Raw genomic sequence first — 72,089 nt, forward strand, 5'->3', positions numbered from 1 at the left:
CTTAATAAATTATTTTTTTATAGTAAAATTTTAACCATCACATTTTAATCGGGAACCCGATTGTTTCCACAAATTTATCAATAATTGTTTCTTATTTTTGTACATACTTTTAAACCATAAATTAATTTGGTTGAAAATCAACAATTAAATTTTTTAGGTTTGTTAACCTCGATCCATTTATAAACCCTAGTAGCCTAAGGTTTATTGGTAGGTGTTGCCTATTAACCCTGGTTAACTTACCCCCCATTTGGGGTTTTGCCTGTTCATTTGTTTGCCTAAATTGTTACAATTTTAATTTTTGATATGTTACATTATAATTTTTGAAATCTTTAATGCACTAACATTTTTTTTCTTTGTGCCCAATTTTTCAGTGTTAATTAACGATCTTTCAGCCATGCGCCTCGCCATGCCATTCGAAAAGCTAAGTTCTAATTCTTTTTTTTTAAACATCATTTTATTTTTAATTTTTTCCTTATAGGTTAAATTAGGATTTACTTCACCTGTTAATGAATTCCTCCTACACTCACCCCTATTATTTTTCTTTTAATTTTCAAAGTCAATCGAGGGTTCGAGAAGATCAAAGCGTTCAAAGATGTTCAAAACTAATTATTGATCCCTCTTATTTTCTGTCTTTTATTTCCCTTTCCCCGCAGGTGTTTATTGTAATAGCGTAGGACCTTTATTTTTCTGCCTTTAATTTACGCAATTTTAAATTGTGTGGTTAGTAATCTTAGGGAGTGCAAGCCTTGAACTGAATTAGATCACTAATTACAAGATAACAATATCTGAATCAACCACCTGATTGTGCCACACACACACCTATAGGGTAACCCCTCTTGTTGCCTGTTGCCTTATTATCTGTTGCCTCTAATTATACTAAATAATAGTCAAGTCCCTCGATTCCGAGGATACCTAAAGCAAGGTTGCCTAAAGAATTGAAAATCATCTAGTCCCTTAAAGTTGCCTCGGTAAAAGAAGATTGCCCCATTGCTAAGGTATCCTCGCATGATGCCTGAAAAGATTAATGACTATTTTACCCTTCCCTTGTACTCTTTGCCCTCTATATGGTAGGGAGAGTCTTACGGAGAATGATACTTTTCTCGATGACCCTTAATTTCCAACTAAAAGATTTCCTTCCCTCTCATGGTATGGATAGACCCTTTCACCCTGAAAAGCTAAAAGAACCAATTTCAAAACTTAGGGTAGTTGCTACTAATTGCTTGCTCTAAATTCCGAGCCTTTTTCCCACTCTTTTCAAAATCAAATTCAAAAAGAATACGCTTATTTACAAGCTAAAGTTCATCTTCGAAATCTTTTCTTATTCACACACGACACTTCAAACATTTCAAACAATTCAAAAGTGAGCTAAGAAATTAAGAGCCCATGCAAAACCATGGATGAAAGGGTGCCTTACACCTTCCCTTTGTATAAATTACCCCCCGAACTCAGTTTTCTTTTAAAAAGGTTTTTTTCTGTTCTTTTAGCCTTTCTATAATTTGGATAAAATAAAAGTCGGTGGCGACTCTTGCTTACCGTACATTTCGAATAAAAGTTAGTTCACCGTAATACAGAACTGGCGACTCTGCTGGGGATGCTTTCGAACAAAAGAGGGGTTACCTTAAAAGCTTAGGATACACTTTAAACTGTTTGTATTGTTTGCTTTGTATCTGTGGGCCTGTTTGGGTTTTATTGTGTGAAAGATCCTAACCCGGATCTGAGTACCTTAGGTAAATGGCATGAGACCAAGGAGACTGCACAATGTATACTGATGTGGTTGATATGGTGGCCATTGTTAGTGTGACACATTGGTTTGTCCTGGCGTTCCTTGGGATCCGACTTGAGGAAACACTTGGCTGCTTGGTGTCATTAAGCACTAATTTGCCCTTAGAACCCTAGTTGAACTTGACTTCGGCCTATAAGAAAGTAGCGAGGTGGCTGGCTTTGGTTCCAACTGAAGTTGGTTGATACTCGAAGCTACACTCATATGGACTGGACTTTCGGGACCTTTTCGTTCGATGATTCGATTGCCGAACTGAAATAAGCGCCTTCGAGAAAGGTCAATGATATGAGCTCCCTAGAACCCGATCTTTATATAGGACAGGTTGAACCAACTAAACTTCAGTGGGGAGGGTACTTACCTACGGACTTCATGCAAGCCTTTAAACCTAAGTACACTTGTGTGACTTGTTTGTGTTTGCTACTAACCCTTTGGTTTCCTTGTAGGTTTTCCTTGTAGGACTTGTTTGTCCTTATTATCCTACGTTTTTCCTGATGTATTACATTCGCATAACATCATGACATCATGACATCATGACATCATAAGCATAACATGATCTAACTAACCCTTTCAAGGATCTTAGGAATTTAGGGCGCACAATTTCAGGTGCTCTTATCAAGGAGTGAACTCTTATCTAGGGGGCAAGAGGATTTATTTTCCTCTGGCCACACACATTCCAATTCAAAGACTCAGTACCTGCCAAGGGGCAAGAGGATTTATTTTCCTCTAGCCATGTACCTTCAAATTCAGAAGTATCCCGAATCAAAGGCGATGACCCACTCGATATAGTGAGCTTGATTCCCATCGAAGAGCATCCAAGAATCAAATTTCTTCAAACGAAGATGCGACCAAATCATTTTCTGACGTTACTAACTAAATTCCTTAAAGATCCTTGAAAACATTGCATCTGCATTCATAACATCGCATAACAGGTTTCCATAACAGGTTTCTCATCTTCTCTCGCTGTTTATTTCAGCACCGATGGATCTCGAGCAATCAGTCAAAGACCTTCAGGCTCAGAAGCCCAGTTCCAAGCTTTGATTCTGAACTTGTCCAAGGGACAAGACGAGCTGAAAACCCTCTTGACCAAGAAGGAGAAAAAGACTAGAAGATCTGTGGGTGTTCTTAACATCGGAAGAAGATGCCGAGGACCACTCAAGAAAGCTGAAGATGTCAAGGTTTCTAAGGAAGACGACGATGAACAAGACAATGATGCTAGTGTCAAAACCGACGCAAAAAGAAACCATGATTCTGTCAAAACCTCTGAGGAAGAAGAGGACTATTACTATGAGGACGAACATCCTGATGACAAATACAAACTGCTGGAAGAACGTATGAAAGCCATGGAGATTCAGAAGGTACCTGGTTTGGATTTTGAAGAGCAAGGACTCATCCCAGGGGTTGTCATTCCTCCAAAATTCAAGACTCCGACCTTTGCTAAGTATGACGGAGTCTGCTGTCCTAAATTTCACTTAAAGTCCTACGTGAGGAAGATTCAGCCTCATACTGCTAACAAGATGCTATGGATCCACTTTTTCCAAGAGAGCCTATCTGGAACCCAACTCGAGTGGTACTATCAACTAGAGGGTACCAACATTCATACATGGAAAGACTTGGCCGGTGCTTTCTACAAGCAATACGAATACAACGCTGATCTCGCGCCAACCCGCATGCAACTACAAAGCATGTCTATGGGTTCTAACGAAAGCTTCAAGGAGTATGCTCAAAAATGGAGAGACCTGGCTGGCAGAGTTCAACCTCCCTTAGCTGACAGAGAGTTGGTAGATATGTTTATGAGTACACTGACTAGTCCTTTCTATAGTCATTTTCTAGGGAGTTCATAATTTGGATTCACTGAGCTTATACTGACTAGGGAATGTGTCGAGAGTGGCATCCGAAGTGGTAAGATTCAAGTGGCTACATCCTCAGGTGCTACAAAGAAGCATTTCAATGGGAAGTCATAGTCCAATGCTGTGTATGGGTAGAAAAGGAGAATCCATGACCAATCTATTGGGGCAGTCCTGATCTCCACACCGGCGCCTCAACAAGAACCTCAAAACAAACAAGACACACCCAGGCGTCAATTCACAAAGATTAATATGTCGCTAGCTCAAGCCTTACAACATCTTCTAAAGGCAAATTTGGTTACCCTGAGGGATCCTCCTAAGAATCCTAACACCTCTGCTCCTAGCTACAAACCCAATGCGAGGTGCGCATATCATTCTAATAGTCCTGGAAATGACACGGAAAATTGTTGGCCGTTGAAGAATAAGATCCAAGATATGATCGACGTAGGCGAAATTGAGTTCGACCCTCCTGTAACCCCTAATGTGATCACTGCTCCCGTGCCTAATCACAATAAGATTGCTAATGCTGTGGATGGCTAGAAAGATGAACTTTTAGATCATTAGATTTACTTTTGTTTGCAATTTCTTTCCTGTTTGTTTAAACATTCGATTTATGATAGACATTATATGTTTTAATAATCATCATTAGTGCACTGCATATGCTTGTCTTGAATAAATTATTTCGTTATCACTCATTTTAAATTATGTCTTTACTTTGCATGTGTTTTGTGATATTCAACTCCTGCTAAGCTGTAAGCCTTATGAAGGAGGATGACGAAAACGATACCGCAACCTCATACAGTATGTTTTTGAACAGATTATGCTGACGATGTTCAGGCATTGTTTCAATTCCTAAACAGTGGAGATATAAGGATGTTAATCTCTAGTCAACCCCTTTGAGCCTAAGGTGTAGGAGTTTTTTTTTTCTTGAACAATTTAAAACCTTTAATCATAGCCTGGGGCAGGGTAGTTACTCAGTTAACCCAATTATACTAGTTGTTGTTTATGCAAATAATGATGGATTCCCATAACCATTAAGCGATACAGTCAATATCCATCAAAAAGAAAAAGCTTAAAGTCAAAACCTATGAAGGAGACTTATCAAAAATCGAAACATCCCACTGACTGTAATCTCAAAATAAACAGTTCAGGTAAAAGTTAGGGATAACAAAGGCAAAAAGAGGTCACTAAAAAATCCTCGACAAAAGGAAAAGAATTACAAAAACAAAAAAAGGACGACTTCCTGTCCAAATAAACTTCCATTACTTAAACCATTATCAAATGTCAAAGTTACGACTTCAAAGCTCTGCTAGAACTCAAAACGCAAAGTTAACTGAGCATAGGATCGAAGAACATCACGATGATTGGGAAGGGTACAGATAAACTTTGAGCCTTTTATCCTTTGTTTCTTAAACCGTGAACCAAGCCACGTTACAACCCTCGAAAGTCCTAACTGAAGCATGGTTAGTTCGAAAGCATATTGTCACCAAAAAAGGTATCCTGACTCCTTCAGGATTACCAAAAATGCTGAGTTGATATTTGGTTTTTACAAACATCGCGTTTTACACGCTTTTACATCTCCTATTTTAATGTTTTTCAAAAAAAACTCAAGACAGACATATGCATTACATCTCATGAATTCATTACTAAACATATTTTGCTACATAATTTCGAATGTTAGCATCAGGAAGAATTTGCACATGGTACAACTAATGAATGAAAGTTACAACGATAGACAAAATCACTTCAAAAGTAATGTCTCTTATGTATACAAGGGGCATGGCACATTTTGCCCAATCAATCTGGGGCAATCAAGTCAAGATTCCGAGAATCTCTCGAGGATGCCAAAACAATCAGGGGCATGCATCAAAGTAGATTTGAAGCTACTTCCCAATCAACATGGGGCATTGTCCTAGGCCTATGATTACTAGGGGCATGACGCCCATAGTGCACATCTCATAAAGCCCTCGCGAGGCGAATCTTTCCAAAGTCCCTACTAGCAGGGGCAAATCTATGCAAGTCTAGTTTGACATCTTGATCAATACTCAGTGGTGTGTCCTAATCAATACAAATCCAGGAATGGTAGTTACTATAATATTGGGGGAAATGTTCAAGGCATCCATGCCTTCCCGCAACTCTGGCCTCACAAGGTCATATCCCCAGTCAGGTTGCATCAAGGATCAATAATTCAAATGGATCTCATCCCCAAGAAGAAATCATAAATCCCCAGCTATGTACCTTCAATACATGATCAAGCATCAGAGTCACAACAATACAGAGACTTATTTTCTCAAAACATTCCAAATAGCATAAGTCATAGTCATACATCATATACATCGCATACATATCCATACATTACATATAGAGATTGATAACAAACGCATACAAAACATACAAAGTTTCTTCATTTATTTTGAGGACCTCATCTCATTCATTACATGCATCACGATACTACATAAAACTAATGTTGATTTTTCAGTCTATTCCTACAAATGGACATTATCTTCTAGATATAGTGCAAGGATAATCAAGTCAATGATTTAATTCTGACACTCATTCAAGACAGAGATTTAGTTCTGACACTTAATTTTGGATATCTTCCAAAGATAGTTCAGTGATAATCAAGACCGTGATTTAGTTCTGACACTTAATTTTTTATATGTTCTAGAGATAGTTCAGAGATAATCAAGACAATGATTTAGTTCTGATACTTAGTTCTGGGTATTCTCCAGAGATAGTTCAGAGATAATCAAGATAGAGATTTAATTATGATACTTATTTCCGGGTATTCTCTAGAGATAGTTTAGAGATAATCAAGAAGAGATTTGATTATGATACTTAGTTCCGAGTATTCTCCAGAGATAGTTCAGAGATAATCAAGACAGAGATTTAATTCTGATACTTAGTTCCGGGTATTCTCCAGAGATAGTTCAGAGATAATCAAGATAGAGATTTAATTCTGATACTTAGTTCCGGGTATTCTCCAAAGATAGTTCATAGATAATCAAGACAGAGATTTAATTTTGATAATTATTTCCGGGTATTGTCCGAAGATAGTTCAGAGATAATCAAGACAATGATTTAGTTCTGATACTTAGTTTCAGGTATTCTCCGTGAATAGTTCAAAGATAACTAAGAGACTTAGATCTAATTCTGTTACCACGAACAGTACTGGTATGATCGACCTCCAACAAATACTTCTCAAAACAAAGGATTCAGTCTAACGCACGACTCATCCTCCAGCCTAACGCACGACTTTCCAGACATTTATCAAATGAAAATTGGATCCGGGCTAACGCACGACCCATCCTTCAGTCTAACGTACGACTCATCCTAAGTATATCCTTCAGATACGATCTAACGTATGACGCATTCTGACTTACAAAGCTATCAAGTCAGGTGGCATCTTTAAGCCCACTCCATACTCCCAACATCCAGATGGAATCTTTTAAGCCCATCTCAATCAATTATCTCAATAACTGTGTGGCATCTCTAAGCCCATCCCCGATAGTGCAAATTTCTAGGTATTCTAGTGTTCAATCCTCTTCTACCTTCAGATTCCGACAGGCACACATGCCAATCTACATCCTTAGGTATAAGTAGATTGAACAGGGGAAGTTGTTGATCTGTGGTTTTTACACATGTTTTTACCGTTATTTTTAGTTGTCTTTGAAGTATTTTATTTTATGTTTTAATTCATTTATCGTCATTTTATACTTTGGTTTTGTGTTTAAGTGTTTGCAGACTCAGATGAATGAAGTGGAGAAAATCAGTGAAAAAAGTGAAGAAACTGAAAAAAAGCACATCTGCTGGTCACACGCGTCCCCAGACGCGTATCCTGAGTCCACACGCGTGCCCACACGCGTCCAGCAAGAGAAAAGTGCACCTCCTGCCCACACGCGTCCCTGTACGCGTTTCCTGAGCCCACACGCGTGTCCACACGCGTCTCTGAAAGAGAAAAAAATCAAAAGAAATCATGCATGCTGTTGGGACGCGTCCCCAGACGCGTGTCATCTGTCTGGACGCGTTTGCACGTGATTTTTGGGCCTGTTTTGCTGAAAAGCCCAAAATGACAGTAATAAAAGAAGGAGATTGCGTTTGGACAAGGGTTCGACGAATTTGGGAGCAAAAATACACTGTAGAAGGCTGGAGAACTCATATTTTATGCAAGGATTGAAGAATTCTATGAGCTTTTGCCATTGAAGATTGGATTTCCTTCATTTATATGTAATGTCTACAATTTACACTATGGTTTTCGTTATTATTATGAGTAGCTAAACCCTCCATTGCTAGGGGGGTGATCTTGATTCTGAATGTGATAACTTTATTTCTTTGATGCAATAATAATTTGGTTTTCATATAAGTGGTTTGTTTTACATCTGTTCTTTATGCCTTAACCGTCGGACAAACGGATAATGAATTTGTATGAATAAATTTAGCTGGACAGCAATTGTTCATTGACATGAGTAAGAACATAGGATAATAATTATCACCTAGGACTAGGGATATTTTATCTCAACCGGAAATTCTTGGTATTGGAATGCTTGATCATAATTATAATTATCTATGGACATAGTAATTAGCTTGTGACGTCAAAGATCTTTTCACTAAGGCCTTAGGATTAGATATTCTTGAGAACCGGTAACCAATTGTGAAACTATGTTATTGCATCGAGAAGAATAGTTGTTACAGGAAGAATCATTCACCGACCCCTAGCAACCTACTCATCTCTGTTCATCGTTTTAATATTCTGTTTATTTACTTTATTTGCAAAACCAATCAAAACAACCTTTTGAACTTTTGTTTAATTGAAACACTGATAAAACTCTATATCGTCAAGCAGTCCTTGAGATTCGATACTTGGGATTTTCCCATTACTACTACATAGGCAAAAATAGTACACTTGCTATTTTCCTATCAGTTGTCATACCACAAAATTTGCCCATCACATTTTAAGATATCTTGGCTCAAGTAGTCTCCTCAGGCTCATATGATATCCAATTGAAAGCATGTTCACTCTCCTCCTAAACAATAAGGACCAAAACCAGGGTTTTGTTTCTTTCCAAGAAAAATTAACTTCTGATACCTCAAGTTGATTCCATGGTCCTTCATATGATTCAAAGTATCCTCATGCCAAGTATCAAGCCCTGATTCAAAAGATTGCTCACTCGATGGCCCTAACAATCAATAATCGACTAGTTGACCTAAAAGTCAAACTATGGTCAAATCACATTCAAAGTTCCTGATTTTTGGCCAACATCCTAATTTTGAAGTATCATTCATCATTTGATCAAGATTTGATCATGATTTATCAAGAAAAGGTCCAAAATCGTCAAAAACCTAAGTTGCTAAATTAGGGTTTTAAGGATAAAGTCAACCTAAATTTGACCAACCAAATCTCTCTCATACTTTCTCAGAAATTCCTCAATCAAAGCTCATTCTCAAGGAAATTTGATTCTCTACAACTTTAATGTTGAGTCCAAGGTCAAGAAATGCTTCCGCATAAGAGATAAGAGCAATTACATTACAGGTCCCTCTAAAAGATCGCAAAAAGCTGTTTTTTGTCAGGAGCCATATCATCAAGATAAAATCTCCAAATGCCAAATATGTTCCCAAAGTAGCTTGCAGAAGACATCTTGGGCTTTCCAAAAAGTCCTAGAACACCTTCATATGGAAAATATTGAATGAGTTAGGGCTTGCACAAGTTGGGAGATTTTGAGGAAATGCACAAAAGGCAAAGTGGAGAATTTTGGATATTTGGACTAATGGGCCTAAGTTTTGGATTCTAATCACACATATGATCGATAAAAGGGCCTATAAAGTCATCCTTATATTATTGGCATTTTTACTTCTATTTATTTTAATTTTATTCATTCAAATAGTAAATAAATCAACTAAAATACCAAAATTATTGAAATAAAATGATGGGGCTTTATCTTGAATCATATAAAATCCCAAGAAGCACCATGAGGACCAAGGAATTTCTTTGGGGCATGGTCTTGGTTTTATTTTTATTTATTTTTGATTTTGTGTGATTTAATTTTTCCAATCAAAGATTAGTCGTGGGGCTCAAGCAAATAAAATATACTTGTTGAAGAAAGATTGAAGCAAATACGGCAATATTTCATGTAACTTCCAATCAAATTTTTATCAATCTCTTCTCTCACCAATCTCTTGATTTTATTTCCAAACTCTTGCCCTAATTCATTCACATATATAAGCAAAGCATCACAGACCTAAAGGACACGAATTAGCAGCCTTAAGAAAGCCCTTCAAAACTCTTAAAAAATCAAGGAAGCTAGGGCAAGCAAGAATTATTGTTGCAGCCTCTTTCCATCCAAACCAATCACACCAATCTCTTTCTTGAGTGTCCAAAGGTAAGAATAACCCAAGGTTTGAGTTCCATAACACGTGAATATCCGTCTTGTGTTTGTTCATATACATGCATGTTTCTTGAATTTTGTATGTCCTAATTCATCGCATTTCAATGAGACTTGGTGACCTGAATGAGCTTATGGCATGTATTAGAGAGGGTGCCTTACACCTTCCCTTTGTATAAATTACCCCCGAACCCAGTTTTCTTTTAAAAAGATTTTTTTCTGTTCTTTTAGCCTTTCTATAATTTCGATAAAATAAAAGTCGGTGGCGACTCTTGCTTACCGTACATTTCGAATGAAAGTCAGTTCACCGTATTACAGCTCCATTGATAGGTTGTTAATAACCAAAGCGTATATAGCTCGCTGGAGTTGTAGGTTTGTTTGACAAGGTGGGGTGTGATGCTAGCGCGACTTCCCAATCCCTGTTTTTTTTTTTTGAATTTTGAAGATCGTAGTTAGGAGAAAGATTTGTTCGATGTTGTAAAGTGTGAGAACGCCTTCTCCTTATGCTGTGCGCCTTGCCCCGGTTGACCCTTTGAATTACTCCACGCCTTTGAATTTTTGAAGTCCTCCATGTCTTTCAGCTTTTGCAATTCGCACCTTTAACCTTTCGAGGTTCTCCCCACCTTTAACCTTTGGAGATTCTCCACACCTTTAACCTCTCGAGGTTCTCCACACCTTTAACCTTTCGAGGTTCTCCACACCTTTAACCTATGGAGATTCTCCACACCTTATGGATTTGATGTCCAATTGCCCAATGTTTAGTGGAAAAAGGTGCCTATGATCTCCAAGCCATGAAGGAAATGCCCCGAGAAATAACCTCGTTGTATGTTTCGACGTTTAGATTGAAGGGTATGCCCTTGATCTCCAGGATATGTAGGGTTATCCATAGTGATCCATCCTTTTAGTTTAGATTCCTCCCACGTTTGACATGCCCCTGATTGTTATTGCTTCGAGGTGTGACCCAGGTCGATTGAACCTTAGGATGAATGCCCCTAGTTAATAGGATCTTTGATTGCATTCCCCTGTAATCCTTGAAATTTTGCCCTTGTTTAGGAGAACCCTCTGGATGTGGTTCCCCCATTCAAGAGTCTTTATTAGAAATGATCGCCTTTGATTAAACCAATTTCGAGATCTCCTTGATGCTAAGTGTATATTCGTAGACGACGTTTGTATCTTTCGAGAAGTAACTCTAACGCAATACGTACGCAAGTTTTGGAATAGTAGTCCGTTATGAATTAGGACTGGATGATTAGAAATGAATATTTGAAGAAGCGTAGTGGTTAGAAATAGTTTTAACAAACATAGGAGTCAATATAATAAAATCCTGCTTAATACGCTTTCGTAGTTAACCTTGCCTCAATTAGGAATTTTGAATGTTGTAACTTGGCCTTGGTACATGGTTTAAGAAACAACGGATATAAGGCTCCAAATTTATTTAGCCCACCCCTTTCTCCTTGATGTTCTCCAAATCCTAAAGGTTCGCCTAATCCAGTGAATGTGCTTTGTATGTAAGAGAATCATTTCAATTTTGATGTTGAGCAGTAGCCTTAGTAGAGGTCCAAGCTCTGATGAAAAATGTTGTAGAGATCCAAGCATTGATGGGAAGCTTCGATGATTTAGAAGTCACAAGATTATCCTTTGTATTTCGCCTTTGTTTTTTTTTCTATCCCTTATTTTTGCATGAGCCAATTCCTTTGAATTTGATCCACCGGGATGCCCTAATTTTTGCCTAAGTCATTTTTGTTTTCTTTCATGAAATTTTCCATTTTGACTTAGCGGGCGTTTTTCTTTTGAAAGCTCCTTTTAAGATTTGATCCTTGGATATTGAATTTTGTGACTGCCATGTTGACTTTGATTTGTAAGCTTCGACTTTGATACTTCTTCCATCTTGAATGATGTATTGAGGAAGAAGATGTAGTGAATGTTATCTCCATTGCTTCCTCAATCTTGGATGAACGCGAGGAAGAAGATATGCTTGAACCTTTGCTTTAACCTTTTCTTGACCCTTTGCTTGAATCTTTGCTTGGATTGACTGATTCTCTTGACAACCAAAATACACCATGGAACTGGTCGAAATCTACCCTGCCCCTGGTTGAAACCAAGGTTTATTTGAAAAGTAGAAACAAATTCCAACTCCTGGCTCGAGAGGGTGACGAGGGATTAACATCCATATATCTCCATTGTTTAGGAATTGAAACAATGCCTGTACCTCGTCGGCTCAGTCTTACCTTGAAAGCATACGTTTAGCAAGATTTAGTTATTTGTATTCGTCATTCTCCTTCATGTTTGTTAATAATCCTAAAACTTGGAAAATCGTAGTAGTGAGCGAATGAATTGACTCCAAAACCTGCATGGTCATCCTATTAGGATTGCTAATCCGAAGGTACAACTTTTATCCTGAGTAACACTTAGCGATCGTGGGGGTTGAAATTCTTAGCATGACAAAGCCTATTAATCCTAGGGACAATCTCATTTGTAAATCCATTAACCTTGTTTTACTCCTTAGTTCCTAGACTTGTAGAAGTAAAGGGTAACCTTGAATTCTCCTTGGGCACGTCAAATCGGTCGGGAATAGATTGTTAGCGGCGGGTTTTCGTCGTTTCGGAACTTCATGAGTTTCCTTTGACTGAACCTCTTTTGCTTTTCCTAAGGATAGTATCACACTGTTCGCAACCTTCAGAGTTTGTAGATTTATAGAGAACACCTATGACCCTTTTGTCCCTTGGTGGGGAGCTAACATATGTCGCCTTCCCTCCATCGTAGTTGTGCATCTTTGTTCAGGATATTGCCCCAGTTGGACTAATCCTTGCACCCTAGTTATTGTTGAGCGTCCTTTTAAGCTTTACTATGTTCGTAGATGAACCCCTTTATGACTAGATACCCCTTGAGTGTATCTATGAGGGAGCTTCTTTGTTGAACTAATCCTTGCTCGACGATAACCTTTGTTGTATTTACGATCCTGTTATGACGAGGCCTGGACATGTAACTGGCATGGTGAAAGGCATCCTTTTTCTTATTCGTAAGACCAAGCTCATTCCCAATAATTTATCCTCCTCCTTTCTCTATAGCTTATGATCCTTTTAAGTTTTCTTCGTGAGTCTTGGGAAATTGGCTAGCACAGTAAGTACGGATACAGAAGAAGGTATGAACGCAAATATATGAATGCATGAAAATGAAAATGCATGTGTATGCAAGAGACTCCTCTTTTTGTATCTGGTGACTCCTTATATGCAATGCATACGTGCGACATATATAATCCTAAGGATAGCCTATGTGGATATTAGATCCTAGTGAAATCCTTGCAAGTTAGATGTTATGATACGCCAATGCAAATCCCTTAGATTAGGGAGTACGCAGAAGGTAGTGGCTGGTGACAGTTTAAGACAGTCACCAAATCTCATGGCCATCGAGAGGTCTTTCGACATGTACCAGTGAATTTTTCCCTCGTGGGAAGGTTCTCTATGCGGAACATAACCTATATGAGGATGATATCAAACGAAGTGAAGTCCCTACAAGCTAGGGACGAAAGATGTATAAATGGAGATTCAAACCCTACAAGTTAGGGGTTGCGCGGGTGAAAGCACGGGGTGACCGTTCAGGACAGTCACTAGATCTCATGGCCATCGACAGGCCAATCGACGCATGCTAACTAAGATGTCCTTCATGCGTAGAACGCAACCTTTAGATGTAGAATCCCTACCGGCTAGGGAGTGCGTAGATGTTGGCACAAGGTGGCCGTTCAAGACAGCCACTAGGTCTCATGGTCATCGAGAGACCAATTGACGTGCATAAATGGATATGTCCTTCGTGGGAAGGATAATGTCTTGGAAATAACATCCCTACGGGCTAGGGAACGAGTATGAAGACCTCCAAAGTTAAAACGCAAATATTCGCAGTATATAAATTGCGAACATATAATAAGCACCTAACCACAAAAGTCCTAAGTTCATAGGTTCGACATGACGGCTTAGGGTGCCTACCCTTCCCGTTGGTATGTTCTAGAAGGTCTCATGGGGTCGTTCGTAGCCTCCGAGACTTTTTGTCTCTTTGGATTTTAGAACAACTCATTTATCCATGAGGTTCGAGTTTTAGGGGTATGTTCTCAGAGAGAACAGCCAAATACCAAGTCCTGCCCTCAACAAAGTCAAGCCTCGTATCAGAGATTTCCGGATATTTAACCCACTCTGAGTGGAATTATAATAAGACTCGTAGGCGATGTAATTCCCCTCTGGTCTTAAATATAATTCCCACGCTTAGATTTAACAGCATTTTATATATCCCAAAAAACTGCGGTAAAACAGATATTTCAAATAAATAGTTAAATAACAATTTATTCAAAAATATGCAAATAAGAAATATAAATGTAAAAGAAAATAATGTAATAATAAAAACCTAAACCTAAAACCCAAACCTAAAAAAACTTTTATTCCTAAACCAAAACCATAACCCTAAAATATTAGCCAAAAATCCTAAATGATTAACCAAAACCTAAACCCTGTCAAGACTTAGGAGCATAATAAATCACCATTTTAAGTTTTTCCCCAGCAGAGTCGCCAGATGTAGCAACCTGCCCTAAAAATTAAGATTTTAGAGTCGCCACCTACTCTAACAGGGCAAATAGGAAACCCTATGCAGTTATGAGATTCGGGGTAAGATTATTATAATCAGGTCAAGGGAAGGTGTTAGGCACCCTTAACCCTTTCCTAAGGTTGGAATTTAAGGTTTGTAGCTTAAGAGCGTTGTGAGGTTTATGGCTAAGTATGTTAAGGTTAATAGCTAAAGAAATGAAAAGAGTGAAAAGTGAGATTTGAATGAATTGAGGTTTTGGGGAAGGGGACTCGCCTTGTTGCCAAGTGCCTACGTACCTCCTTATGGAGGATCAGAGTCTACGTAATTTGGGGCAGGGTTGTACGCCTTAGATTTTGATATAAAGTGGTTTGAAGGTATTTTGAGTTACCTTATCGAAGTTTTGAAATGCGAAGTTCGCAAGGTATTTTGAATTACCTTATCGTAGTTTTGAAAATCGCAGTATTGAAGAGATGAGTTTTGAGTGTTTTAAATGTTTTAAGTGGAGTACAACCCTGATTTAATGTTACTGTTAGTCGCAATGATCAATAGGTTTGATCACCATAGTTAACGGATTGAATGAAGGATTGCTAACCATTCTGATCGACAGATTCGATTAACACGAGTAGCAAATGAGTGTGTTTTAAATAATTTAAATTATTAATTTTATCGTTATCTCTCATAATCAATAGATTAGATTATTACACGATAACGAATTGAATATGCTAATCATTGTAACCAATAGATTTGGTTAAAACCATTTAGCAAAATAAATGTATTTTAATATTTTATTTCTCACCAATGCGACTATTAGATATAATCGGATCGAAGAAAAAATTGATAAATTAATCAAGAATTAGTGTTTTTGCCAAATGGCCAGTGGAATTGGGCAAACCCTAATGCATTGATCAACTTCTAGGGTTTTTTGTGATTTTTTATAATTAAGGTTAAATTAATTAAAATTGAAATAATCGAAATTGGGAAATATTATAATCCTAAACCCTAATCATTAGCCTAATCCTAATTTAATTTCCTAACCCTAATTAAATGAATTAATTAAATCTAAACATAATTAATTAATATTTAAGTGAATAATTAAATAATAAAAAATAAAATTTCTCGAAAAACCTGGTTGTGATTGCAAGTGGCATCTCCCTTAGTGTGTATGGTGAACCTGCCTGTTCCTGGGTGTTAGATCTTAATGATATGAGATCTAATGGTGGCTGCCTCAAGGTGTATCCCACTCATGATGAGCTTGTGTACATGGAATCTTCGTATGACGATTAATTAAAAAAATGTTGCAGGGGCCAGGGATCAAACTGCAAACATCATGGTCACGCCCTTCCTTCTCTAACCGCTAGTGTCACACGCTTTTGTTGTCTAAACAATACTCAGCAAACAATATATACTAAAACTAGATTAAAATATATTAATTTAAATCAGTTTTACACATTTGGGCCCCAGGAGTATGTTTGAAAACGTTGAATGGCCAATTGGACTGAGGCATGCATGAGGAGAGAGAACGAAAGGATTGACCCACCAATGGAAACCAACGTTGGGTCCACGTATGCACTGTTGACCGGCCAGAGGAGGAAAAGTCACCAGAACAGTAAAACCGGTTGTCTTCTCCGGCAGATCCAACCATCAAAACCTGCAAAATACGATCAAACAGAGAAAGAAACTACCCAGTCCCACTAATTCGAGGGCTGCGAGTTTGATGGTGGCGTCTATTTTCACTGAAAAATGCCAGTAAGTTTGAATACGAGTAAGATGATGAAGTCACGGCCAACAATGGCAGGGACCAAACCTCACGTGGAAGCTCACATGTGATAGCCCAGAACTTTCATATTTAGCTTCCTAAATGCAACCATGCATGTCAAATCTGTTAATAACACCTGATTCAATGAGTTTAAATTCAAGAAATGCTTACCTCTGGTGTAGACGACCAGCGATGTCCTGGGCGTGACTGGCCTTGCTCGAGGACGTGATTAGGCCTTTAGGAACCTCAGGAGACTAATGGAACAATTGCAAACGGCTGAAACCTGCTGTATGAGAGAAGCTCTCTTGCCCTAATTCTTGACCATTTTGCATCACCTTGAACCCTAGTTTTTTTTTTCCTTTTTCCCCCCCTCTTCGTTGGCTGCATCTCTTTTATATATATGAGATCATTTAGGGTTATTTGATGGGCTTGGATACCTTGTATTTGGAGAGAATACTTTTTGATAAAAAATGTGTTCTTTCTTTCTAATCTTGGAAAACCTATCCCCATAACCATGCCTCACGAATTTAGACCTTTGTAGATGTATCTTTGGGCCTCCAAATGATTAAAAGTATAATCCTATAATTTAGTTCACTATTTTATGATTTTATTTAATTTATTTTAGCATTTAAATGAATAAATCCAAATAAATCAAATAAATATCATAAACATGTGGGAATAAACTTTTGGGCTGCTATTTATGTATCAATCATGTTTAGAGTCCAAAACTTGGGCCCATTAACCTAAAATCCCAAGATTGGTCCATTAGGGTTTCACACTTTCCTTGATTTTTCACCAACTTCTAGGCCTCATATCTCCCTTAATTTTTATAATTTTGGGATGTTCTTGGACTTTTTAGAAAGATCAAAGAGTCCTCTAAACACTCCTTTTGGTTTCATCTCCATCGAAGTTTCCATGCTCATGTTATGGGCTTTTGAAAAAGATGACCTTTTAATGACCTTTTTGGAGGACCTGTAATGTATTGGACCATATCTATTGAATAAAGCATATCTAGCCTTGGCATGTGAGAGACAAAGTTGTAGAGAACTCAATTCCTTTCAAAATAGGATTTTGTTGGAAAAATTTTGATACTCCATTTGAAAGTTATGGTCAGTCAAAGTTGAATTGACTTTCTCCTTAAAAACCCTAATTTGAACCTTTTGACTTTGTTTATTTATGAGTTTTTGTTAATGAGTTATGATCAACCTTTGATCAAATGATGGATATAACCTCAAATACTTGATGTTGACCAAAAGTCAAGAGTTTTGACTGCATTTTGACTATAGTTAACTTTTAGGTCAAACTAGTCAACTATGGATCATCTGAGCATTTGAATGAGCAATCCTTGGAATTGAAGCTTGACTTTTGACATGGATATTCTTTGAGACATATGAGACACCTTGAGATCCATTTGAGGCCTTAGAGATTCAAACTTTTTTGATAAAGTGTAAACCCTAATTTAAGAGACCCTCGATTAGGAGAATGTTGCTTGAATAAAACCTTGAACCTTGAACCCTTGAAGATGAAATGAGATGGGAAAATTTTGGGGTATGACACGATCATCTTCTCAAACGCCTATATATATGGAAGTTCTGATCAGAAGCAGCTAACCAACAATTGTAAAAAATACCAAAACACTGTCAAATTCAAAGCTCACGAACTTCATCTTCAACCTCATAAACTCTTGTAATATTTAGTGAGTGTTAAGCTTAGAACTTAAGAGAAATATCACTGTTGTGATTATAGCATTATAAGAAGCAATTCAAACTTTTGTAAACATTATTTTACATTGATTGTAAAAGGTTCCTAGAGTGATCAGTGTGATTAGTAGACTCTATAAGACTTAGAGGTTATCTAAGTGGTGATTTCCTAGAGTGATCAAGTTGTGATCTGTATACTTTATAAGACTTAGAGGTTATTTAAGTGGAAAAACATTGTAATCAGTTGGATTAGTTGATTAATTCTTTAGTTGAGGTGAATCACTCTAAGGGGGTGGACTAAAGTAGTTTCGTTAACAACAAACCAGGATAAAAATAATTGTGTTCATTGTTTTTATCTTACAAGTTTTTAAAGTCACACTTATTCAAACCCCCCCCCCCCTTTCTAAGTGTTTTTCTATCCTTCACAATCCAGTTGTTTCAGCTGGTGACTCCACTGGGGACAGATTGACCTATTGCTAGGCCCACCCTGAGTGTCAGTCCTAGCTCTTGTTTGTTTTTGTCTTTGGGTGTTTACTCTCTTTATGCTTTATTTGTATATTTGTATATATTGCATTACCGGTTGTTATATCCTGGTTTTCTGCTGTGCTGTATATATGTTCTTGATTTTCTGGTTTTTCAGGTGGGGTGGGATGTTACTATGAGGTAAAAGGTCCACCACCCAGACCAAGTGTACACTTAGATTAGCGTGGATAGTTATGTTGGCTCTCGTGGCACCTGGCACGTAAAGTTGGCATAACATACCACAACCAGGAGAGAACTCGGTGAGGCGATATCTGTCTAGCATGCTTATTTCCCTAGGCAGGCGTTCTAATTGTTTGTTCGAAATTCCTGGCGACCATTAGGGAAATCTTGTGTGTGTTTAGGATTCCTATATGTGAGGTTTGGGATGGGACAGGAAACTTGACCATCATCATACCTGGATTTCTCGTTTTTAGAAGACGTCGAACCTTTGATCCTGCTACTTTTAACTTCGTGCCGAATCTTTGGCCCTGCGTGCATCTTGCATTGCATATCATTGCATGTCATTGCATAGTTATCGCATTCATCTAGGTTGCCCAATATCTCATTTCCAGTTGTTCTTTCTCCCAGTTAGCTGTTGACCGTTAAGCTGTTTCCTCATCACCACTATGGAACTCGAGTTGCCGTCATATTGAGAATGGAAAATCAAGAAAAGCACAACATGGAAGTCAGAATGGAGATCAATGAGCTGAAATCACGCATGATCAAGCTTACTGAAATGATGCAATTTCTAATGGCTAGAACTGATCCTCCTTAGAGAACTGTTATTTCTGAGATCTCAACTGTTGTTGTTGACCCTTCTCATGTTGCAGAATCCTCTCATGGAGCAAAGAAAAATTATGGAAATTTCTAGAAGAAGAAAGAGAATGAGAAAAATGCTACGTCGTATAACAGAAGAAGATCTCGTCGTAGACCTCAACATGGTGATCAACCTTATGTAGCTGTTGTTGCTCATGTGCAAGTTCAAGCCCCTAAACCTTGGGCTGCTAACCAGAATGAGAATCGCGATAGGACTCACTTTGATCCTATTCCTATGACTTATACTGAAATATATCCTGCATTGGTTCAGAAAGGGTTGATTACAACTAGAGCCATGCCTCCTCCTCGAAATCCTCTCCCAGATGGTTTCAGATCTGATCTTTACTGTGTATTCCATCAGGGTGGTTCTGCCATGATTTAGAAGGTTGTTATGCATTGAAGGCTAGAGTGGAAGACTTGGTCAGAGGAAAAGTGATAGGTTTTGATGCTCGTACTCCAAATGTGATCAACTGTCCATCTCCAGATCCTGATAAGTGATGATTCAGTCAGGGTCAGATTATCTCCTAAAGCCAAGTGTTTCAAACATGACAACTCATCCTTGTTTGTTTCTTACTGTTATTTCTAATGAAATGAGCATGGCATGTTTTGATTTCAATTCCTCTCCTTTACTGCTTTATGTTTCTTACATTTGCTTTCTTTATCAAACTGTTGTTTGTGCAAAGATTGGAGAAAGGATGATGAAAATTAAGTACCCATAATTATTGTCAATGTGCTTTCGAATAAAACTTTGCTGATGATGTACAAGCATTGTTTAAACTCCCAAACACTGGATAAATAAGGAAGTTAATCCCTTGACAACCCCTCTGAGCCTTCGATGTTGGAGTTTCTTTCTGAACGAAAAAACCCGCAATTTTAACCTTGGAATGCGTAGTTTTCGGTTTATTCATCTGTGCATTCAAATACAAGAGATTCATTCAAGATACCTTTCAATAAAGGTTATAATCACAAGTTTTCCTTCGCACTCAGCAAAGAAGTATCGAAGATGTTCCTCTAGTCAAAAGTAACGATGATGGTTCTTCGAAATTGTTAAACAAGGAAGTCACTATCTTTCCAACAAAAAAAAAAAGAGAATAGAAAATGATTAAAGAAAAGTAAGCTAAGTCAAAACCTCGGAAGGTGACTTAAGCAAAAAAATAATAATGGGGCATTCCACTGATTGTAAATCTCAAAATAAAACAATTCAGGCAAAAGTTAGGGATAATAAAAAAGAGATCAATCCTCAAAGCACAAAAAAAGAGTTGTCAAAAGTCCTCAACAAAAACATTTAATAGAGTTTTCAAAGGTATTATTAGTATTTTTGTTCCAGGTCCATTTAATAGAAGAAGAGAAAATCACAAGTGGGACCAGCCAAGAAGTTGTCCACGGTTTCCATCCTATATCATACACGTCATACACACTTATACTCTCATCAGTACAAAAAAACTTCATCCAATTTACCATTTTTTCACAAGTCATAACAGATTTATCTAGATATTAATCTTAACTGTTCATTGAAAATAATCAAGGGTTCAAAATCTCTAAAGAATGCATCATATGGATTCATAACGTTTTCTCTTCAAACTTTCCAAAACACAAAAGGATCTTGACTCTGTAACACCCGTATATTTTAATTTTTAATTTAAATGGAAATTTAATTAATAATTAGAATTATTGGTGATTTGTAGAAGTTAATTGGAAAAGGATGGTTTATGGTGTTGGGCCATGTGTGATGTTAAGGAATGGGTGTTATGTTAGTAAAGGTCTTATTCCAGTTAAAGATTATTTTATAAAATAATAAGAATTGGGAATAAGGGAAAGGAACGTGAAAAGCAGAGCAGAGGAGATGAGAGATTGGGAAGCTGGTACGTGAAGAGGAACAAAGAGGAAAAAAGAACCAATCAAGAATCTTTGGCTAAGGTAAGGGGGGACTCTCCGGTTATCATCTATTATCGTATTCTTGGATAATGATATTGATTAGGAATGTTGTTGAGTCAATTGGATTGTATGTTGGGTTTAGGGATGTTATAAATTGATGAAAAATTGCATGGATTGTTGATTGATTATGTGTTATTTTGATGTGTGATGATGAATAATGATGCAATTGATGATTAACTGCCTGTATATGATGTTTAGAGTCAGTTTTGGACTCAGATTGAGTGAGATCGCAGGATCTGACGCAGACCCGAAAGTCTACGAAATCGCCAGTTCGCGCCGCGTCCCCATGTTGGCGCCGCGAAGGCGTAACTTTTTCTCGTTTCGTGCCGCGTGCATAGGTTGGCGCCGCGAACGCGTTTGTGTGGTTCAGGTCGCGCCGCAAACCTTGGTTGCGCCGCGTGCTGTAGCGTTAGTTGTTTTCTTGGAAAAGTTCAATGATGTCTAACTTTCAAACTGTAGGTCCGTTTTTAGTGCCGTTTCGAGCACGATGAATCTTATGAGATAGCCTACGTGTTTAAATGATGAAATGAGGAGTGAATCCAATTATTTTTAAATATGATTTTTATTTCTTGGTGAATGATGTATTGTACATATATGTGATGAGATATGTTAAATACATGTTATGTTGAAATATTAATCATGTGACGATTTGTTTAATTGGATGGTGTATTGTTGACATATATGATGAAATGTGACAATATAAGATTTTGTTTTGAAAAACATTATGATGTGATGATTTGTTGAGAATTATATGATGTTGATTGAGTTGTGTTGGGATGATGTGGATACATGCGTGTCCTTCTTGTTAATGATGATGATTAATGTGGACACATGTATGTTATTTAATGATGATGATGATGACGATTGACTGTATTTGAATGATGCTAATGTATATAAACATACTTTGATGATGATGATGATGTTGATGATGATGATGAAATGAGTATTTGACGATGTTACTCATTAGACTTGACGATGGTATAAGTATGTTGTATATGTTGCATTCATTCATGTGCATTGATGATACTGTATCCATAAGGGTGTGTTGGATCAGTGAAGGGCATGATTCCCATTGTGTGGAATCTGTGCTGGCAAAGCCGTATCTGGATGATGTTGGATCGGTCATGGGTTATTCCCATTGGATGATGTTGGTACCACATGCATAATGTCAGTTCATACATATGCATACTTTTATAACATGATTGGAAGTATTCCAATGGTATAAATATTGACGATGTGTTAATTGCGTGTTTTGTAGAATTAATATTGAATATGAATGTCTATGTGAAAGATGTGTTCTGTTGATGTTTGTGTAAACGATAGATGTTCCTGTTAATCTGAATATGATGGAATTGGGTGAATAATATAACTGATGTATTGTTATTTAAGATGCAATAACATTTGTTAACTGTGATGAGACTCACCCTTACTGTTGACATTTTCAGATTGAGGATAGCTGCTTTCGACTTGGTGGGGATTAGCTCATAAGTTGGTTTAGTTGTTGTGTCGGTGTCATGCTCTGATAGATGTAACACTGGGAACGCGATGTTTTGAGTTTTGATTATAACTCTATTGTTTATTTTATTTGAAGTCTGATACATTAACGATGTAATGTTGACTTGATGATTGGATTCCGCTGTGTAAACATGATTTTTATCTAATGAGTTATAATTCAGATGTTTCAGTGAATGCATGACATATGCCGAACGTGTGTTTTCTTTTATTTTTGAATTGTGACACCCTTTGCATGTTTACTCTGATTTAATTTCGTTAATTTCCGCGGGGTATTAGAGGGGTGTTACATTAGTGGTATAAGAGCAGGTCGGTCCGTCCGGCCAATTGTCGAGTCAGTTGAGTTACACGACAGATGTATATTGTCGGTGTTTTATCCCTGGGTACATGACATGTGAGTGAATCACTGTCGGTACTTGTTTGTTTTGTTGCAGGTGTAAGACTGAAACAAGTGGGGGAGAAGCTTGGCTTCTCGGTGATGTTTCAGTTGTAAGATGAATTATTTAGTAGGCTGTTGTTGGCAACAGTGCAAGCGTTGTTGGAGTTTGTTGTTTCTCGAATTGAAGGTGACTCTGAATTAAGATTTAACTGGTAATTGAGTTAGAACACCTTGAAGGAAGATGATTAGAGGTAATTGATAATTATTGTAGGAGAGGAAAATTAGGAAGTCGCAATGTATCAGCTCTGCTGGTGTGCTGCAAAGTTGTCAGTTGAGTAGCCTTGGGTCTGGGAAGAGGCTCAGTTGCAAGTTTGCAAAGAGGATTGATGTCGTAATGTTTCAGAAATCGCACTTCGGCGATGGGATGTGTTGCTCAAGTTATAAGAATGTTTGGAAGTGAAGAGATATGATAAAGGGCTGTTTGGAATGTGATCTAGATGAAGAGAATGAGTTTTGGAGTGAGATTTTCGTAAGCAAAACGCAGGAAAATTGTTGAATAGCTGCGGAACATCGAAAATTCATAACTGGAGTTCTGGACATCCGAATTGAGTTCCGTTTGAAGCATCGGAAAGCTAACGAGATGAACTTTGTTATAAATATAGTTGCAGCAGCTGTAATGTATTTAATTGCGATAGTGAGATGTCGGAAAGAGGTGAAGTTACGGTTACTCTTGTTCTTATAACTAGACTTGTCTATTAGTACTGCACGGGGTGTTAGTGTCAGTGTTGAACGGATTGAAGGAATAATTAGAAGGTTTGTTGAGGAGTAATTTTAAGAATTGAATGTATCAATTGAGGAGTTTTGGATACATCGTATAGAGTGTCGCTGCATGATATTGGTGTTGGATTTTTGGACAACGATTGGAAAAATTCATATCTTGAGTTCCGAGTGTCGGATTAATGTGCCGTTTGAGCCTACGAAGAGGTGAAATTATGTTCTACCTTATGGGAGAGTTATAAATACAGTAGAGGTGACCCTATGAGGAGATATTTTGAATTCGGTTAAGAAAGCATGGAACTTGTTGAATAAGGATGCCTACTACCGATTACTTGAAACGAAATTGAGTAGAACATGTTGTTGATGAATAAGTTGATAAGATGTCGGTAATAAAGATTGAAGGATAGAAAAACACTTAGAAAGGGGGGGTTTGAATAAGTGTAGCTTTAAAACTTGAACGATAAAAATAAAATGCACAGTTATTTTTATCCTGGTTCGTTGTTAACTAAACTACTCCAGTCCACCCCCGCAGAGATGATTTACCTCAACTGAGGATTTAATCCACTAATCGCACGGATTACAATGGTTTTCCACTTAGTCAGCAACTAAGTCTTCCAGAGTCTACAGATCACAACTTGATCACTCCAGGAACAACTGCTTAGATACCCTCTAAGACTTTCTAGAGTATACAGATCAACACGATCACTCTAGTTACAACCTGCTTAGAAAACTTCTAAGACTTCCTAGAGTATACAGATCACACGATCACTCTAGTTCCTTACAACTTAATGTAATCAATTCAAGAGTTTACAAATGCTTCTTAAAAGCTATAATCACAAACTGTGATATTTCTCTTAACGTTTAAGCTTAATCTCACTAATGTATTACAACAGCAATGTAGTGAGCTTTGATGAAGATGAAGATTCTGAGTTTAGATTGAGCAGCGTTTCAGCAAGTTTAATATGAGTTGTTTTGGTGCAGAATCGTTAACCTTGCTTCTCATCAGAACTTCATATTTATAGGCGTTGAGAAGATGACCGTTGAGTGCATTTAATGCTTTGCGTGTTCCGTACAGCTTTGCATTTAATGTTATACGCTTTTGTCAACTACCTCGAGCCTTGTTCACGCTGTGTCTACTGACGTTGCCTTTAATAGCTTTAACGTTCCTTTTGTCAGTCAGCGTAGCCTGCCACTTGTACTTCCTTCTGATCTGATGTTTGTGAATACAACGTTTGAATATCATCAGAGTCAAAACAGCTTGGTGCATAGCATCTTCTGATCTTCTGACCGTGAAGTGCTTCTGTTGCGTGATACCATCTTCTGAGCTTCAGTGCTTCTGATCTCATGTTCTTCTGATGCTTCCATAGACCCATGTTCTGATTCTGCTTCGACCATCTTCTGATGTCTTGCCAGACCATGTTCTGATGTTGCATGCTGAACCCTTTGAGACACATCTTCTGAGCGCTGAATTATGTATACTCTTTATATATTTCCTGAAAAGGAAATTGCATTGGATTAGAGTATCATATTATCTTAAGCAAAATTCATATTATTGTTATCATCAAAACTAAGATAATTGATCAGAACAAATCTTGTTCTAACAATCTCCCCCTTTTTGATGATGACAAAAACATATATAAATGATATGAATTTGCGATCAGAAAGAGCATACGGCAAAAGACAAACTACACAGCTATAGCATAAGCATATGAATATGTCTCCCCCTGAGATTAACAATCTCCCCCTGAGATAAATAATCTCCCCCTGAAATAAATACTCGAAGAACTTTAATAAAAGACTTCCCTGATTATTTCGGTAGAGACGATCACATAAGCTTCTGCCTTTAGAGAATTCATAGCTTCTGACTTCTGCTTCCATTGGACAGCTTCAGAACTAGAATTTCTTTAGATCCTTAGAACACTCACAGCTTCTGATTCCTGCTTCCATCTAGGACAGCTTCAGAACTTGAATTTCTTTGATCTTCAGAACATTCACAGCTTCTGATTTCTGTTTCCATTCAGGACAGCTTCAGAACTTGAATTTCTTCGATCCTCAGAACATTCACAGCTTCTGATTTCTGCTTCCATTCAGGACAGCTTCAGAACTTGAGTTTTCTGGATCTTTTAGAACATTCACATCTTCTGATTTCTGCTTCCCTCGGATAGCTTCAGAACTTTGAATGTCTATCAACATCACTTCATGCTAGATTTGTATCAGAACATTGTTGAATGTACCAGAGCATCATCAGAGCATCTCTACATCCTGAAATGTTACAGAACAAAAACTAAACGACAAAAGTCAGCATGAATGAGTATCAGAACATAAAATGTATATTAAAACACATGATATGTATCAGAGCCATATATATATCAGAGCTATATAGGCTAAAATAATATATCAGAGCAAATAGAATTTTGTCAAAGCAAATGGACAAATATGGATCAAATTCTATTATCCGTGCTTCTGATTCACTCTTCTTTCTTCTGAAGCTTGACAGCACTCAGCTTGCTTCAGATTCCAAGAGCTTATTCTTTTTACAGAATAACTCTTTTTATGGTTTTGCTCCTTGTGTTTGCTTCTGAAGATTCTCTTCAATTATTTATCCCTGCAAAACACTTAAACCATATAGAACTTGCAGTTCTTGTTAGTAAATGTGTGGGAACTTTACCCAGCAACTGATAGATTTATCAAATCATTTATCATATATCTTCTCCCCCTTTTTGTCATAACATCAAAAAGAATATGTCAAAAGATTCAGATGTAAAAACGACAAATAAAATTTACTGGAATGTAAAAGCAAAGAAACTTTTCATTGATAATCAAAAGATGTTACAAAAGGTTCCTATGTTTAACAAGATGAGAAACATTCCTAGCAAATACAAAAAATAATTTCCAAAGAGGAAATTACTACAAAAATTAAAAACAAAACCCTAGCTAGACACATTCTGTGTCAACCCATCAAGAATCCCTGAGGACTTCTTGTCTTCCAGACTGGAACCTCCACTGTAGGAGAGATCCCAGAGACCAAGGAGGAAGTGAGGGACAGTTCACAGACAGAGAGCTAATGTTGCAAACGGGGCTTTCCCTCAACATAGAAGTCAAGAATATCATTCTTAACCTCCTCCCATAACTCGAGAAAGTTTTCTGTCTTTGGATGAAAGTTGATAACAACATCAAAGAAGAGGTCTGACTTGAGAGGTATTAGGAGAGCCATCCCGAGATATGCAGAGATCTGTCGCCTTTGAGTCATAGATCTTCAACAGGCTTAGGGTGAACGCTAGGTTTAGGCAAGGATTTTTAAAAGAAGGAAGAAGCTTGTTTGAGCAAGAGACGAAAACGAAAGAGAGAGAGAAAAAAAAAAAAACTTTAAGAGGAATACAAAGAGATAGGAAAACAAAAAAACGTTTGAAGAGAATTTAAAAGAAAATAAAATGAAGCAATTGATGAAAAACATTTAATGTTGCGTGAAAAGAGGAGAGATAATAAAGACAAAATGAGGTGACTAGCACAGTTACCTATGGTCGGCGTCCCTTCAACTGCACGCACGCTTATCCATAAACAGTAATGACAGGTTTACCATCCCGAGATAAAGCGTTACAGCTGTTTTGCTTTAAAAGAGGTTCTGAATCAACTAGGATGCATGTTGGATGCATAGGAGTTTTGGCTTCTTTGCAGTCCAGAAGATTAAACTTCTTCAGAAGTTCCTTCACATACTTGGTTTGGTGAACATACGTTCCTTCTGATGTTTGATTTATTTGTATTCCAAGGAAGTACTTGAGTTCTCCCATCATGCTCATTTCAAACTCAGCCTGCATAGACTCAGCAAACTTCTTTCCAAGTGTAGCATTAGATGTTCCAAAAATAATATCATCTACATATATTTGACAAATTAAAATATCCCTTTTAAAGGTTTTACAAAATAGAGTAGTGTCCACTTTTCCTCTAGTGAAACCATTATCCAGAAGGAAAGAACTTAAGCGTTCATACCAAGCTCTGGGAGCTTGTTTCAATCCATACAATGATTTCTTTAGTTTAAAAACATGATTCGGAGACATAGAGTCTTCAAAACCAGGAGGTTGATGGACATAAACTTCTTCATCTATATAACCATTTAAGAAGGCACTCTTAACATCCATCTGATAGAGAGTGATGTTATGTTGAGTAGCAAAAGAAATTAATAGACGAATAGATTCTAACCTGGCCACTGGTGCAAAGGTTTCTGTATAGTCAATCCCTTCTTGCTGACTATAACCCTGAGCCACCAGTCTGGCTTTGTTTCTTATCACTTCACCTTTCTCACTGAGCTTGTTTCTGAAGACCCATTTTGTGCCGATTATATTGAATCCATCTGGCCTAGGAACAAGATCCCAAACATCATTCCTTGTAAACTGATTCAGTTCTTCTTGCATAGCAATTATCCAGTCTGGATCTTCTAGAGCATGATCAACAGAAGTTGGCTCGATCAAAGATACAAGACCTAATTGACAGTCTGCGTTGTTCTTAAGGAATGCTCTTGTTCTGATTGGATCATCCTTCTTTCCAAGAATAACATCTTCTGAATGACCAGAAGTGAGTCTGGATGATCTTCTGACAGGTGGTTCTTTAGAAATGCTTAGATTGTCCAGAGAAGCTGATACTTGATCTTCAGATTCCTTGCTTCCGAGAAGCTCTGCTTCTGATGCGTTGCTTCTTGGCTCAACAACTTCTGATATGTCAATATCATAATCTGCAAAATTATCAAACTGCTTTGGTTTTTCAGAACCAAGCTTATCATCAAACCTGATATTGATTGATTCTTCCACAATCAATGTTTCAGTATTGTATACTCTGTAGCCTTTTGAGCGTTCAGAATATCCAAGAAGGAAACATTTTTGAGCTTTGGAATCAAACTTACCAAGATGATCTTTAGTGTTCAGAATAAAACATACACACCCAAAAGGATGGAAATATGAAATGTTGGGCTTTTTATTCTTCCACAATTCATAGGGAGTCTTATTTAGAATAGGTCTGATAGAGATTCTATTCTGAATATAGCATGCAGTGTTTATTGCTTCTGCCCAGAAATGCTTAGCCATATTGGTTTCATTGATCATGGTTCTGGCCATTTCTTGCAGAGTCCTATTCTTTCGCTCTACAACTCCATTTTGCTGTGGAGTTCTAGGACAAGAGAAATCATGGGCAATACCATTCTCTTTGAAGAATTCTTCAAAGGATCTGTTCTCAAATTCACCACCATGATCACTTCTGACCTTTATGATTTTGCACTCTTTTTCAGATTGGATCTGAATGCAGAAATCAAAGAACACTGAATGAGTCTCATCCTTGTGTTTCAAGAATTTTACCCACGTCCAGCGACTATAATCATCTACGATGACTAATCCATATTTCCTTCCTCTGACAGATGCTGTTTTGACTGGGCCAAACAGATCAATGTGCAAGAGTTCTAGTGGCCTTGAGTTAGAAACAACATTCTTGGACTTGAATGCAGGTTTGGAGAACTTGCCCTTCTGACATGCTTCACAAAGAGCATCTGATTTGAATTTCAAATTAGGGAGTCCTCTGACAAGATTCAGTTTGTTAATCTGAGAAATCTTTCTCAAACTAGCATGACCTAATCTCCTGTGCCAGACCCACTGCTCTTCAGAAACAGACACAAGACAAGTCACCTTCTGACTCATAAGATCTTGCAGATCTGTCTTATAAATGTTATTCTTCCTCTTGCCTGTAAATAGGATTGAGCCATCCTTCTGATTTACAGCCTTGCAAGACTTTTGATTAAAGATTATATCATAACCATTGTCACTTAATTGACTGATAGATAAGAGGTTATGAGTTAATCCTTCTACAAGAAGTACATTAGAAATGGAAGGAGAGTTACCAGACTTTATAGTTCCAGAGCCAATTATCTTGCCCTTCTGATCTCCTCCAAACTTGACTTCTCCTCCAGACTTAAGCACCAGATCTTGGAACATAGACCTTCTTCCTGTCATGTGTCGTGAGCATCCAGAGTCCAGGTACCATGACATGTTGTGCTTTGTCCTTTTTGCAGCCAAGGATATCTGCAATAGGAATAATCTTATCCTTAGGTACCCACATTTTCTTGGGTCCTTTCTTGTTAGATTTTCTCAAGTTCTGATTGAACTTGGGTTTGACATTATAAGCAATAGGAGGAACAGCATGATAATTCTTAATGTGAGTTTCATGATATTTCCTAGGTTGTGTCACATGCTTTTTGGTGTGTGTTGTGTGAAAACTTTGAGCATGTGAAGTGTGCCTAATATCATGGGAGTGGCCATACTTGAACTGATCATACAATGGTTTGTATGTGAATTTCATTTCATCAACAGGTTCAAGTTTGTATGGGGTTTCACCCTCATAACCAATGCCAACTCTTTTGTTTCCAGACACGACATATATCATAGAAGCTAGCTGACTTCTGCCAATACTTCTAGATAAGAACTTCCTGAAACTTAAATCATATTCTTTCAGAATATGGTTTAGACTAGGAGTGGATTTTTCTGAATCAGAAGGAGATCCAACATTATTGGATAATTTTAAAAGTTTTTCTTTTAATTCAGAATTCTCCAGCTCAAGCTTCTTTGTTTCAAATTCAAATAGCTTTTTCAGCTTTTTGTATTTGATACAAATCTGAGACTTGGATTCCAGAAGTTCAGTTAACCCGGAAACTAACTCATCTCTAGTAAGTTCAGAAAATACCTCTTCAGAATCTGATTCTGATGTAGATTCTGATCCATCATCTTCTGTCGCCATCAGCGCACAGTTAGCCTGCTCATCTTCAGAGTTTGAATCATCTTCTGACTCATCCCAGGTTGCCATAAGACCTTTCTTCTTATGAAACTTCTTCTTGGGATTTTCCTTCTGAAGTTTTGGACATTCATTCCTGAAGTGTCCTGGCTCATTGCATTCATAGCACATGACCTTCTTTTTGTCAGATCTTCTGTCATCAGAAGATTCTCCATGTTCAAATCTTTTTGAACTTCTGAAGCCTCTGAACTTCCTTTGCTTGCTCTTCCAGAGTTGGTTTACCCTTCTGGAGATCATGGATAGTTCATCTTCTTCTTCAGATTCTGATTCTTCAGGATCTTCTTCTCTAGCCTGAAAAGCGTTAGTGCATTTCTTGATATTTGATTTTAATGCAATAGACTTACCTTTCTTTTGAGGCTCATTTGCGTCCAGCTCTATTTCATGACTTCTCAGGGCACTGATCAGCTCTTCCAGAGAAACTTCATTCAGATTCTTTGCAATCTTGAATGCAGTCACCATAGGACCCCATCTTCTGGGTAAGCTTCTGATGATCTTCTTTACGTGATCAGCCTTGGTGTATCCCTTGTCAAGAACTCTCAATCCAGCAGTAAGAGTTTGAAATCTTGAAAACATCTTTTCAATGTCTTCATCATCCTCCATCTTGAAGGCTTCATACTTCTGGATTAAAGCAAGAGCTTTAGTCTCCTTGACTTGAGCATTTCCTTCATGAGTCATTTTCAAGGACTCATATATATCATAGGCTGTTTCCCTGTTAGATATTTTCTCATACTCAGCATGAGAAATAGCATTCAGCAAAACAGTTCTGCATTTATGATGATTCCTGAAAAGCTTCTTTTGATCATCACTCATTTCTTGCCTTGTCAGCTTTACGCCACTGGCATTTACAGGATGTTTGTAACCATCCATCAGAAGATCCCATAGATCACCATCTAGACCAAGAAAGTAACTTTCCAGTTTATCTTTCCAGTATTCAAAGTTTTCACCATCAAATACCGGCGGTCTAGTATAACCATTGTTACCGTTGTATTGCTCAGCAGAGCCAGATGTAGATGCAGGTGTAGACTTTTCACTTTCATCAACCATCTTTTAAATGAAGCATTTTTCTCTTCCTGAATCTTTTCTAAACACGGTTAAGTGCTTGCACCTTAGAACCGGCGCTCTGATGCCAATTGAAGGATAGAAAAACACTTAGAAAGGGGGGGTTTGAATAAGTGTAGCTTTAAAACTTGAACGATAAAAATAAAATGCACAGTTATTTTTATCCTGGTTCGTTGTTAACTAAACTACTCCAGTCCACCCCCGCAGAGATGATTTACCTCAACTGAGGATTTAATCCACTAATCGCACGGATTACAATGGTTTTCCACTTAGTCAGCAACTAAGTCTTCCAGAGTCTACAGATCACAACTTGATCACTCCAGGAACAACTGCTTAGATACCCTCTAAGACTTTCTAGAGTATACAGATCAACACGATCACTCTAGTTACAACCTGCTTAGAAAACTTCTAAGACTTCCTAGAGTATACAGATCACACGATCACTCTAGTTCCTTACAACTTAATGTAATCAATTCAAGAGTTTACAAATGCTTCTTAAAAGCTATAATCACAAACTGTGATATTTCTCTTAACGTTTAAGCTTAATCTCACTAATGTATTACAATAGCAATGTAGTGAGCTTTGATGAAGATGAAGATTCTGAGTTTAGATTGAGCAGCGTTTCAGCAAGTTTAATATGAGTTGTTTTGGTGCAGAATCGTTAACCTTGCTTCTCATCAGAACTTCATATTTATAGGCGTTGAGAAGATGACCGTTGAGTGCATTTAATGCTTTGCGTGTTCCGTACAGCTTTGCATTTAATGTTATACGCTTTTGTCAACTACCTCGAGCCTTGTTCACGCTGTGTCTACTGACGTTGCCTTTAATAGCTTTAACGTTCCTTTTGTCAGTCAGCGTAGCCTGCCACTTGTACTTCCTTCTGATCTGATGTTTGTGAATACAACGTTTGAATATCATCAGAGTCAAAACAGCTTGGTGCATAGCATCTTCTGATCTTCTGACCGTGAAGTGCTTCTGTTGCGTGATACCATCTTCTGAGCTTCAGTGCTTCTGATCTCATGTTCTTCTGATGCTTCCATAGACCCATGTTCTGATTCTGCTTCGACCATCTTCTGATGTCTTGCCAGACCATGTTCTGATGTTGCATGCTGAACCCTTTGAGACACATCTTCTGAGCGCTGAATTATGTATACTCTTTATATATTTCCTGAAAAGGAAATTGCATTGGATTAGAGTATCATATTATCTTAAGCAAAATTCATATTATTGTTATCATCAAAACTAAGATAATTGATCAGAACAAATCTTGTTCTAACAAAGATGACTTGAGTAACGATGGATTTTAGTGAGAAGTGAATTAGTAGAAAAGATGGAATAAACTTTAGAACTCTTGGAGTCGTAATTGTGATGGCAAAGTAACGATAGGTATAAAAGAAGAATTTTAGAGGATTTCTGAGACCTATTGAATGTGAGGGAGACTTTGTTGAGACTCCGAGTGGGATGATATATGGACACGAAGGATGTCATGGAATTTGGATTAAAACCACGAGTTATGAATGTTGTCTTGGTCTTACAGGTTAATTGTGTGGTTCAAGGTTCGAAGTGTTTAGTGATCATAAGAGTTGAAGTACCTCTTTGATCAGAAAAGACTTAATATGAGGCAGCAGAGAATGATTAGAGTATATTTTTTTTTAGGATTATGATTTTGGTTTGAATTATCATCCTAATAAGGAAAATGTTGTGCTATTGTATTGCGTAAGAAGTCTTTAAAAATGTCGGTGCTAATGGTGAATGGGTTGGATTTAATTGGACAATTTTGAGACTTGAGTTGGTATGTGTTGGCACTCCTAATAGTGTTCGATTGGGTAGGCTAGAAGATGACTAGTGGTATTCTTAACGAGATTAGAGAAGGTCAGAAAGATGATGTTGAGTTGATCGATAGGTTGACTTTGAATTACCAAGGTAAAGGCGTTCAGAATCGACGGGAATAGTATAATGGGGTTGAGTGATTGGAATTGTGTTTCTGATGTCTTGAGCTCCGGAAGAATATTCTAGAAGAAGGGCACCGTAGTGGATTATTGAACTATGACGATGTTAATGGGTTTGGGTGCAAACTCGGAAAGGACACTATTATGTAGTAACGACGGTTTATGCTTAAATATGATTTTCAACTAATATTGATAAATTTAGGACTTGATCACCCTAAATCTCTTGTTGGTAGTAGATGGAATCATATAGATGAGATGAGCTTGTTTTGTTACCTTAATGGTATAAGATGTGATGAATGTGAAGCCGTGGGAATAATCACTCACCATGTTGTGTGAACTTATGAGAAGGTGAATATGAAAGAGTGCAACCTAGTGGACAAATGACTTGAGATGGGTAATCAGAGTTGCGCAGCGAAAGTGTGATGTGGAGTAGGGTTATGAGTATTACTCGCGAGAAGTAAGGAATTAATATGTCAGAAGCCTACATAGAGAATATGTATTGATCTATATGTTGGATTTAGAATCCAGTGGATGTAAGGATGTCGTGTCGAAGAATTATAACTCTTTTGAATAATTGTCGAGATGATGAATATGTTATTACGGTTGTACGTAGTTAACGAGTATGTATTCGGCGAAATTAAAAACGAAGAGTTGATGCTATATGATGTTGTAATGATTTTGTGTTTTTGTTAAGGGGTTATTGTGGATTCCATATATAATGAGGAATTATACTCTATGAATGGAGAAATTGATTTAATTCTTAGAAAAGAGCGAAACTCAATTTGAGTTGTTTTGTAAGAAATGGCGTGTTGAGGCTAATGAGCGTGATTATAATTACTTGTGTGCACTCGTTCCGATGGCCGGAATGTTTAATAGATGTAGTAACTCAAGAAATTGTTTTTGAGTGCGAGTAAGTATTACTGAATGGTAAATTGGTACCATGAATGATGAAGAATGATTCTTGGACGAATGAGTAAAGAGGGTTGGAATCGGGTGAAACTCAGAAATCTATTTGGTATAGATGATTGTGATGAGTAATCAGAGTATTTCAAAAAAAGCGGAATGTAAAGTGCTGGATAATTGATGGTGTGACTTAAGAGGAGTCAGATAATTAGAATTCAATGGTATAGGAATATGAGTATTGAGTTTCTTGAAGGAAGAAGTTGGTGAAAAGTGTGAGTATTACCTTATCACTCAGATTGAAGAGTGTGTCTAAGGTTGGTATGCTTGGTAGATGGAACTGCATTGTTGATCAAGTATGATCATACTATGGATTGTGTAATTATATTACTCGGTAGATGAGCGTATTGTATAGGTTGTACCTATGTTCTATTGTTGCTAATCTTTTTGGAGATATAGCGAGTGGTATACTTTTGGATGGTCAAATGCGACGTAAGAACTGGGATTTGAATGTATGAAACATGTTTCCTGTTGGTTATGTCAGATGGATTTTTGAGGATTGACTGATGGTAATGTTAATTGGGGGCTGGAGAGTCAGGTGAAGGACTCTTATACGAGCGGGTTACTTGAGGTATGTTTTCGAGGACGATAACTCTTTTAGTGGGGGAGAGTTGTAACACCCGTATATTTTAATTTTTAATTTAAATGGAAATTTAATTAATAATTAGAATTATTGGTGATTTGTAGAAGTTAATTGGAAAAAGGATGGTTTATGGTGTTGGGCCATGTGTGATGTTAAGGAATGAGGGGGTATTATGTTAGTAAAGGTCTTATTCCAGTTAAAGTTTATTTTATAAAATAATAAGAATTGGGAATAAGGGAAAGGAACGTGAAAAGCAGAGCAGAGGAGATGAGAGATTGGGAAGCTGGTACGTGAAGAGGAACAAAGAGGAAAAAGAACCAATCAAGAATCTTTGGCTAAGGTAAGGGGGGACTCTCTGGTTATCATCTATTATCGTATTCTTGGATAATGATATTGATTAGGAATGTTGTTGAGTTAATTGGATTGTATGTTGGGTTTAGGGATGTTATAAATTGATGAAAAATTGCATGGATTGTTGATTGATTATGTGTTATTTTGATGTGTGATGATGAATAATGATGCAATTGATGATTAACTACCTGTATATGATGTTTAGAGTCAGTTTTGGACTCAGATTGAGTGAGATCGCAGGATCTGACGCATACCCGAAAGTTTGCGAAATCGCTAGTTCACGCCGCGTCCCCGTGTTGGCGCCGCGAAGGCGTAACTTTTTCTCGTTTCGCGCCGCGTGCATAGGTTAGCGCCGCGAACGCGTTTGTCTGGTTCAGGTCGCGCCACGAACCTTGGTTGAATAATGAAATGAGGTGTGAATCCAATTATTTTTAAATATGATTTTTATTTCTTGGTGAATGATGTATTGTACATATATGTGATGAGATATGTTAAATACATGTTATGTTGAAATATTAATCATGTGACGATTTGTTTAATTGGATGGTGTATTGTTGACATATATGATGAAATGTGACAATATAAGATTTTGTTTTGAAAAACATTATGATGTGATGATTTGTTGAGAATTATATGATGTTGATTGAGTTGTGTTGGGATGATGTGGATACATGCGTGTCCTTCTTGTTAATGATGATGATTAATGTGGACACATGTATGTTATTTAATGATGATGATGATGACGATTGACTGTATTTGAATGATGCTAATGTATATAAACATACTTTGATGATGATGATGATGTTGATGATGATGATGAAATGAGTATTTGACGATGTTACTCATTAGACTTGACGATGGTATAAGTATGTTGTATATGTTGCATTCATTCATGTGCATTGATGATACTGTATCCATAAGGGTGTGTTGGATCAGTGAAGGGCATGATTCCCATTGTGTGGAATCTGTGCTGGCAGGGCCGTATCTGGATGATGTTAGATCGGTCATGGGTTATTCCCATTGGATGATGTTGGTACCACATGCATAGTGTCAGTTCATACATATGGATACTTTTATAACATGATTGGAAGTATTCCAGTGTTATAAATATTGATGATGTGTTAATTGCGTGTTTTGTTGAATTAATGTTGAATACGAATGTCTGTGTGAAAGATGTGTTCCGTTGATGTTTGTGTAAACGATAGATGATCCTGATAATCTGAATATGATGGAGTTGGGTGAATAATATAACTATGATGTGTTGTTATTTAAGATGCAATAACATTTGTTAACTGTGATGAGACTCACCCTTACTGTTGACATTTTCAGATTGAGGATAGCTGCTTTCGACTAGGTGGGGATTAGCTCATAAGTTGGTTTAGTTGTTGTGTCGGTGTCATGCTCTGATAGATGTAACACTGGGAACGCGATGTTTTGAGTTTTGATTATAACTCTATTGTTTACTTTATTTGAAGTCTGATACATTAACGATGTAATGTTGACCTGATGATTGGATTCCGCTGTGTAAACATTATTTTTATCTAATGAGTTATAATTCAGATGTTTCAGTGAATGCATGACATATGCCGAACGTGTGTTTTCTTTTATTTTGGAATTGTGAAACCCTTTGCATGTTTACTCTGATTTAATTTTGCTAATTTCCGCGGGGTATTAGAGGGGTGTTACAGACTCAATCCTCTCAATTTTCCCTCCAATATCAACAGAATTTTCACCAATCATTGCCTATAAAAACAAGCTCAGATCACAAAAAGAAGGGGGAAGAGAAAACGCTACTATTAAATTGTCAAAATGGAAACCAAAATTCTCCTCCAAGAAGCCATTTATACCTTCAATAAACTCGAACATACCTTCATCGATCTTGTGGTGTTGTTTTTTTACCTCCCCGTTTCACTTGGGAGGACGGAACGCCGGACCCTTCACGCGAAGTTTGGAAGGAGAGAGGCGCCCTTGTGGGAGAAATTTTATTTCAGTTCTTCCTACGATAGCACACTGTGGACCGTCCTTTCGGGCCATACCCCTCCGTGGGTGGGATACGTGAACTGACTCTTTTTTGTCGATCGGACGCTTTCGCGTCACTTTTGAAAAAGTTTACAGAGTCGCCACCGACCTTTTATTTTATCCAATGAAGGAAAGGTTTATAAAAGAAACAGAAAAAAGACCTTTGAGAGATTCTGGGTAAGGGGGTAGGTTATACAAAGGGAAGGTGTTAGCACCCTTTGTATCCATGGTTATCCATGGGCTCTTTAGTTTGCTTAGCTCATTTGCTTTACTTTTCAATTGATTCGGAATGCTTTACCTGTGTTTTTGAAATACCTTTGCAAATAGAATTTGTAATGATCCTTGTGCGGATATATACAAATGCTTGTTTATCTTTCGAAAGATGTTTTGAAAAGATCGTTAATTTTGTAATGATCCGTGTTTGGATGTATACAAAATATTGTCTTTTGGAAAATTCGTTTTAAAAAAACAACAGTGTATGAGAATTTTGTTTGTTTTGATTTTGAGCAAGCAACCTAGGAGGTCTACCCTGAGTTAGGAGGTCTTTATCCTTGTTCCCTTTAAAAATCTATCCATTCGTCGGATATAAACAAAAGGTTCGATTTTGTACTCGAAACAGTAGAAATGTAACTTTGATTTTGAAAAGAGTGAAAAGGGGTTACCCTAGGAGGTGCAAATGTGATTGTGATTGAATTCAGATATTTATCTTTGAAGTTAGTGATCTGACGGTTCAGTTTTATCTTTGACATACACGCAGTTTATATGGGTGCTGGAAATTAAAATGCGGAAATGTAAAGTGCAGAAAGTAAATCTACGCTATTACATCGATTGTGCGGGAAAGGTAAACTAGCCTATTTACATGAATTTGACATCCTATACATTTACCTAGGAATTTTAAATTGCAAGAAATAAAAGGCATATTTTTGTATTTTTGTGATTTATTTTAAATATAATTAATGCATTATTAATTAATTTAAAATAAAGAAAAGATGGAAATATGATTAAACCTAGCAAATAAGTTTAAAAATATGTACAAAATGTTTGTTAATTGATTTTAGAACAAAACTAATTTTTTTTGGAATTTTTGAAATTTGTTTTTGGATATTTTAAGTTAATCAAAACATAATTATGCAAATAATTACACAAATAATTAAAACTTAAAGAGAAAATTATCCTAAATATGTACAAAATTAGTTTATGATATATAAACAATATTTAACACAAAGAACAATTTTTTTTTATGATTTTTTGACTAATTAAAATAATTAATAAGCAAATATACAAATACATACTAATTAATTATGAAAAATATTGAAATTTTGAAGAAAAATAAAATATTTTTGTTTCATAAAATAATATATTATTTTAGAAGTTTAAAATATTTTTTGTGGAATTTTTGGAAGTTTTTAACTATTTTTAATTAATTTATCAAAGAAACTAAAATAAAAATAGAAAATAAAATTAAAAATGTAAGGATACTGATCTGGTGTGGCAATTAATGAAGGAGCATGGTGAGCTTGCATGTGTGAGGCGTTGGATTGGCTTTGAGATTGATCCAAGGGCACAGATTTGTAGGTGCATGGTATGATGGTGTACACTGAATCCAAGGGGATTCAAAGTCTTTGCAGGGGCCCACGCTGGATTGACCAGCGAATAAGATTTGAGGGAAGGGCCACCTTGGCGCGCTGAAAAGTCAGACGAACCACGCTTGGACGCGTGGTCACTCTATAATGTTTGAGGAGATGATTAGAAGTGTTTATTGGTATTGATATTGATTGGAAATTTGAATTTGAAAATTACAAAGTATATGCAAATTTTGAGAATTTTTGTGATATTTCTTGCTATACTCTTGCCCTATTTCGTGTGTCCCCTTTTTGCTGAAGTATGATGCTTCTTTTATAGCCCAAAGTTGCTTGGAACTCAAGCTAAGAAGCTTTGTTGTCTTTGTTGAAAGTTTGATTTTTAAAATATTAAAAATCTTTGAATTGTTGACCAAGCTTGACTCCATTCAATGCTCTTGTCTTGCTCTTCAATTCTTGCAGAAAAAATGAAGATTCCTTGAAGTGAGTCATACTTGGAGGCCAAGCAACCATTATCCATGCATTTTCCTTTTAATTTTAATCTTAAAGTAAGATAAAATTATGCAAAAAATGGCCAATAAAGATGTGGGCTTTGTCTTGGTCGTGGGAGGCCCATAGTAACATGGCAAAGATGTTTGGACCATAAAAACTTGGACTCATTTGGAAAAAAAACATTTTTGAGCAATGTTGATTTCATGCATTTTCCCAAAATTTAGCCAACTTCAACAAGGTGTAAATCCTTCAATTTTTGTCATATGAAGGAGATCTTGCACTTTTTGGAAACCTCAAAGAGTCCTCTAACCAATGTCTTTGGTCTCATATCAAAATGATTTTTGGTTCTCCTTGTGTGTCCATTTGAAAAAAGTGTCTTTTTGTTGACTTTGAAAATGACCTGTAATGTCTTTGGCCATATTTTTCAAATGGTGAATGCTATGACCATGGGATCAATTGCATTTGAAAGATAATTGAATTTCCTTCAAAATGAGCTTTGGTTGACATTTTTTGGATGAAGGATGAGAGAGTTATGATCAGTCAAAGTTGAGTTGACTTTTCAGGCAAAAACCCTAATTTTGAATCTTAGGGTTTTGTTGATTTTTGATCTTTCCTTGATGAATTGTGATCATCCAATGATCAAATGTTGAATCCTTTGACAAAATATGGACTTTGACAAAAAATTTCATTTTTGACTGTCAGTTGACTTTTTTGGTCAAACGGGTCGTCTGTTGACTGTTTGAGCTGCTGACGGTGCGTCTGAGTGAATTGAAGTTTGAAAATTTGTATGATGGTACTTTGAGATGTATGGATGTATATGAAATCCATTTGAGCTCTCAAAACTTGTTGCTCCTGTTAAAACAAGAAAAACCCTGATTAGGGACTGTCTGTATAGGAGGCAGTTAAGCGTACCTGATTTTTGTGCAGTGTTGAGTTTCTGCTAATCATGTGATATTCAGAAGACTTCTAACACAAAAATCTTGGAAATTTGAATTGTGAATGATTGATTTGATTGATTGTACAAATCACTGTGAATTGTACTGTCTGCAGTTTGTCTGTCAACCGACTGTTCGTGTACTGAAGCAGCAGTTAAAGTGAAAAATCAACCGTCAAAGTTAATTTTCTTTTTTTTTTTTTTTTGTTGTTATTTTTGTTTTTGTTTGGTGTGAAGCATGAAAATTTATTTACATGACTTGTTAGAAAACAGAAACATAATAAATAACTGATATTTACGGTATGCGGGCAAAATTACCGATAATAACCTGAAAATTATTTAATGCACAGAAATAGAAATATTTGACTGGCAGAAAACACACAAAATATTATCTTAGTAATTAAGCAATATTATGACAAATAGTACAACATTTAATACTGACAGTATAAATATTACATACTATATTGAACAGTACGACGAATAAACGGTACGTTTAAGAAAATAAGAAACACGGCAAATTTTAAAAATGACGGTTGATGAACCATGCTATGATCAATAACATGTAGAGGATTGGGATGCAACCATTGCAGGTCCACACTTCTCAGGACTGTGTAGGCAGAAGAAAGTCATGATCACCGTAGCAATGGTGATGACTGTAAGAAACAGTGTCTCTATCCATTTTGCCATTCTTGCTAGGAAAGAAGAAAGAAAATGGATGATGAAGTAGAAATTTGAAAGATGATTTAGAATTTGATGTGAGATTTGTGGGAAGAATGAGAGGTATTTATAGAATGGAAAGATGATAGAGACGTTGGGGAATGATGTGATTCCGTACAAAAGGAAATTTGAGTGGTAGTGAGATTTGAAAGAAAGTGTAAGGTATTGTTGGGAAAAGAGAGATGGATAGAATAAAGTTGAGATTTGAATTTGAAAGGATAGATTTGAAAAGATTTTGAAAATAATGGAATATAGCACAAAAGTTAGTGGGAAAACAAAAACAATTGTTACCAGTACAGTGTGAGTTTCCTGCTTTTGCGCCTGCAAAAAGATTTAACCCTGCATGAACTGTGTTAGTACTATTTATCTGTAAAATAAATAAATAGTATTTGTGAAGTAAAGAACAGTATTTGGCGTTTGCGTAAGAATAAATTCCACTGTAAGCCAAGTTACTGTGTAAGAAAAATTCTGAAAACCAAGTTCTTCATATGTCAGGATATTTTGAAAAAATCCATGTTTATATGAGACTCTTAATTTTCATATTGAAACTTTCCTGAAAAAAGAAGTGGGCAAATTTTGGGGTATAACAGTTGCCCCTATTCAATCTTCTTAAACCTGAAGAGATTGTCTGAAATCTGAGGGTAGAAGATGATTGAATAAATAGATGCCCTGAAAATTTGCACTTACCTTGATCAGCAGAGATGTTGGAAGTTGCATTTGAATGTTGTCTGTGAAATGTTGTTGGCAGATTGAAACATTACCTGAGATGGGCTTTCGGATGCCACCTGGACAATGTGTTGATGGTTTGTTCATCAGAATGAATCTGTTGATTATATCTTGATGAAGGATTTGAAAGTTGATCATTGTGGAACCGTTTGAGGTATCACTTTAGATCTGCAATGTTAGATCGTTCTGGAACCGTCTGAGGTTTCGCCTTAGATCTGCAATGTTAGATCGTTCTGGAACCGTCTGAGGTTTCGCCTTAGATCTGCAATGTTAGATCGTTCTGGAACCGTCTGAGGTTTCGCCTTAGATCTGTAATGCTAGATCGTTCTGGAACCGTCTGAGGTTTCGCCTTAGACTAGCAATGTTAGATGATAAATGAGTTGAGAATGAGAGTTCTTCAGAGTGAATCTTTGGTTTGATTGTATCTGAAAGGACTGCTTGTCTGAATAAGTTTCAGGATGAACACTGCATGTGAGTGAGAACATCTTTGCTGAAGACATCTGTCTACCTGAAAAATCAAGTTAATAATATGCGATGTCTATGATGCATGTATGATATGAGATCCTCGAGCTAGAGGAGAAATATGCAAGTTATGTTGTGTATGAATATGCGTATGATGCATGATTGTGAATGTGAATATGAGTGTGAATGTGATGCATGGTTTATGCAGCTTAGAGCGTGTCAAGCTCCTGATTGGGAAAATAAATCCCAGCTTAGTCGTCAAGAAATGAAGGCATTGTGATTGGGAAAATAAATCCCTGCTAGCCATTTGGAAGTGAAGGCATCGTGGTTGTTGATGATCTTCTGTCTCGCTTGAGTACCCTGGGTTGGGGAAATTCTTTGAGAACCAGGATGTTCTATTGAAGGATCTTTGATTACTGCTCGGGGATGAACAGTAGTTTTGAGAGTTCGGACTGTGACGCCCTTTGGAGTGGGAATGAGGAAGATGCATAATCCTCCGATGCACTATCTGACCAAGTTTGGGTGCGGAGATCACACCTTCTGAAGACAGTAATCTGGAACAACCCTGCTGGGGAATAAGACTTCTTTCGAAAGAAAAATCTTTTTGAGGGATTTGTTGAGGAATGTGTCTCCATTGGGGAAACTTCCTTCTGATGCTGGTTTAGGATAATGTCCAAATAATTGGGACATGTCCGGAATGCTATTCCTGTTTTTCCTGGTAAACATCAATCATATTCAAATGCATATGTTCATTCAAAATATCATTGGGATGCTCGCGTATTCAAAACAGAAAAAATGAAAATGTTAGTTATAAGCTGCATTGATTTTTGAAAAGGTGCCGTGATAGGCGGATTAGTATAGGGAGACAACAATCCTAGAAGTAGGAAATTGTCAGAAAGTTTTGAAAAGTATTTATGAAAAGAAATAGCTATGTGAGAACGATCCAGTCAAGTTTCAATTCTGCTATTGCCAATCTGTCTTCGAGCATCTCATCCCTCACTTGTTGGAAGAAAGTGATTGGACTGATCGGTGTCTTTGAGGTGTTGAACCTTGTCGGTGAGTAGGCAGCTGAGCGGGACATAGTTGTATGCTTTATTCCCTAATTTTTGCCTAGGCTGCCCTTTCAGGTTTTCAGCCTACCGGGATTGTATTTGTTTTGTCTCTAATTTTTGCCTGGATCGCCCTTTCGGGTTTTCAATCCACCGAGACGCTCATTTTTGCCTAAGTTGCCCTTTCAGGTTTTCAACTTAGCGAGCTGTATTTTTTTTTTTTTTTTTTTTTAAGCAAAGTACTTTTTGACTATGTCCGCATTCACAGGGTGTGGGAAATCCTCGCCATCCATGGTGGTAAGCAACATGGCACCGCCGGAGAATATTTTCTTGATTATGAATGGTCCCTCGTAGGTGGGGGTCCATTTGCCTCTGGGATCACCTTGTGGTAAGATGATGCGTTTGATAACCAAGCCACCAGTTTGGTATGCTTGACTTTTGACTTTCTTGTTGAATGCTTTGATCATGCGCTTTTGGTATAGCTGGCCATGACAGATAGCTGCAAGTCTTTTCTCATCGATCAAGTGTATTTGGTCGAATCGAGTTTGAATCCAATCGTCTTCGTCTAGATCGGCTTCTTTCATGATCCTTAAGGAAGGAATCTGGATTTCGATTGGGAGAACTGCTTCCATACCGTAGACTAACGAGAATGGAGTTGCCCCTGTTGAAGTACGCGCAGATGTGCGATAACCATGAAGAGCAAAAGGTAACATCTCATGCCAGTCTTTGTAGGTTACTGTCATCTTTTGTATGATTTTCTTGATGTTTTTGTTGGCGGCTTCGACAGCGCCGTTCATCTTTGGTCGATATGGAGAAGAATTATGATGTTTGATCTGGAACTGCGTGCAGAGTTCAGTAATCATTTTGTTGTTTAGATTCGTGCCATTGTCAGTGATGATCCTTTCGGGGATGCCGTACCGACAAATGAGATTGTGCTTGATAAACCTGGCTACCACATTCTTGGTGACAGAAGCATATGAAGCTGCCTCTACCCACTTTGTGAAGTAGTCAATAGCGACCAGGATAAAGCGATGTCCGTTGGAAGCAGTAGGTTTGATTTCTCCAATCATATCAATACCCCACATTGCGAAAGGCCAAGGAGCCGTCAGAACGTTTAATGGAACTGGAGGTACATGCACTTTGTCGGCATATATCTGGCATTTGTGACAAGTTTTGGAATGATGATGGCAATCTGTCTCCATGGTAGACCAGTAGTAACCTGCTCTCAAGATCTTTTTAGCCATTGTATGTCCGTTGGAATGAGTACCGAAGGTACCATTGTGTATGTCTTCCATGATTTGTTCTGCTTCCTTCTTGTTTACGCAACGAAGTAAAGTCGAGTCATGGTTGCGCTTGTACAAAGTTCCATTGCTTAGGAAGAATTTGGAGGCAAATCTCCTTAGAAACTTTCTGTCGTTAATAGATGCCCCTTCAGGGTACTCCTGGGTTTCGAGATACCTTTGTATTTCATGGAACCATGGTTTGTCTTCCATTTGTTCGGTATCGATCTCATTGCAATAGGCTGGTTCGTCTTGCCTGTAAATGGTGATCATAGGAGCTTCGTCGTCCCAATTGACTTTGAACATGGATGACATGGTAGCTAAGGCATCAGCTAGTTGATTTTCTTCGCGTGGGATGTGTTCGAAAGTGATCTCCTCGAAGTAAGGAATCAAACTCAACACATGTTCTTTGTATGGAATTAGATTTGGGTGCTTTGTGTCCCATTCCCCTTTGACTTGGTAGATTACCAAGGCCGAGTCTCCGTAGACTTCAAGGAATTTGATTTTTAGATCAATTGCAGCTTTGAGACCCAGAATGCATGCTTCGTATTCGGCTATATTGTTGGTGCAATTGAAACACAATCTGGCGGTGAAGGGTGTATGACCTCCTGTGGGGGAAATGATCACAGCTCCGATGCCATTGCCGAGCGCATTAGAAGCTCCGTCAAAAACCATAGTCCATCGGGATCCTGGTTGTTTGTAGTCATTGACTAGCATAATGTCTTCGTCTGGGAAGTCAAAGTTCAATGCCTGATAATCATCTACTGCTTGATGAGCTAAATGATCAGCTACCACACTTCCTTTGATTGCTTTTTGCGAAGTGTATTGAATGTCATATTCTGTTAGGATCATTTGCCATCTTGCAATCCTTCCAGAGAGAGCAGGTTTTTCGAACACGTATTTGATTGGATCCATCTTGGAGATCAGGAAAGTGGTGTGATTTAGCATATACTGTCTTAGTCGGCGAGCCGCCCATGCTAAGGCACAGCAAGTTTTTTCGAGTAGTGAGTATCTTGTTTCACAATCGGTAAACTTTTTGCTAAGATAGTAGATTGCGTGCTCCTTTCGACCGGAATCGTCATGTTGTCCGAGTACACACCCCATTGAATCTTCTAACACAGTTAGGTACATTATCAGAGGTCTGCCTTCCACAGGAGGTAACAAGATTGGCGGTTTTTGAAGGTATTCTTTGATTTTATCAAAGGCTAACTGGCATTTGTCATTCCATCTTTCCACTTGATCTTTCTTCAGTAATTTGAAGATTGGCACACAAGTAGGAGTCATATGGGCAATGAATCTGGCTATGTAGTTTAGACGTCCCAAGAATCCTCTGACTTGTTTCTCGGTACGGGGTATAGGCATTTCTTGAATGGCTTTGACCTTGGCAGGATCAACCTCAATACCTTTACTGCTGACGATGAAACCTAAGAGTTTACCGGATCTTACTCCAAAGGTACACTTGTTCGGGTTCAGTCGCAATCTGTATTTCTTGAGTCTGTCAAACAGCTTGTGTAAATGACTCAAATGTTCTTCTTCGGTGTTGGATTTTGCGATCATGTCATCGACATACACCTCTATTTCCTGATGAATCATATCATGAAATAGTGTTACCATTGCTCGTTGGTAGGTAGCTCCAGCATTTTTTAGACCAAAGGGCATTACTTTGTAACAAAAGGTTCCCCAGGGAGTTGTGAAGGTTGTTTTTTCCATGTCTTCGGGTGCCATCTTGATTTGATTGTACCCTGAGAATCCGTCCATAAAGGAGAATACCTTGCATTGTGCGGTATTGTCAACTAGTACATCGATGTGCGGTAAAGGGAAATCATCTTTAGGGCTTGCCCGGTTCAGATCTCTGTAGTCTACACACATTCTGACTTTCCCGTCTTTTTTGGGTACAGGCACGATGTTAGCTATCCAAGGAGGATAACTTACAACTTTTAGGAATCCGGCATTGAATTGTTTTTCAACCTCGTCTTTGATCTTTTTTGACATATCAGGCTTACTCCTTCGCAGTCTCTGTTTGACCGGAGTGCTTCCTTCTTTGATTGGCAGGCGATGAACTACAATGTCCGTGTCAAGGCCAGGCATATCTTGATAAGACCAGGCGAATATCTCGGCGTAGTCTTGCAACAATTGAATCAGTCTTTGCTTGACACTGTTTTCTAAGTCAGCCCCAATTCTGACCTCTTTCTTTTCTTCGTCACTGCCCAAGTTGATGACCTCAATCGGCTCCTCATGAGGCTGTATGGCTTTTTCTTCTTGTTCTAGAAGTCTTGCAATTTCTCTTGGCACTTCACAATCTTCCTCACTTTCGTCCTCAGTTTGGTAGATCGGATTTTCAAAGTCATGACGGGCAATAGCAGAGTCGTTATTGACTGGATCCAGCGTGTATGTGAATCTGCATGGTAGATATGTGAGTGTGTATGAAGAGAAAAACATAGCTATTTGAAAGCGAATAAAGAAAGAAAAAGGATCACAAAATTTTGAACATGCAAGCATCCCATGATTTTATTGAATGCACATAATCATGATATGACAAACCCTTTTTATAGAAGGACCGTTGTGCTAAGGCACACGGCTTTCAAGCTCATGGTTCGATTGTTCAGGAACCACTTTTATCTTTGCACAATATACACAAAGAAAACAGGAAATGGCATTTACTCCTGATCAAAGGAGATCACATCCTCTGCTTTCCAGTTGTTCAATCCACCGTTGTTAGCAGGGAGCACCCAGCTGTTCCAGTTGCAGTTGTTCTTTTCGTCTTCCGTAGCATTGATTCCGCTAGTGGGAAAATGCGTAGGTAATTCCTCAGGATAAGTTGGATGATTTGTTGGATATGAGAATCCAGGTGGAGGTCCCTCTATTGGCTGAGCGAGATGCTCGATAAGGCCGTCCCATGCAGTAGGAATGATGTTTTGAATAGAGACTTGTGCATCCTGATAAGGAGTGTACTGTGACAGAAAATAACCTTCGTTGTTTGGCATCTTCCTGGCTTCTTCAAGAGCGAAGTTGTCGTCGTACTGTTCGTCCCATCCAGTCGGGACAATGTCTTTGATGGGAGTTGAAAAGCTCGGAGGAGCGGAATATTTCACCATATAGTCGTATTTGCCGCTGGGTTCTCCTAGCGTGTCCCATACTTCTTTGGGTGGATTTTGATATTGCTGAGTGACGGGACTTGTGATACTTCCGTCATTTTGATTACCCTCTTCTGTTGGAGTAAGATCTTCCAGAGCAATGTAAGAATTCTGAGGTGTGATATACTGGTAGTTGTAACCGTCATTTGGTCCTCCCACAGCATCCCACATTCCCATGGTAATGGGTGGAATTTCGTCTGGATATGGCTGAATGATGTGGTTCAAGTATGTCCCTTCATCATCAATGGCGTTTACTTCTTGGCTGGCGAAGTGTGATATTAACCCTTCAGAGCGAGGATTTTGATCATTCTTTTGATTTTCACCATTATAGCCCAGACCTAGCTTGTCGGACTTGTAGGGTATATCAGGGAGTTGTCCCCATACTGTGCGATCACCCTGTTCAATCATGGCTTTGGCATCTTTGAGAGAAGCCATAGTTGTAGCTGGAGTAGCAGGAATATGCTTGGTGGTAGAGATATCTGGAGATACAACCTCAAAAGCTTGATACGGAGTTTCGATGGATTCGCCCTCCATCTCAACATACTTGTCGTTGCTCAAGTGACTGACCATATATTCTTCTTCGCCATAGACTGTGACAACCTTTCCTTTTACTGGGTATTTTAACTTCTGATGCAGGGTAGAAGTTACAGCGTTTGCCCCATGTATCCAAGGGCGTCCTAGTAAACAGGAGTATGTTGGAAGAACGTCTATTACGGAAAAGATAACATCGAAAGTTTGAGAGCCCACTCTGATTGGGAGCTTAACTTCTCCGTACACCGTTCTTGTTGACCCATCGAAGGCTCTTACAACCACATCACTTGGTTGTAGCACAACTCCTTTGAAGTCAAGTTTTTCCAGTATTACCTTTGGTAACACGTTTAGAGAGGAACCATTGTCTATTAGCACATGAGACAGAGTGGTGCCGTTGCATTCGATAGAGATGTGCAGGGCCTTGTTGTGATTTCTTCCAGCAGGAGTTAGATCCACATCAGAGAAACCAAGACCGTTGGGCACTGTAAGACTGGCGACACAATTCTCAAATTGGTCGATTGGGATTTCTTGAGGCACATGCGCAGCTTGAAGGAACTTCATCAGAGCTTTAGCATGAGCTTCTGAATACTTTAGCAGAGATAGCATTGAGATTTTTGAAGCAGTATGCCCCAGTTGTTCGACGATATTGTAATCACTTTTGCAGATGATTTTCAATATTTCGTCCATTTCTTGCTTTGATGGATCCTCAGCAGTGATCTCTACCGGATTTTGAACTGGTTCGATCAGTGGCTCTTTGCCTCGAGTGTTGATATCTGGAATAGGAATTGGAACCTGGATTGGACTAGCAGCAATATTTGGAGAAATTTCTGGTGAAAAGATTCTTCCACTTCTCGTGATCTTGCTAGTGCCTGCAATGTTACTTACAGCTGAAGTAGTTAGTGTTGCGTCCTCTTTAGTCGAGGGATCCTGCTTAACTCCATGAATGTAAACATTAGTGTCATATCCCCATGGGACAGCTTTGTCTGAGGAGTATGGAAATGGAGTTGGTCTAGCAATGACCACTGATGCCACTTTGAGTGTAGCAGAAAGTTTGAATGGAGCCTTGGTAGAGATTCTGAATGGTAAGCTGGAGATCACTGAGACGTCTTCCATTCTTATCCCGTTGGCAAAGACTTTGCCCAACATGTCCATAGAAGGGAGCCTCTCAAACATAATGATACGGCGATCCATGTATTTTTGAATTCCCATCTTTAGATTTTCACAACCATTGGGTTGGCGTGAGCAATAAAAGCAGTCGGGATCACAACCTGGAAAGTAACCAGCTTGGATGAACTTTCTTTTGACTTCGAGGAGTGGAATTGATACTTCGTTCACATCATAAATGTAAACTGTGTCTATGATAGCATTAACAGTTTTGTCATGCTTTGGCATAGGTGCTGTGATGACATTTGGAGTTTCTGGAGGATCGAACTCAATTTCTCCAGCATCTATCATGTCTTGGATTTTATTTTTCAGGGCCCAGCAGTGATCTGCGTCATGTCCTGGACAGTTTGAATGATAGGCACATGTTGCATCAGGGCGATAATTCAGAGAAGAAGTATTGACATTCTTCGGAGGACCCCTTAATGTGATCAGATCCGCTTTAAGCAAGTGCTGCAATGCCTGAGAGATTGGCATGTTGATTTTGGTGAAAGTTCTTCTTGGTGCATCTGGTCGATGCGTATATTTTGGCTGTTGATCTTTTTGAGGTGCAGATGCGGAGATCATAACTGCCCCTACAGATTGATGCTGATCACTTTTGTGACTTGTCTGAATTTGCGCTGTATTGACCTCATTTCTGATGGGCCTTTTTGTAGTACCAGAGGAGGATCCTACTTGAATTTTTCCATTTCGAATGCCGCTTTCGACACGTTCTCCGGTTAGTATCAAGTCAGTGAAACCTGATGATGAACTTCCCAGCAAATGGCTATAGAAAGGGCCAGTTAAAGTGCCCATGAACATGTCGACTAGTTCGCGATCAGATAAGGGTGGTTGAACCCTTCCAGCCATATCTCTCCACTTTTGTGCATATTCTTTGAAACTTTCTTTTGGTCCCATAGACATGCCTCGCAATTGAGTACGAGTGGGTGTAAGATCAGCATTGTATTGGTACTGTTTGTAAAAAGCAGCAGCTAATTCTTCCCAAGTATGAACCTTGGTATTTTCTAGCTGGTAGTACCATTCGAGTTGTGTACCTGACAGACTTTCTTGGAAAAAGTGAATCCACAATTTGTTATCTGTTGTATGAGGTTGTATCTTCCTCACATAAGATCTCAAATGTAGTTTTGGACAAGAAACTCCATCATACTTTGCAAAGGTTGGAACTTTGAATTTTGGAGGGATGACAACATCCGACACGAGTCCCAGATCATTGAAATCTAAGCCAGGTATTTTTTGTATTTCCATAGCTTTCATACGATCCTCCAACTGTTGGTATTTGTCATCATCCTGTTCGTCTCCAGAATGATCTTCTTCTTCATTTGAAGAGAGAGAGGGTTTAGCAGAACCCTGGTTGCTTTGATTATCTTCTTGTTCACCATCACCGACTATTTCAGGGATTGGTGGCTTTTTGATCTTTTTGACAGGGATCTTGATCTTCCTTCTCAGGTAACTCAAGCCTGCAGATTCTTTGGGCTTCTTCTTCTTCTTGAGTATCAGGGCTTTCAGCTCTTGTTGCCCCTTTGCCAGTTCCAGAATTGCCACTTGAACTTGGGCATTCTGTACTTCGAGATTCTTGATGCTTGCCTCAGATTCCATCTCTTCTGACTGAAATAAACAGCGAAGAGATGAGAAACCCGTCATGAGAACCTGTTATGAAATGTGTATGACTGGATGCCATGTATGCAATGTGTATGCAATGTATATGAATGCAATGTATGAAATGCAATGTATGAAATGCAATGTGTATGCAATGCATGTGAATGCATGTGTGCAATGTTTTCAAGGATCATAGAGTCTAGATTTGTTAAAGAAGCAACAAACGTTAGTTAATCAATTTATTCTTTTTTCTTTGCCTCATTTGGGCTTACAAGACAGAAAATAAAATAAATGATCTTTCAGGTCTCCCGTGGGCGCTTTTTCTTTGTCCCCAGGAATGCGTTGATTCTTTGTTCTTCTTGAAGCTGTCTGGTGAGCTCGAATAGCCTTCTCTCATAGTCCTGACAGTGTTCTTTGAAGGTGTCTCTTTCCTCTTTGAGTTGAACCCAGGATTTTTGCAACTCTTCCAAGTCAGTTGGCATATCCGGGTGTAGAATAACTTGAGGTTCGTAACCTTCGACTTCTGATTCGATAGTCACAGGTAGAACAGCGGGATAGGGCATCATGAGTTTTTGAGCATGAGTACGCACCCATCTGAGGTAAAGTTCCATAGGAATAGAATTCCATTGCCCCAGAGTTTTGCTTTCTATTCTATAGACACTGTCCCAAGCCTGTATGAATCTTCGTCGGTGTCTGTGAGAATCATTCTCGTAATCAAACACAATGCCACGGATAATCATGTCATGAGGACCGTTGCTTCTTGCATATCCGAATTGGCGTAGAGCTAGAGAGGGATTGTAAGTGATACCTCCTTTAATGCCAAGGAGTGGCACGTTAGGGTATTCTCCACAATGATCAATGATAGTAATGTCTCTTTGAAAGAAGTTGTTCCATCGGATATCTGAATGAGATAAAGACATGATTCTGTAAGACCATTGTGCTCTTTGTTCATTTCTCAGTACTGATCGGGGAAGATGACATGTAAACCACCTAGCCAGCAGTGGTATACAGCACATGAGAGTTCCTCGCTTCTTCGTGGTACGAGTGTGTAGAGAGTGTAGGATGTCTCCCAGCAATGTTGGTACCCGGGTTGCGAATTAGGAAAAGGTTGATGATGTGTACACTTATGAACTGGTCGGAATTAGGGAACAAAACCAACCCATAGATCAAAAGAGCCATAACTTCTTCAAAAGCTGGATAACTTTTGTTTTCTAGCAGTAGTCGAGCCTTTTCCAGTAAGAATTTGGCAAGCAAACCCTCAACTCCACTCTTTGTTTCCCAATTGGATTTGATTTCTGACTTTTGCAGATGTAAAGCAGCAGCAATGACTTCAGGTTTTGGTTTTCTTTCTAAACCAGTGAAAGGTAATTGATCTCGGATTGGTAATCCAATTAATTCAGAGAATTCTTCCAAAGTGGGTACCAACTGGTAATCAGGAAATGTGAAGCAATGATGTTCAGGGTCGAAGAACTGGAACAGGACCCGTATCATGTCTTCTTCAAACTTTGAGGTAACCAAATGGAGTAGGTGACCATGCTTTTCAGTGAATTGAGCATTCCTGGGGAATTCTGCTACCAAGACTTTGAGTTCAGATGGCACCGTTGAGATATTGATTCGGATGTAATCTCTGGTGGCGGGAGCCATTACCTGCAAAAACAAAAGTAAACTCTTTGATCCTTGAAATGTGTAGTGAAAAATGATGTGTTTATGATGCAAACATGTGGCACACAAAAACAAATCAAACAATAGCCTTAGGTTTAAAGGCTTGCATGAGGTTGATAGGTGATACCCTCCCCTCTGAAGTTGAGTTGGTTGAAAACCTGTCCTAGAATAGTATTCGGGTTCTATGATCCTTGGAGACAACATCTCAATACGGCGCTCGGACGGCCGATCAAGAATATTCCTCGAGGATAACTAGCTTCGATCAATTTCAAAGCTAGCCACTTAATAGGCCACAAGTCAAGTTCAACTAAAAGGTTCTAAGACAAATTAGTGTTAATGACACTTCGGAAGCCTAATATACTCCTTGATCGCTTTCAAGGGACATCAGTATAAACCAAAGTATCACACTAACGATGACTACCAGATCAACCGTATCGGTACATGCCGTACAGTTTCCTTGGTCTATTGTCATATACTTAAGGTATCTCGAGATTCGGGTTAGAATCTTTCACACAAGCAAAGTACCCAAGCAAACCTGTGAAAAGTAAAGCAATCAGATCAAACAATTGAAAACATCGAAATGATCTATACTCTAAAGGTAACCCCTTTTGAAAACATTTTGAATTTGTATTCCCCAGCAGAGTCGCCAGTTCTGTGGACCGTCCTTTCGGGCCATACCCCTCCGTGGGTGGGATACGTGAACTGACTCTTTTTTGTCGATCGGACGCTTTCGCGTCACTTTTGAAAAAGTTTACAGAGTCGCCACCGACCTTTTATTTTATCCAATGAAGGAAAGGTTTATAAAAGAAACAGAAAAAAGACCTTTGAGAGATTCTGGGTAAGGGGGTAGGTTATACAAAGGGAAGGTGTTAGCACCCTTTGTATCCATGGTTATCCATGGGCTCTTTAGTTTGCTTAGCTCATTTGCTTTACTTTTCAATTGATTCGGAATGCTTTACCTGTGTTTTTGAAATACCTTTGCAAATAGAATTTGTAATGATCCTTGTGCGGATATATACAAATGCTTGTTTATCTTTCGAAAGATGTTTTGAAAAGATCGTTAATTTTGTAATGATCCGTGTTTGGATGTATACAAAATATTGTCTTTTGGAAAATTCGTTTTAAAAAAACAACAGTGTATGAGAATTTTGTTTGTTTTGATTTTGAGCAAGCAAACTAGGAGGTCTACCCTGAGTTAGGAGGTCTTTATCCTTGTTCCCTTTAAAAATCTATCCATTCGTCGGATATAAACAAAAGGTTCGATTTTGTACTCGAAACAGTAGAAATGTAACTTTGATTTTGAAAAGAGTGAAAAGGGGTTACCCTAGGAGGTGCAAATGTGATTGTGATTGAATTCAGATATTTATCTTTGAAGTTAGTGATCTGACGGTTCAGTTTTATCTTTGACATACACGCAGTTTATATGGGTGCTGGAAATTAAAATGCGGAAATGTAAAGTGCAGAAAGTAAATCTACGCTATTACATCGATTGTGCGGGAAATGTAAACTAGCCTATTTACATGAATTTGACATCCTATACATTTATCTAGGAATTTTAAATTGCAAGAAATAAAAGGCATATTTTTGTATTTTTGTGATTTATTTTAAATATAATTAATGCATTATTAATTAATTTAAAATAAAGAAAAGATGGAAATATGATTAAACCTAGCAAATAAGTTTAAAAATATGTACAAAATGTTTGTTAATTGATTTTAGAACAAAACTAATTTTTTTTGGAATTTTTGAAATTTGTTTTTGGATATTTTAAGTTAATCAAAACATAATTATGCAAATAATTACACAAATAATTAAAACTTAAAGAGAAAATTATCCTAAATATGTACAAAATTAGTTTATGATATATAAACAATATTTAACACAAAGAACAATTTTTTTTTATGATTTTTTGACTAATTAAAATAATTAATAAGCAAATATACAAATACATACTAATTAATTATGAAAAATATTGAAATTTTGAAGAAAAATAAAATATTTTTGTTTCATAAAATAATATATTATTTTAGAAGTTTAAAATATTTTTTGTGGAATTTTTGGAAGTTTTTAACTATTTTTAATTAATTTATCAAAGAAACTAAAATAAAAATAGAAAATAAAATTAAAAATGTAAGGATACTGATCTGGTGTGGCAATTAATGAAGGAGCATGGTGAGCTTGCATGTGTGAGGCGTTGGATTGGCTTTGAGATTGATCCAAGGGCACAGATTTGTAGGTGCATGGTATGATGGTGTACACTGAATCCAAGGGGATTCAAAGTCTTTGCAGGGGCCCACGCTGGATTGACCAGCGAATAAGATTTGAGGGAAGGGCCACCTTGGCGCGCTGAAAAGTCAGACGAACCACGCTTGGACGCGTGGTCGTCTTCAACCTCCAGAAGTGAGGTTTTCAGCTTCAAATAGCGGGGGTTTTTAACCTCCCCTATTTGGACGTTAAAATTCCAGTTTTTTAACAACCTATGAACTCTATAATGTTTGAGGAGATGATTAGAAGTGTTTATTGGTATTGATATTGATTGGAAATTTGAATTTGAAAATTACAAAGTATATGCAAATTTTGAGAATTTTTGTGATATTTCTTGCTATACTCTTGCCCTATTTCGTGTGTCCCCTTTTTGCTGAAGTATGATGCTTCTTTTATAGCCCAAAGTTGCTTGGAACTCAAGCTAAGAAGCTTTGTTGTCTTTGTTGAAAGTTTGATTTTTAAAATATTAAAAATCTTTGAATTGTTGACCAAGCTTGACTCCATTCAATGCTCTTGTCTTGCTCTTCAATTCTTGCAGAAAAAATGAAGATTCCTTGAAGTGAGTCATACTTGGAGGCCAAGCAACCATTATCCATGCATTTTCCTTTTAATTTTAATCTTAAAGTAAGATAAAATTATGCAAAAAATGGCCAATAAAGATGTGGGCTTTGTCTTGGTCGTGGGAGGCCCATAGTAACATGGCAAAGATGTTTGGACCATAAAAACTTGGACTCATTTGGAAAAAAAACATTTTTGAGCAATGTTGATTTCATGCATTTTCCCAAAATTTAGCCAACTTCAACAAGGTGTAAATCCTTCAATTTTTGTCATATGAAGGAGATCTTGCACTTTTTGGAAACCTCAAAGAGTCCTCTAACCAATGTCTTTGGTCTCATATCAAAATGATTTTTGGTTCTCCTTGTGTGTCCATTTGAAAAAAGTGTCTTTTTGTTGACTTTGAAAATGACCTGTAATGTCTTTGGCCATATTTTTCAAATGGTGAATGCTATGACCATGGGATCAATTGCATTTGAAAGATAATTGAATTTCCTTCAAAATGAGCTTTGGTTGACATTTTTTGGATGAAGGATGAGAGAGTTATGATCAGTCAAAGTTGAGTTGACTTTTCAGGCAAAAACCCTAATTTTGAATCTTAGGGTTTTGTTGATTTTTGATCTTTCCTTGATGAATTGTGATCATCCGATGATCAAATGTTGAATCCTTTGACAAAATATGGACTTTGACAAAAAATTTCATTTTTGACTGTCAGTTGACTTTTTTGGTCAAACGGGTCGTCTGTTGACTGTTTGAGCTGCTGACGGTGCGTCTGAGTGAATTGAAGTTTGAAAATTTGTATGATGGTACTTTGAGATGTATGGATGTATATGAAATCCATTTGAGCTCTCAAAACTTGTTGCTCCTGTTAAAACAAGAAAAACCCTGATTAGGGACTGTCTGTATAGGAGGCAGTTAAGCGTACCTGATTTTTGTGCAGTGTTGAGTTTCTGCTAATCATGTGATATTCAGAAGACTTCTAACACAAAAATCTTGGAAATTTGAATTGTGAATGATTGATTTGATTGATTGTACAAATCACTGTGAATTGTACTGTCTGCAGTTTGTCTGTCAACCGACTGTTCGTGTACTGAAGCAGCAGTTAAAGTGAAAAATCAACCGTCAAAGTTAATTTTCTTTTTTTTTTTTTTTTTGTTGTTATTTTTGTTTTTGTTTGGTGTGAAGCATGAAAATTTATTTACATGACTTGTTAGAAAACAGAAACATAATAAATAACTGATATTTACGGTATGCGGGCAAAATTACCGATAATAACCTGAAAATTATTTAATGCACAGAAATAGAAATATTTGACTGGCAGAAAACACACAAAATATTATCTTAGTAACTAAGCAATATTATGACAAATAGTACAACATTTAATACTGACAGTACAAATATCACATACTATATTGAACAGTACGACGAATAAACGGTACATTTAAGAAATAAGAAATACGGCAAATTTTAAGAATGACGATTAATGACCCATGCTATGAACAATAACATGTAGATGATTGGGAGCATAACCATTGCAGGTCCACACTCCTCAGGACTGTGCAGGCAGAAGAAAGTTGTGATCACCGTAGCAATGGTGACGACTGTAAGAAGCAGTGTTTCTATCCATTTTGCCATTTTTGCTAGGGAAGAAGAAATGATGGATTATGAGGTAGGAATTTGAAAGATGATTTAGAATTTGATGTGAGATTTGTGGGAAGAATGAGAGGTATTTATAGAATGGAAAGATGATAGAGACGTTGGGGAATGATGTGATTCCGTACAAAAGGAAATTTGAGTGGTAGTGAGATTTGAAAGAAAGTGTAAGGTATTGTTGGGAAAAGAGAGATGGATAGAATAAAGTTGAGATTTGAATTTGAAAGGATAGATTTGAAAAGATTTTGAAAATAATGGAATATAGCACAAAAGTTAGTGGGAAAACAAAAACAATTGTTACCAGTACAGTGTGAGTTTCCTGCTTTTGCGCCTGCAAAAAGATTTAACCCTGCATGAACTGTGTTAGTACTATTTATCTGTAAAATAAATAAATAGTATTTGTGAAGTAAAGAACAGTATTTGGCGTTTGCGTAAGAATAAATTCCACTGTAAGCCAAGTTACTGTGTAAGAAAAATTCTGAAAACCAAGTTCTTCATATGTCAGGATATTTTGAAAAAATCCATGTTTATATGAGACTCTTAATTTTCATATTGAAACTTTCCTGAAAAAAGAAGTGGGCAAATTTTGGGGTATAACACACACAAACTTTTTAATTATCCTACGAGGATTTTTCTAGGTGTGGGTGTTTCACCTAATCAGATGTTCTGGAGTCCGGGAGGTTAGTTATACATAGGGAAGGTTTTGAGCACCATACATACCCGTAGTACTCTACGGGAACCTTCTTTGTGTCTACGTGTTTGTGTTGCTTCTTGATTGGGAAAGTTTCTCCTTTGTGTTAGGAGAGAGAATTGAATTGAAAGACAGATGAACTGACTGTTTTTGGTTTTTGATTAGCTCGTTAAGATTCCTTGTGAATCTCATACCTACATATCCCTAATGGAAGTCAGAGCTTTTTGTAGTTCGAGGAACTAATTAGGAAAATGAATTGATTTTGGGTGCCTTGTTTGAACTCAAGGTTGAAGTTTGAATTAAATCTCTGTTTGCAGAAAAGGGACAAGTCGTCATCTTAACGGAGAGATATTTTAATTGTTTTACCATAAACATTTTTAGTGTATCAAAATGAGGGTTCTTTCATGATAAGAGAGGTACCTTACTTGTGTGTGTGCAAGTATGCCAATATCATCTTATATGAAAGAACAATCATAATGAAAAGTTTTCGTTATGATAAGAGAGGGACCTTACTTGTGTGTGTGCAAGTATGCCAGTATCATCTTATATAAAGTAAAAGATTTCAACCATTAGAGGAAGACAATAGTCTGGACGTGAAAATGATGTTTGTTATGTTTGAGTGTGGTATAACAATTAAGAAGTCTTTTCATGGAGATGAATCATGTCTCACCTCTGTAAGAAAGATTTATATTTTGACTGGCTTGGACAAGGCCCAAGATTGAGGCTTAAAAGAGTTTTGATTGACCCTGGGAGATGAATCCCCTAGGGATTGACTTTGACTGAAGAAATTTTGTGTTATGTATGAAGCCCATAATTGTGGCTGACTTTAGCTAGAGAATGTTTTGTTTTATTTTACTGAAAGATTTATTTAGTGTTTTGTACAAAGCCTAGAATTGTGGCTGACTCTAGCTAGGGAGACATTATTTTCTGCCTTGTACAAAGCCTAAGGTTGTGGCTAACACAGTGGGGAAAAGACTCAATGGTTATGAATCTTTTGACACTGAAAAGATGTTTATCTTCCTTGTACAAAGCCCAAGGTTGTGGCTAACTTTACTGAGGATTAATCTGTTGTACAGAGATTAATGAATATTGACCCTACTAGGGAATTTGCTTTTATTAAACAGGGATTAATGACTGAAAACCCAGAGTTGAAGTTTGACCTTACTAGGGATATTGTTCTGTTGAGGATTGATTCATGGAGGCTAACCCTTTCCAGGGGATTTTTTACTTATGAAGGTGAATGATTGATGGAGGCTAACCCTTTCCAAGGGATTTTTGACTTATAAAGGAATGAATGATGGAGGCTAACCCTTTCCAGGGGATTTTTATCTATGAAGGAATGAATGATGGAGGCTGACCCTTTCCAAGGAATTTTATTTATGAAGGAATGGATGATGGAGGCTAATCCTTTCCAGGGGATTTTTGACTTATGAAGGTGAATGATAGAGACTAACCCTTTCTAGGGGATTTTTGACTTATGAAGGTGAATGATGGAGGCTAACCCTTTCCAGGGGATTTTTGACTTATAAAGGAATGAATGATGGAGGCTAACCGTTTCCAGGGGATTTTATTTATGAAGGAATGAATGATGGAGACTAACCCTTTCTATGGGATTTTTATTTATGTAGGAAGGATATGGGTGACAGAGACTGTCCATGTCTCTTATACCAAAAGATGAACTCAATACTGAGATTGAGACATTCTTAGCTTGTTTGGAGTCTGGCTTGAAGAATAGAAGAATCTCAACAGGGTAGGCTAAAAGGTGACTAAAGACTTGTTCCTATGTTTATAAGAAACCTGATGGGTCCTTGTATACAAGATCAAGAGAAAGTTGTAAATATGCCTTTAAGAAGCCCGTGGGTCCTTGTATTGTAAGCCCAAGAGGAGGCTAATCGAGGGTCCTTATTATAGCACAAGAGAAAGTTGTGTTCACTTTGAACTTAGTTTGGCTCTAAGAAAATGGGTAAGAGGTTTCAGCAGGAATAATTCCTCTTGGGTGGATGTGCCTTATTTTTGTTCTAAGGCTTTTTCAAGATGCTTCACCGGGAATAACTCATCTTGAGGTTGAACTAAAGAATTCTAATTAGGAAAGATCCTTCACCGGGAAGACATTCTCAATCCTAGGTCATAGTCCTATAATATATATACAGTTTATTTGTCCTAAGGTTTTTCTCAGGCGGAGTTCTAAATAGTGTTTATATAGTTTATATTTGACAGTAATTTCAATGAAAGCTGTAAATTGAAAGCTGTAAATCCTAACCTAGATGAAGAGGAGGCCTTTGAAAGACGTATGTACAAAAGGGGTTGGTACTTAGACTCAAGGAGATGGCCATGTGAAATTGATTTGAAATTGTTTTGAAAACAAATTGAAAGTTTCATTGAAAATAGAAGAAGTGTTTATTGAAAACAGTTTTGAAGTTTTTCTTTTGAAAACAGAAGAACTGTTTATTGAAAACAGTTTTGAAGTTTTTGTTTTGAAAACAGAAGAAGTGAAGATGGACACTAGGTCACATAGGTATATGAAGAGTTTCACTGGGAATAATGCCCTTCAATACCGAGAAGAAAGTTTTGAAAACAGATGAGGAGTTTACTGTTTAAAAAAATAATTTAAAAACTGTATGTGCAAAAAAAATGGTTGGGTCTTACACTATTTAATATTCAAGAGGCCCAATTGATTTACTGTTTATGAAAAACAATTTGATTGAAAATGTTTTGAGGGATACAAGGTTTTATTGTTTTAAAACCTTGATCGTCTGTATAATCGAGTATTGAAAACAATTTTTGAAAATGACAACAGTTAACTTATTTAAGGTAAGGAAAAAATATATACCTAATTAAGACATAAATGATTAGGGTTTTATCACAAAAATATTTACAAGGGATTAGGTTTTGAAAATCAAGTGAAAATCTATATATAAAAGTATTAAAAATACTAGAAAACATATGATTTTTAAACCTAACTAAAATACATCAAATAAATAATATTTTTTTGCGATTTTTGAATATTCATAAAATAAATATATTAAATGAAAAGTGTATGAAAAATCAAGTGAAAATGATTTAATTTGAAGGGTGAATCAATCAGTTAAAGTTGTGAAGAAAAATGATGGAAAATAGTGGCAAAAAAAAAGGTTTTGTCTCCACCAAGGTTTGAACCCACACCTTTGAAGTGAAGGATTTAAAATAATAGCCACCTGAGCCATGCGCGTGGACTGATAGAGAAGAGAGACCAAATCCTTTTGTTTGGAACAAGTGTGATAAAAAGAAAATAAAACAAAAGGTCTGAGGGAGGGATTGAATCCAAGACCTGAGGCAAGAGGAGACTAAGAGCGCATGGGAGGACACCAGGGAAAACGATGTATTCCCCCCCTAAGTTCAGAAAATGGCGCGCCATGGCCATCTTCAACCTCTCATCACTCAAGAATTTAAAATTCTATCTCCCTCGTTTCTCAACTAATTGCCACGAAGTAAACATGAAACTTATGGTGGTCTTTGATTTCATTTATTTTGAGTGTAACTAAAAATTCACAGGCATAAATCACAAGAACCTTAAAACTGGAATTTAATATGAAATGAAATATATGTATGATATGATGCAATTGATTGAGGGTTAATGATCCTCATAGGTGCAGAAACCAAATGGTAACTTCATTTTCTATTTATCATGCATGAATTATAGAATTTGAAGTTCATGAAGCTTACCTCAGAAATGAAGATCGAGCTCTGATCAAAGTGTGCTACAGAGCCACTACAGTGATCTAAGTAGCTTCAATGATCCCCCATGAAGGTGTTGAGATGCTTAGCTTAAGCTGGAACTCTCCATAATCTCTTGCTCGACCTCAACTGATATGGCTCTGAATGAGAGATGGAAATGATGATCCCTCACTTACAGAAGTGTTCCAGGTGGTTGGATCACTTCTAATGGACCCCTTTGATGTGTTTGAAAGCTTATTTTCAAAGGAAGAGCTACGGTTTGAAGAATCCGAGTCTTCTTGCCAAAGAACCTTTGAAAATTATAGGCATGAGGGAGAGAAAGAGAAAGCAAGAATTTTATGTTGCTTTGGTGTGTTGAATACTGAGGAGAGCCCTTCTATTTATAGGCAAAGAGCTTAGAGTAATTGAAGAGAGTGAGCTGCTTAGTGAAGTCATTTTGGTTTCTTGGTCATGAAGAAATTTCAAAGAATATCAAAATGCAATGATGGTATTTTTGAGCAAGCTCCCTAACTATTGATCTTTTCTGATCTTAGGGGACAATTCTGATGTATAGAGCTCTCTAATTGGCATAGAAAAGATTCCAATAAATGAATCATGTTTTGCCATAAATTCCTAAATGTAATGATTACATAATCAAATGGCTTTGATTTTTGGATGTTTTGGAATCTTGATTAAAATGATACAAATGATTATCTCCAATCTCTTATGATATATTTGAAGTGTAGATGCCCCAATTGGTGTAGGCCTTTTCACAAAAATGACCAAAACCAAAGTTGGTCATGCCTTGAAAATTCGCTTCATGTGCCTTACTTTGATCAATCATAACTCTTAGCTCAAAATGAATTTAGATGAGGTTGAGCATAATTTGGAAAGCCCTTGACATGTACTTCAATCCATATGTTTTGTGTTTTCTCAAAATCCTTAAGGAAGCTAGTGTAAATGATCCATAGAGTTTGAAGAAAACAAGGGTTTTTCACCATTTTTGGTTATACAGCAACTTTGAAGCTCCATATCTCTCCAATGGTTGATTCTTTGCAAAAAAGGTTATATGTGACAAAGTTGTTCGTTGGATCAAAATCTACAACTTTGATGTTGGAAGTTTTTTCTAGTTTGTACTTGAAAATTTGAGATATTCTCTTCCAAAGTTTTGAAAAAAACCTTAAAACACATAGAAAATTTTTCTAAGTATGAAAAGTCAAACTTTGACTTTTTGAGTCTTGATTGATTTTCTTGATTTTTCTTGGTTAAATGACTTCAATAACCATATATTGCTGATTTAAATCTTCACACGTCCATGGTTGACCAAAAATCCAAAAAGTCAAAGGTGATGTTGTACAAATTGACTTTTTCAGGTGAATTGTGATTCTGGAGATTTCAATTGAATCAAGATATCCTCATTAAATGAATTATATGAGTGGATCATATTAAGTTAATAGAGGACCTTGAGCCATGTTTTGAGTTGTGGAACCATGTCTTGATTAAAAGTCAACTGTCCAAGTGAATTAGGTCAAAAACCCTAATTGTGGGCCAGATGAAATTGATGATTGTGGCTTCTGAATTGAAGTACAATTTCCACTTGGTATTGACATAGGGATCATTTGAATATGATTAGCCCCATTGAATAATGTCCGGGAGCCTTTTTTTAAGGTTTCCCAAATGTGGGCCCTGATTTCAGTCCCTAATAAGCTCAAAACCCTAGTTTGGTAACCTGAGCAAGTCCGAGTCCTGATGCGTGATGTTTGAACATCATAGATGGATGGATGAATCACCCTAAGTCCTATGATTGTGTTGAAAATCATTTTCTCACTGATTGATTCTTTATCTGAACTTCTTGTCCTTTGAAAACTCTAGTCTGAGTACTTGGTGAACAAGTGACTTCTCTGGGTATTTGTCTTAAGTTGATGAAATAAATGGATATGTGACATCTCAGGGGGGGTCATAAATTGGGGTATGACAGTGAGCTTTAAAATACTCACAAGGTTTTTAAAAGGGTTAAACTTTAAAATACTTAACAAGTTTAAAAAGGGGATTAGGCTTTAAAATACCTAATGAGTTTAAAAGGTTAAGCTTTAAAATACTTAACAATTTTAAAACAAAAAGGGACCAAGCTTTAAAATACAAGGTCAATGGGTTAGGAGAAGTTTAACCTGGAATAATTCTTCTCTTAACACCAAGGTTTTAAAACAGAAGACCTAGCTTTAACAATACAAAAGTCAATGGACTAGTAATAGTTTCACCGGGAATAATTCTACTCTTAATGCCAAGGTTTAAAAAAACAAAGGGTTTGGTTAAGCTTTAAAAATACAAAACCATAAACAAGTAAAAAGCTTTAAAATACTTAACACAAAAGTAAAAGAGATTGTAAAAGAGTTTGAGTACCTTTGACCCATCCGTTTGGACAAAACAACAAACTTAAGCAATTAACAATGAATACCTCAAGTGTGTGTGTGATATCATGTGGCACAAGAAAAAACGAGTGAGTATGATGATCAATAAGTAATAGAGATGAATGTATCTAAACCCTTGGATTCAAACTCATGTATGAATGATGAATGATTATTATGTTGAATAAACATCGGTTACATAATCAATTCATAAAAGAAATTAATAAGATTAAATAACAATTAAATACAAAGCATGGATTAAATCAACAAGAAAGCAAAAGGTAATAAACCTAATTAATCATGGATGACAAAGATCAACATGTTTTTGGATTAGAGTTTTAAACATAGGGTTTTTTGGAATTAGGGTTTCAAATTAGGGTTTAATCATAAACTCCTAAACGTAATTGATTTTAATTGTTAAATACCAAATTATTTAGAGGAATTGGTCTAAGGGTACATGAAGAAGTCAGAGACATCCTATTTTAACCCTAAACAAATATGTACAAAATTACACCAAGTTCATTTGAAGAAATAATCAAAAACAAAACAATTTTTAATTAATTTTTAAACATACAAGACATGTTTTTTTGATTAATTTTTAAATGGTGGTAAAATAAATGTTTTTTGGAATTTTTTTAAAAAGGTATTAAAATACATGAAATAAATAAGTCACATAAAAAATAAGGGATTAAAAATATTAATTTTACTATTTTTAGTGGTTTTTTTAAGTTTAATAAAAACGAAAACAACATTGTGATAAAAAAAGTTTTGTCTTTGAAAGGGTTTGAACCCATGACTCTCAGGTTGCAACTCAAAACTTTACCCAGCCAGCTAGCGCGCGTGTGTGATAATAAGAGAGAATCAGTTCAATATAACATAAAACAAGTAATTAAATGGGAAAATAAAACAAAATGGTAAAAGGGGGATCAAACCCACGCCCTTTGGGGAGAGACTTAAGATGCGCGCGCTTGCCATGTGAACTGAAATGATGTAGTCACTTAACACACGCTTCCAATTCATTATATTTAAATCTCATTTTTCAAAATGGATGAATGGCGTGAAGCCTTCATATTCTTCGTTGGAACAGACCAACAACAATGCCATGGATGAGTTTCAAACTTTCTCAAAACTTGATCAAATTCAACATAATAAATATGCTTTTTGATTCATTTTTAAACATGAACTCAACCATGTAATTAACATGAACTAAAATTCATTCAAACTCTTGAATTTTTCAGAAATGCATAAGAACCCTAAAATTAATTTTTAAAATTAAACTCTGGAATTAATCAATCGAGCCCTAAAACCTTAGGGCTATTAATCCCTACATGATTCTAAGCAGAATGGCCACAAGTTTCAATCAAAATAGTACTCAAACTAGTATGCACGAAATCAAAAAATGTACCTCTGAAAATGGAGATTAAACTCCTACTTGGAGGGATTCTGGAAGTATAGCAACTATCTAGAATCCTTCAATGACCTCTAAGGAAGCTTTCTGGGCAGCTAAATTGGATTGATCACCCCTGCAACGAAAAACTCGATATCACCTACAAATGGAAAAAGTTATGGCTGGATCTTCAATGAAATGTTGTCATAGATCCAAAATAGGTGCTTGGATAGCTTCTATATGTGATATAGAAGCTGTTTAACACAAAAAAATTGGAAACGCATGAGCCAATTTGATTTTTGCAAGTTTGGTCCAAAGAGACACTTTCATGAAAATGTGAATGGTGATTTCTAGTTTTTTGAGTTTGGTAGATGTTTGGAGGTTATGGACAGTTCATATATGACATATGGAAGCTATGTGGATAGTTAATTGAGTGGCTAAGTGTTTGGTTTGAGTTTTGGCTAGTGATGAGCTTAAAAGCTTTGAAAACGGGGTAAAATTGGTGATTTTTGGTTAGAGGCCTTTTGGTAGGTTAAGGAATGTATGGATAGCTTCTAAATGGAATTTAGAAGTTGTTCAAACTCTTGTTTGACACCCATATCTTGTGGAACTCAAAATGGCTCTTAACATGCAAAGATAAGAAAGAGAGAATTTCAAGTTGATATGTCACTTGGAGAATTATGGTGTAATTGATCAAGGGAGTGATACTATCTATTTATAGGCAAGATTTAGGGTTTGTGGAGGGAAAAAACTCAGAAGTTTGAAGCTCACATGTAATCTTGTATCATCTTGCTTGTTTGTGAAGAAAGGAGAAAGTTATGGTTCCCATGGAAGGTACAAAGCTTTAAGCATGCTTGGGAGGCTTTGATCTGATCTTAGAGAGCTTGCTTGTTGGTTTTAACTTGAAAATTTCTCCAAGTCTTTAGTGTGTAAGCAAAATTTGGAGATCCATGAATTAGGTCAAAATACACTTAAAAACCTTAATTTGACTTTTTGTTGATTTTTTTATTCTTGATGAATTATTTGAATTTTATTTGATCAAATGTCTTCAATATCCATATGATGATGATTTGGATCCTTAAAAGTCCATAGTTGACCATTTTTCTCAAAAGTCAAAGGTTGACTTGCACAATTTACTTTTTCCAGATGAACTGCAGTTTTGTGATTTCCAAATGAATCAAGCTCTCCTTTTCAAATGGATGATATGGATGTACTATAATTTTTTGGATGCCCTAGAATCATATCTTGAGTCTTGGAACCATCTCAGGATTAAAAGTCAACCCTCAAGTGAAATTAGGTCAAAAACCCTAATTGGAGCTTCTAATGAACTTGAAGGTGATTGATCTTGTAACACCCCATATTTTCTAATTTTAATTTAATCAGAAATTAAATAATTATTTAGAATTATTCGGTATTTTGTGGAATTATTTGGAAAGAATTAATGAGATGGGCTTGAGTCGTGATTAGTAACGGATGGGGATGTATTGGTAGGCCCTATTACTAATTAAGTTAGTTTTATTTTATTTTTCACAAAATAGAGAATTGTGGAAAAGAGGAATAGAACCAAGGAGAAGAGAGAGTCTGAACGTGAAAGAGAAGAGAAGCAGAGAAGTGCGACAGAGGAAGGGCGAAGAATCAACCTTCAGGTAAGGGGGGACTCTTCCATTTATCTTCTATTATGGGATTATAGGTAGTAGGATAAAATTAATCATGTCGATTGCGTCAATTGAGTTATGTTTAGGTTGTAGAAATGTTAGGTTTTGGGAGGATTGGTTGATAATGTGGTATTGATCATGAATGGTGTTAACTAGATGGTTGAAATGTATTATAAATGTGTTATAGTATGCGTTGTTTTACTGTACGTGAAATCTGGTTGAAATGGAATCGGTTTGGTATTGATTCGGTGAAAGAAGGACAAAATCGTAGGCTATTTTCTACGATTCAGACTTCTAAAAATCGCCAGTTCGGACCGCGTCCAGGAGTTGGCGCCGCGAACTGCTTGGCAGAAAGCTAAGAAGTTTTGTTGTACTCAGTACACGCCACGAGTACATGGTTGCGCCGCGAAGGCGTACTTCTTTTCTCGTTTCGCACCGCGACCCATGTTGCGCCCTGAACTGCTTGGCAAAATGGTAAGGCACTTTTACTCGCTCAGTTCGCGCCGCGAACCAATGTTTGCGCCACGTGCTGTTAGTGACAGGCCATTTTGAAGAGTTCAAAGATGTGTAACTTTTAAACCGTAAACCAAATTTTGTTGCCGTTTTTAGTATAGTGAATCTAATCAAATGATCTACATAATAAAATGGTGTTTTGAGCTGTGACTCGAGATTATTTTAAAACACTCAATTTTATTTGGTTGTGGTGGTTTATGCTTACAGGTACACTAATGAATGTTTTACCTGTTATGTTGTTGTGATTGTAACTGGTGGTTGATATACATGTATTGTCGATGTAAAATATGTGTTTGTTATGGTTGAGGATAGCATAAACTATATGTGGCTATTAACTGTTGTGTTGGTTGATGATTATGATAACTGGTTGATTAATGTGATGATGAGCATGTTATGGTCGATACATGCATTTCATATTCATTATGTTGTTGGTCCTTGACGATGGTGGATCAGTGGTAGCTAATTCCCATTGTGTGGAATTAGTGAGTGGGTGTTGCCGTATCCTTGACGATGGTGGATCGATGAGATGGGTTATCCCATATTTTGGTAACACATGTATGTAGTCATTGCATTAGGCTACATGTGTTATTATAACATAAATGGAAGATTGTCCAATGTTATGATATGTGTTGATTATGTGTTTGTTGTACTGATTGTGTGGTTGTGAATCTGATCGTAACTGCAATTGGGTGAATAATATGTGATTGATATTTTATTATTTATATCTTACAACATTAGTTAGATGTGAATGAGACTCACCCTTAATGTTGTTATTTTTCAGATTGAAGAGTAGCTCTAGTACTTGGTGAGGATTAGCTCGTCAAGTAGTTCATTAGAGTCAATTGGGTCTGTGTCATGCTCTCGTCGTGTAACACTAGGGACGTTGTTTATAGTTTCTTGTTAAACTCTTTTTTTGGGTGTTTTATTATGGTGGTATTTTAAGTCTATGACTTTGGATGTTGCATTATTCAGATGTTAAAGATATTCCGCTATGTTAACATGATGATCTGAATAATTTTGATTTAACGTTCTCTTTTATGGCATGACATGAGTATTAGTTTGATTATATGGAAGTTGTAATGCCCTTTTCATGTTTCACTCTAATTATTGTTTAATATTTATGTGAGGTATTAGAAGGGTGTTACAATAGTGGTATCAGAGCATAGTCGATCATTTGAGTCAGAGTCTTAGTGTCGGTTAATCCCTCGTATGCGATTAGTGTAAGGTTGACACCATCGATACTTATTTTTCTAATGAATATTGTTTTAATATTTAGCAGAACAATGGCCGGAAGAGGAGGAAGAAACGACGACGTGATTGCTGAGGCTCTGGGTACGATGGCTGGTGTGCTGGGAGGGAATGCCATAGGAGATGGAATTGGTGCGGACAGGCAGCTGAACAGTTTTCAGAGGAACAACCCTCCGTTGTTCAAAGGCACTCACGATCCCGAAGGCGCTCATAGGTGGCTGAAGGAGATTGAAAGAATCTTCCGGGTGATTGATTGCGACGAAAATCTAAAGGTGAGATATGGTACTCACATGCTGTTTGAAGAAGCCGATGATTGGTGGATGGCCAGTAGGGATGAACTGCAAGCTGCTGGAGTTGCAATTACTCCGTGACGAGATTAAACAGGGTATCAGATATCAGAGGATTCGCAGGTTTGTTGATTTGGTTGACTGCAGCCGAATCTTTGAAGAGGACAATATTAAGCTGAAGTCGTCACACTCTCACGAGTTGGTCGACAGGAAAGGGAAGAAGCATATGGATCGTGGTAAGTCATATGGTAAAGGTAACCAGAAAGCTGGAGGTTGGAAGAAGCCTAGTGGGGGAGACTCTAGTGCCCCTATTAAGTGCTTCAAGTGTGGAGAACCTGGACATTGCATTCACGAGTTCAAAAGTGAGGAAAATAAGTGCTATAAATATGGAAAGGCAGGTCACATTGCTATTGAGTGCAAGGGAAACACTGTAACTTGTTTCAACTGCGGAGAATATGGCCATATTTGTCCTAAGTGTCCTAAGCCGAGGAAGAATCAAGCTGGTAGTAAGGTGTTCGCCTTATCTGGTTCCGAGACTACTCTAAAGGATCGGTTAATTAAAGGTACGTGTTTTATCCATGGCACTCCTTTAATTGCAATTATAGACACTGGCGCAGCACACTCTTTTATTTCTATGGATTGTGCTAAAAGGTTGAATTTAGAAATATCTGATATAAATGGAAGTATGATCATTGACACTCCTGCGTCGAGTTCAGTGACTACTTTGTTTGCTTGTTTGATCTGTCCAATTGATATTTTTGGTAGAAAGTTCGGAATGGATTTAGTGTGCCTTCCGTTGGAGCAACTCGATGTTATTCTGGGAATGAATTGGTTACAATTCAATCGGGTTCATATCAATTGTTTCTCAAAGATGGTTATTTTTCCTGAAGATGAAAGTGTGGAAGGTTTGGCGATGACTGCTAGACAGATAAATGAAGCAGTTAAGGACGAGGCTGCCGTGTTTATGTTTATTGCATCCATGGAAGTGAAGGAGAAGGTGGTGAGAAGTGAATTACCAGTGGTATGGGACTTTCCCGAAGTCTTTCAAGAAGATGTTAGAGAGTTGCCACCTGAGAGAGAAGTGGAATTTGCTATTGAGTTAATTCCTGGAACTAGTTGTCATACCCCAAAATTTGCCCTCTTAATTTCATCTTCAATAATTCAAGGTTCAAGGGTTTATTCAAATCAACATTCTCCTAATCGAAAATCTCCAAAGCTAGGGTTTTCATTTTATCAAAGGATTGTGAATATTCAAAGCCTCAAATGGATCTCAAGGTCTCTCATATGTCTCAAGGCACCTCCATGTCAAAATTTAAGCTTCTATTCCAAGGATTGCTCACTTAATGGCTCAGACGACCAATAATTGACCATGTTGACCTAAAAGTTAACTATAGTCATAATACAGTCAAACTTCAAGATTCTTGGTCAACATCAAGTATGTGAAGTTATATCCATCATTTGATCAAAGACTGATCATGATCCATTAATAAAAACTCAGAAATGAACAAATTCAAAAGGTTCAAATTAGGGTTTTTTATAGGGAAAGTCAACTCAACTTTGACTGGTCATAACTTTCACATGGAGCATCAAAAATTTCCCAACCAAAGCCTATTTTGAAGGAAATTTGATTCTCTACAACTTTGTCTCTCACAAGCCAAGGCCAGAAATGCATCATTTGGGAGATATGGTACAAGAGATTATAGGTCCTCCAAAAAAGTCAACAAAAACACCTTTTAGGTCAAAGCTCTTAACTTGAATATGGAAGCTTCAATGGAGATGAAACCAAAAGGGTTATTTAGAGGACTCTTTAAGCTTTCCAAAAATTCCATGAACACCTCTAAATGATAAAAATTGATCAAGATAGAAGTTGCACAAGTTGGGTAAAATTCATGAAGTGTTTGAAACCCTAATTAACTATTTGCACACTTTTGAGTATTGGGCTTCTAAAAACAAGCTATCCACGTGATATTAAGTTCATTGAGAGCCGATAAACCAATTCCCAATTATTTGTTGATTTTATTTAATTTAATTTTTGATTTATTCATTTAAATACAAAATTTATCAAATAAATCATGATTTAATATTTAAAAATCATGTAATTGATTCCCTTGAAACCAAATTGATTCTAAATTGGTCATAAAGCCAGAGAATACGTGAAAGATAAAGGAGAAGCAAGATTGGCCAAGTTTGGAAAGATTATATGCATATCTCAAAATCAATTTTTTTGGATCAAATCACTTGATTCTAGCCCATGCTATTAGACCTAAAAGGATCCATATATATATGGAGATTATTAGGGCAGCCAGAGGGGACGAGATTTGGGCCAAAGGACTAGGGTTTCAAAAAAAGAAAAACTCAACATAAGGTGAAAATTCTGGTCACGATTTCTAGCAAGCTTGAGGTCCAAACCGATTATGCCATTGTCCTCTTGAGGCTCCTGAGAATCCATGCCAAGCATTTTTTAAGCCTAAGCACGTCCGGACCAGGATATATGAGCCTTCACGGTTTGCTTTCTTTTCCAAAACCATGTTTCGAAGATCTATGCGTTTTTAACGAGTTTTAATTGTCCATTCCCATTCATATGATTGTTTAGAACTTTGTGTCATTCTTTTGGATTTTGCACGTGAGAATCACTGGTTTCCATTGTTAGGGCAAGAAAGGATAGGTGTTTCGTATTCCTATTTACAGGCCGTTTTG

Source organism: Vicia villosa, linkage group LG4 (assembly GCF_029867415.1).
Source record: "Vicia villosa cultivar HV-30 ecotype Madison, WI linkage group LG4, Vvil1.0, whole genome shotgun sequence".
Classification (NCBI taxonomy): Eukaryota; Viridiplantae; Streptophyta; class Magnoliopsida; order Fabales; family Fabaceae; genus Vicia; species Vicia villosa.